This window comes from Lates calcarifer, linkage group LG14 (genome assembly GCF_001640805.2).
Source record: "Lates calcarifer isolate ASB-BC8 linkage group LG14, TLL_Latcal_v3, whole genome shotgun sequence".
NCBI classification, from domain to species: Eukaryota; Metazoa; Chordata; class Actinopteri; family Centropomidae; genus Lates; species Lates calcarifer.
In genome coordinates, this window is record NC_066846.1 from 10,917,216 (window position 1) to 10,989,304 (window position 72,089).

The 72,089-nt window shown below is 42.0% G+C and overlaps 2 protein-coding genes and 1 long non-coding RNA gene across 3 annotated transcripts in view; all 3 read left to right on the top strand.

Moving 5' to 3' along the window:
- Positions 1–11,587: 11,587 nt before the first annotated feature.
- LOC127143258 (uncharacterized) lies at positions 11,588–13,257 on the top strand. Its single transcript, XR_007814545.1, has 3 exons — positions 11,588–11,778; positions 12,132–12,350; positions 12,964–13,257. It is a non-coding gene; the product is annotated as an uncharacterized LOC127143258 (long non-coding RNA).
- A 2,688-nt stretch (positions 13,258–15,945) lies between these two features.
- Positions 15,946–53,984, top strand: arhgef40 (Rho guanine nucleotide exchange factor (GEF) 40). Its single transcript, XM_018662570.2, is given in 28 exon segments — positions 15,946–16,194; positions 23,730–23,819; positions 24,738–24,845; positions 27,912–28,197; positions 28,580–29,741; positions 30,011–30,249; positions 30,338–30,526; positions 30,783–30,897; positions 31,568–31,661; positions 31,802–31,888; positions 32,727–32,843; positions 33,910–34,008; positions 34,168–34,319; positions 35,286–35,424; positions 35,762–35,881; positions 36,989–37,180; positions 37,274–37,780; positions 37,782–37,799; positions 39,155–39,528; positions 39,971–40,220; positions 40,756–40,845; positions 42,251–42,457; positions 44,266–44,445; positions 44,824–45,004; positions 46,023–46,133; positions 49,224–49,333; positions 50,845–50,886; positions 51,116–53,984. Coding segments are annotated over 27 exon segments (5,247 nt in total). The 5' UTR covers positions 15,946–16,191; the 3' UTR covers positions 50,872–50,886; positions 51,116–53,984.
- A 5,936-nt stretch (positions 53,985–59,920) lies between these two features.
- The window catches only part of znf219 (zinc finger protein 219), a 19,383-nt gene continuing 7,214 nt past the window's right edge, over positions 59,921–72,089 (top strand). The window contains 5 exon segments of the mRNA XM_018662569.2: positions 59,921–60,267; positions 69,097–69,181; positions 69,418–69,873; positions 69,875–71,753; positions 71,942–72,088. Coding sequence (XP_018518085.2) covers positions 69,421–69,873; positions 69,875–71,753; positions 71,942–72,088 — 2,479 coding nt within the window. The 5' untranslated portion in view covers positions 59,921–60,267; positions 69,097–69,181; positions 69,418–69,420.

The following is a 72,089-nucleotide window of genomic DNA, read 5'->3' on the forward strand; positions in this document are numbered from 1 at the left end:
ACAAGAGTTTTACACCATTTGACATGAATTGCGTGATCTGCACAATCTCTAAAATGTTAAAAATGCAACATAACCTGACCACTCTCTAAGATGCTAATCATATATCCTTGACGTCCTTAACCCTACACCACCAGTTTTTCTAGATGTTTATCCCCATGTAACATAGGATATAGGCTACAATTTACTGGAAAATGTATGTGGCTGTAACATATAACACAGAAAGAATCTGCTCCAGGTTGTTTATTGACATTTGACTTAAGTTTCCATCTGAATAGCCTTTGTTCATTGAGTAAACAAGGGTGAGTCTTTCAAAAAAACTTTATGAAAGTATAATCTTGATTTCTCTTGACTTGGCTTTTTATTGTCATGCATTTTGTTTGGTCTCTTTTTAATTATTTATTTATTTTATCCCATTTGTATTTGTAATTGCCGTTTTCAATCTCTTACCTTATGTTTGGTGTTTTGCACCTTGGTGCTAAATTAATAAAGACATAGTTTTTGGTTTTAGTGGCTTTAGTAATAACTTGAGTAGTTTTCACAGATAAATGAACATTAGTTTTGAGTAATAAACAGCGGAGTAAAGCAGTGTGCACTGAATTAAAGTGACTTGCCATTCAGGAGAAAAAGTTCACTGAGTTCGTTCATGTTTTGACTTCTCATGAGGGTAAAAATCATAATGGCTAGGGTTAACTTCTTTCCCTCTCAATGGTTCACATTTGATGGTGTCTGTTCTTGAGCCTCGCTGTGCATAAGTAAACACCTCTCAGTCCTTGACAACACGGATGTAGCGAAGCAAGTTATTGACTCTTCACAAAAGTCAACACATACTGGTGGACAAGGGCTTTAGAACAAGATGTGCACACACATGTGGATTTAAGGACGTGTAATATTTTCCTAATATCATCATGACAATTATAATTATCAGTTTGTGTTGAAACTGTTTTAGAGGTGTAGATACAACTTTATGGTCTTTTTGGAGGCTGCAGTTGAACTGCATTGCATTATACGGACAGGTGTTTCTATTATTTGTCCGCCCATTTATGTCAGTGAGGGCTAAAAAGGCTAAATAAAAGAAACATCTCTTTGTATGATATCATACAATTCAAAAACACTGTAAGAGACGTGTAAGATAAACAAGGCATTTGTGTGCGTCAATGAGTGAATTCCATTTCAACATGTCTGTCTGGTTAGAGTTGACTTTCAGGATTAATGATCCTGAGGTAACCAAGACAGAAAGTAAGCCTGCGATCTACCTTTTTCTGTAGTTCCTGCAAGGAAACTCAACACTATGTGGCCGAGCTGGATTTTTGTGGCTTCATTATTCCTGAAACCAGACTTGAGCAAACAAGACAACACTGACAATGCAGTCAGGAGATTATCTGAGGAAATTCACTCACCTATACACATCACAAATCTTTTCCCAGGCATTAACTTACTGTTCACAGAAGCAGTGTAACACAAATTCAACATGTTTTAATCAATACATAGGTCTTAAATCTGCATAATCATAATATCTATCAATGTTTGTGAAAACAGTAGTTACATTTCTGTAATCTTACTAAATCTGCGCTACAAAAAAACCTTATCACACAATATTATTGAGCTTCAAAAGACTAAATCATCTGTCAGTGCTGTAAAATTGGTAGCAATCTTTGTCTGATATAAATCAACTTGTTTGAAGACAAAAAAGCACAGTGACACATTAAAATACAATAAAAAAAACTGAATGGAAAAAAACATGATCTCACCACTTGTCAACTTCTTTTTTACCATATTTGATGTTAATGTAAGAGATCAATGAAAAATAATAATCAAACTGGAAGGCACTTTAACTTGGCAGCACAATGTATCAGTTAAAACAGTCGCAAAATACATCTTGCCCATTCAGCGTATGTTATGGCCATCATGAGTAGCAGAGGAATGAAATTTACATACAGTGTTGATTCCATAACCAGTCATCAGGTGAGAAAACTTAACTCTTAAAAATTTACCAAGTCTCCCCTGACATTCCACCTAACAACTGACTAAAGCTACAGATCTATGGCCTCACTTTTCACACCGCTGTTTCTTAGATTTCTTTTAGTTTTACATTTTTGTATTTGTCTGTCTAACCTTTATTTAACTAGAAAGTTTCTGTTTATTTTCCCCAACCATTACAAGACTATTTTTATTACTATTTCATTACTGATCATCCACAATGCTGTGGATGATCGGTGACCCCTTGTCAACACCTTGTCACTACAGGAAGTGCAGCTAACTGACTCTCTGACAGTAACTGCTTTTACTGAGCAATCCGCTGGCACACCTCACCATACTAATGCCATTATAATATCTTTAAAAATAAAAACAAAAGCTGTAAACATCAAAGACGCCTTCCAGCACAAAGCGACACCTTTTGTGTATGTCTGAACACAAAATACATTTAACCTCATTTGTTCCTTTTAAAACATTTGCGCTTAAAACTGGGGAAACCCTCAGCCATTCACTCACTGACTATGATTAACATATACAAGTGGCACAAATTCCTAGCTTCAACCTAAACTGAGAAAACATTACAAAAAACTGCATAAAGAAGAGTTTATCTTAAACGCATTTACTGCACTGACTCACTGCCTGATACACCACATGTATATGCACTGAGACAAATTCCATGACTAGTATCATGTGACACTAATCAAACAGGTTTAACAGAACAGAACAGAACAGAAGGCCATGACCGAGACTCCGAGATCACAATGTGACTCATAGTTTGTGCCATTGTTGAATCATTTGTTCATATTTTTCTGATCAATGGAACTTTGACTTCATATTTGTGACCATTAATCCATGCAATTTGATTACAGTCACTGTTTATGTAATTTAATTTGCACTTCCATTGCAGTCTTCATTTTATTGCTTTGACACACTGTATAATCCTTTGTGGAGGAGGTTGGACAATTAAAAAATTAATAATTCCTCAGATAAAACACAAAATCTAAGGTGTTAGAGGGTATTAGAGTGATATGGCAGGATGCTTAAAAGTTAAACACTTAGACAGCAAAATGATTGTGTTTTCTGCTTTTCTACATCCTATTGACGAATACTGGGGGCATTACGTAGTGGAAAAAACAAAAATAATCTGTCAAAGGAAAACCTTTCCACTTCAAGAATGGGGCACAGAAACCATTTGTAAAAGTTGAAAGCGGAAACATGGCTACAGCTACATGGCTGGTTAACTTGAATGTTTACAAATCTGTTGATATACTCGGAACTCGCAAATATGACTTACTCAGAAGTACAAACCACATTAGTCCAACCTTTAGCATTTTTTCCATTCATCTCAGTATTCCCTAGCCAAAGGACATAACATTTTCAGTTTGTTTACTCTACCATTACAAAGATTAGGACCGCCAATCTAAAATTGCTACAGTCACACTTTTACTTTTGCTGGCTGTTAATAAGTTTCTACACAATTTACACCAGCAGGGTATACAGTTTGTTGACACATGAATGTTTTCTGTGAAAAGAAAACTACTAAACTTTGGATCCTGACAGTGAAATAAACAAATAAATTTAATAAACTACACTTTAGGACATTTAAAATAGTTTTTTGTCCATATTGTTATCATGTCCATTTTGCTGGGAGAAATTCAAAAGCCCTTGGTGGTAAAAATAGCATTTGTTGACCTATAAATTTCTTCCACAGTTCTTTGAGAAGATATCACTTTACCATAGTCCTGTCTAGTGATTACAATTCTGTACAATGTGCAGTCCTAACTGAATAGCTGCCACTCTCCATTATTAGAAACAGATAGTTCAGAGGTGCCTGGACTTGCCTTTTCAGTAATTAGGGAGGGTAAATGCTCATAGGAAACCACTGAACACAATGGGAATATTGAAGCAAACGCAAGAGCCTGCATTGCCACTTACAAACCAGTTTCATGGCATTGTGTTACAGCTCACATGACTAGTTTCACAAACCAGCCTTGTGCCACTTTACAGCATACATACTCACACACACACAATCTTACATTGCCTGTTACGTGAGTTGTTGCCCATCGAGACAAAAAGACATTCCTGTAGGAACTTTGTGCAGAGGGGTCAATAAAGAATTGTACATTAAATGAATACAGGTGTTTTGAGCCAATCACCAATTCTCTATTGAAATTTATGGCCTGTTTTTGACACTTCCAAAATGAACATGTGAAATTTTTTTTGTTTAATATGCTGCTTACCCAGCGGGTGCTGATAACTGAACATGATCACTGCTGTATGTGCGCAAATATGCAAATGTATGTAAATGTAATGTATCATCTTGTTTATGGGCACTGTGAACCCTCAAGGAAGTAATGCATTTAGGAACTTATCATGTCACATGCAAAGGGGGTTAAATGTGCTGTGTCATGGCAAAATTCTTGTTCCACACACACGCCCGTATTCCTCACCCCACCCTCTAAGGAACATCACCCATGATGTCATCCTCTGGTTCTGATGTCTTGACTCTTCCCTCCCCTTGGTTAAATACTGACACGCAGTGAACAGGTGTCACATCTTCACCTGGGAGCTTGTTGAGAACATAAGAGGTGCCAGCAGTCTACCTGTAAACCACACCGGAGAATAAAGCTACACAAGAACTTCATTCCCTTGGCTGCTTTACCCAGTTTCACCCATCGTTTGAACCGAAGACAAGAATACTAACAGGTAGGTTAAAACAATACATGCGAAATGTTAATATCTATTCTTAAATTACTTCTGTAGGAATACCATATACTATACATGTAACCAATGAAAAATTACTTTCTCTTCAAATTCCAATTAGGTTTATTTATGATATAATTATTTGTTTCCTTTTGCAATTTCTAAAAGTCAGTCAACACATAAAATCTAAAATGTTAATGACAATGTCAGTTATTTGAATTAATTATGAACAGCAACTAATAATTATAATATTTTGGGATATAACAGGTATTGCTGTAACATTAAGTGAACAGTATAAATATGAAATTATACCTCTCATATCTTATATCCTATATTATAATATGAATCGTTTTTCAGCATTCACAAAAACCACAGTAAACTAAATTATACATTAGATGTGCTTTCCTGTGTTAATGGAAATACATTTCTGATAAATATCATTCAATTATTGGTTTACATACTGAACAGATTTATTAAAATATATTTTAACTTTCATGACATAGTAATGGTTCATGATTTTAGAAAATTAGATTTTGGTTTTCAAATGGCATACTATGGTATATCTCAAAACAACTTTAATTAAAGGTGCGACTATTAAATATGGTTCTGCCTTAGTAACATTTCCCGTATGTTCTCCTCCACAACCCTCATTGAGAGTAGCTCAAGTGATCCCAGCAGCAGTTCTGTGATACTGATCATATAAGATCATGATACTGAGGAAGAAAAAAAAATACCCCTAGAAATTCAGAAAGCAGGAATTATGTATTATTCTAGCTTAGTAGCCATTTAACACTCTCACATACTGACTGCAACTTGGCCATGTTCAGCTGGCAAAAGGCCAGATAACAGAACAGCTGTTAAAATGCTTAAAGAAAAGATACAACAGAAATAACTATGCTTAATTGAAACCTTTTTAATCTGTGTAAATTCAGTCATTATGAAAAATGAATGCGTTTATCATCTTATTTTAAAAATTATTTGAGGAATTGCTGAATAGTCTCAGTGATTACCATATAACATTGAAATATATAGCCTGAAATGCCCATCCCTAGTCACTACTTCTTGACTCCTCATGGTGGCGCACTTGGTTCATTGTGTTGCCTGTGTACTTAAAAGATAAGTGCTTGCAGATTGTAAAATGCCACTGAATGCAGTGTTCTCAACCAGCAGTCACTCATAGATGATGTTTTAGTGTATTATGTTTAGTAAAATAATTCACTTTTAATGTTTTCTCTGAGGTCACCTGATACAATCTCTGTTACCACAGAACTAACTGTGGCTGAAGTGTGCGATTATATTGTTTATAATTCTCATCTATATAATAATTTCACCCTACTTACTCTAGGCATGGACAACAGACTGGTCCTCACTGTCCTTTTTGTGACGCTGTCTTGGATGTCAGTGGGCACCTATGCTCAAAGCAATACAACCGTAGCACCAAACAACATGACAACAGGAAACATGACACACAACATGACTACAGCAGCAGGAGCCAACGCAACAATGGCACCAGGAGGCAACACCACAACGGCATCAGGAATCAATACGACTACGACATCAGGAGCCAATACGACTACGACATCAGGAGCCAATACGACTACAGCATCAGGAGCCAATACGACTACGACATCAGGAGCCAATACGACTACGACATCAGGAGCCAATACGACTACGACATCAGGAGCCAATACGACTACGAGCATCAGGAGCCAATACGACTACGACATCAGGAGCCAATACGACTACGGCATCAGGAGCCAATACGACTACGGCATCAGGAGCCAATACGACTACGGCATCAGGAGCCAATACGACTACGGCATCAGGAGCCAACGTGACAACAACAGCAACTGCAGCTCCCCCACTAACTCCTAACACCACAGTGGAATTTCTTGAGGTTAGTGATGCCAGAAACTAAAATCAGAGCATAATGAAATATAAAAGAACAGAACAGGGTAAAGTAAAATGACCTTTTTTGATGGTTTTGAACTTAATCAACATGTACATTATCCCACCTGCTTAAATATCTCTCATCTCACTTGCAGACCGTTATTTCCAGAGCAGGATGTGGGCGCACAAATCTCTGTGCAGCTCAGCCCTCCGACTGCGACCCCTCCCAAGGGGGATCATGTTTCTTCCTTTCTGCCAGGGTGCAGAGTGGTCAAAACTTTGACTTTGGGCTCTCAGGAGAGTCAGAGGGCTACATTGCTGCCACCGTGTCAGCTGACAGCAACGTGGTATGTCAAGTTCTGTCACTTGCTTGTATACGAAAGTACCATTAAATCCAACCCTGAGCCAATCACATGGTTTGTTTGAAGTTATCTGTGTAAACAAATACTGTTTATGGTTTTGCTCCACAGGGAAATAACGACACAACCTACGTCTGTGCAAAGAACGGCACTGAGGTTCTGTTCTTTGGCACTTACCTCAACAATGGACAGCTGACTAAAGCAGTGGTAAGTTTTTCTTGTCTCAGACTGCTCTAGGGTTAGAGCTGGCTGATTATTTATTTATTAGTCTGTTGGAGGAGCTGAATGGCCGTGTAATATAGAAATACAATAGACTATAATATACAAATTTGTGTTTAGTAATAGTTAATTTATGTGAACAGCAGTAGTTGCAGCTGATCTGGTTTGGTTATAAACCTGGTTTCTATCTTTACACTTAAATATAATTTTCTTTTCAACCTGCTGCTCAAACAATATCAACATTTGCATGGTATATAAATATTGGTTACAACATGCTGCCGAAAACTTATTTGTCACCTGTAAAACTGTCTTTGCTCTGCAGCTGAACGCGAACTCTGTGAAGGGCAGGGTCAATGGAAACAAAATCCAGTGTACATTTGCTGCCACTGTATCAAATGCACAAACCAAAGCAACCACTGTCGCAATCGCAATTTCTACTGGACCTTTCAACACCAGTAAGCTAACATAAGACATATGCACTTTCAACAGTCAACTAAGACCCACTGTCACAGATTTCCCCATAAGCCAAAAACATATCAGTAATCTTTGTGTCTTTTGCTTGTTCTCTCAGCTTCTGGTACTCTGGGAGCACCCACCCTCCAGCTTCGGAGCACTGGTGTAGACCTGGGAAACCCTAACGCCACCGTCACCAATAACCTTTCAAACACCTCCACTACCGCTGCACCCACCGTAGGCACCACTAATCACGCCATCACATTCCAGCAGTCACTGATGCAGGGTAAGCCAAAGAGATGAGGTGGTTTTTAGAAGGATATCTGAAACTAAAACATCTTTAAGAGAGCAAAGTCTGTGCGATGCCTAATAACTGATTTTTTTTTTTCCTGTTCTCCCTTTTAGCTCTGCTGATCTCTGTGGGTATGGTGGGTCTGGGCATGCTATGAGGAAGATGAAATCCCCATGAGTCTAGACATGAAAACCTCAACTCCCCTATTCATATATGTATGCTGGTAAAATATCTCACAATATGTTTACTATACACAGAACATTCCAGATTATTAAGACCATGCTGAATTTAGTATCAACTTACTGGAGGTGAAAGTAGAAGGACCCTCTGACTTGCTTTCACATCTGTTACAGAATCTGAAACAAAGAAGAAAATTTATTTTGAAGTTTTTAAATTTAACATTATATGTAATCCATTTTGTTTTGTAACCATAGGACTGCTGGATTTCTGTCCTGTGAGATACTTTGCAGACAAATACACTGACTCTCAGCCCCACGTGTAAATCAATCTGTGAATGTGGTACAACTGAGAAGGACTATTAAGATTAGAAGAACCAACCAGAATTCCAAATCAAATTAATCAGTTCCTGGCTTTGACCAGGAGATGTCATGCTTTTTGGGTTTGGGGTCTGGTTACCTTTTAAGCCCACATTACTACTGTCAGACAAAAATCTCCTGACTTAGTAACTGCACGGCAACTTCTGGAGCCATCAAACTGTTTTGTTACGTTTCTTGTAGCACACACAAGACAAGCAAAGAAACAATTTTGATCTCTTTTCTTGTCACTCTTAATGATGCCACCTAATGGCAGATGTGTGCTTTTGAATTATGTTATTATTATTTTTTTATTCTCTATGGTGTGAATGTACTGTACACTGTTGATGATTCAACAGTGCTCTTAATATGAAGCCTTCACTGGCTGACATTTGTGTGTGTGTGTGAGAGAGAGAAAGTGTGTGAGTGCAAATATACATGCAAATGAACTGTTCAACATAAAGATTGCTATATATTATACCAAATATTGGTGAAGCTGATTTTGCACATTGCATTATGTAATGAATGAGTTCTTATTAAAATTTTTGAAATAAATATTTTACTCAACTGACTGTTCAGATATTGCTAACAGATGGAAAATACTTTGACTCTAAGACTGTCTCAGTTTTTCTGGTGTTGTTCTGTAACTTTGTTGATTTAAATTCCCCTGAAATTTGTTTTCAGCATCAGAAAAATTAGCTGCAACATACCAAGAGGCCAATATATAATAATAATAAAAGTAAAAGTATATAATTAAAGGAGAATTTGTTGTAACAGACACAGATACAAGTATCATATGAGACAGAAAATTATTTAGTAGTTGTACAGTATCCTACATGTTACAATGTAAAATAAAACATTTACTATTTATCTAAAACCTACAGACATATAAATACATACATAAATGCAATGAGCTCAATAAATGAGGAGATGCAAACAGCAAATATTTATTTTGTTGCAAAGCTACTCCCTAGGTGTTTGAAAACACCACATCTGACTTGTGGCAGCTAAAAAAAATACAACAATCCTGCAATAAATCCTGCCTCCGTGAAGGTTTAGTGAGTTGAAAACTGTGTTAAAGCCGTTTTAATTCAACTGTGATCATTTTGAAACTTATCTCCCTTAAAGCAACAGTAACCTACATCACTGTGAACCCTTGAACCCCCTTGGCTTGGTATCCAAATCAAGCAGGATATAGCAAAGCACAACCTAGCCAACGCTATCTGTGTAAGCTAGGCTACGTTTACTGGCTCAATATAAACTAATACAAGGCTACAACAGCCACCTACTGGACAACAAATCCAGTGAACACCGGTTTTGGTAGTTTACGAGTGAAAAGACGTTTAGGATTAAACTACATGTCGTTAGGGGGGAAAAGAGTTTGTTTAGACGTCAAAGTAGCTAATTTTTTAACGGTGTATGGCCTCTGTTTCTGCTTTTCACGTACGCTCGTTAATTCAGACAGCTGCTTTGGTATGAAATTACAAACCAAACAGGTCGTTTGACAACACTTACCGCAGTAGCACTTGATATTTCCGAAATATATCCATGGTTCCCTAGAAACGTTTTCCGTGGGCTACCGCTGATTTTACACCAAACAAAGATGACCGCCGGAAGTGACATACCAGCAACACATGATGGTCCATCTTTGTGTCACTAGTTTTTTTGTTAATTGTATATTTTTAATGCATAATATTTTTAATATCTTTTAAATGGGAAACTATTTTAAATGTTCTTCTCTCATATGCAATGTTGACAAATTTCCATAATGTCTCTCTTTACATACAGTCTATGTTATGTACAAAGTACAGTGATTTTGGAGGCTGACACTGTATAGGCCTACTAGGCCAAAAATGTGTCTTTCAAATCAGTGTAACAAGTTTGATCAAGGTAAACACAGTATTCAAGCTGGCGGTCATACCAGTTCTTAGTTCCTTAACATCATCAAATACTTCACTAACCATGTGAAAATAAACAAGTGGATTTACTGTCCTGATGTAAGTGCTTTCAGGGCAAAACAGTGTTTGTAAGGGCAGAAAAGAGAAAGCTGAATGTAGCAATCAAAACAGTCTAAGTTAATCACTGTTGAATGTGACAAGTGAACAGGCTATATTATCAACTTCAAAAAAAGGCTTAGTTGATAAAGCTATTACGTTACTTTCATGACACTTCATGGCAATAACAGGAGAGGTGTTACACTCTTGGAATTACTGGACTGTGTTGTGTACAATATTACTCAATTAAAGTGCATTAAATATTGAGTTGGATTAAATATTGATGACTGCTGTCCATCTCCATAATTTCACTCAGGTTTTATCAAGAATAATTTAAATTATTTGACAGTTATGAAAACAAATGCAAATTTATATGTTCTCATGTACCACAACATATTAGCCGGTACAGTGATTGGAAATGCTCAGGTGTGTGTCAGTCTTAATTGTTTATTTAAATTTTGACTCCAAAGGCATGAGTGGGAGTCAGTACATTTGGATCCTCAGTGGTAAGTCAGAGTAATTTTTTTTTATTCTTAATTATCATTTTTAATTGTAATTTTGATAATTTATTGTTTGTATTTTCAAAAACTAAATTTAATATATATTTACTTCACAGAGATAGTTATTTATTTTTTTATTTTTATTTTATTTAATTATATCCTGGTCAGTTGGGGCAGAAAAATATCAGAACAAGGTGACAGATACACAGCCATGCCCAAATCCCTATAGCTCTAAAGTTTCTAATTGCTAATGTGTTAGCATCTTTTTGTCCATTTTCACATGCAGCAGACATGAAGCACCATAACCATTTAACTGGAGTACTGTTTATGTCCCCTTGACAAATTCAAGTCGAAATAGACTGGTGAAATCTATTTCACTGTCAGCAGTGATGTTTACAATGATTCTGTTCCCTTTAAATTTCATTTCACTGTTTCTGTTTAAACTCATTAGTTCAATATATAACTAACACATATTGTGTCTAACTATGTTCTCATCACTTAACAGCAACTTTTTTTTTTTTCAAAAAGGAAGTCTTCTCCAGAATGTGGCACCGAATAAAAGAGCTGTCCAGTCCTGGATATTCAACAGAGTCCAATGACCCAAAACGCACAAGGTGAAGCAGCTTGATACAGACTAATAACTCTGCCTTGTGATATGAATACAATTTTATCTGTCTCACTTTCTCTTTTCCTTTCCACTCTTCTTCTCACACAGGTGTGCAGTCATCTCTCACATTCCTCAGGGTCACACATTTTACTTTTCATGTTTCGCTATGGAGGGACGCTACGTCACCCTACGTCTCCCTGGAAGCAAGAAGATTCTAACTCTCTGTGAAGTTGAGGTGCTCTCCATAGAATATGGTAATAATTCATATCATATAGATGAATGTGGTAGTTCAAGGACTTGTTCAAATCAATTGTCTGTTGTGAACGGGGGCACCATGAGAGAGGAGAGAGAATTTTGACACTGTGTGAAGTGGAGGTGTATGCTTCCCTGGAATAATGTGTCTGCTAGAAGGTAATCAAGCTAAAAAGAGAACTAGTGGCTTTAGTACTAACACTCTTGGCTTCTGAAGCTCTTGTGTATCCATATGTATTGTTATTGTTCCCGGGGCAACTGAAATTTCAAGTCAAGCCTGTTTTGTTTTTGTTTGTTTTTTTTTAAGTATCAACATGAGTGAACAACAGAACCTAACAAGACTCTTTCTCTCCAGTGCCAGAAGTTGCTCCTCCTCCTCCTCCTCCCTCTGTGAGCGCACTGCTGAATGGCAGGAATGTGACGTTGGTGGGAAAGAGGCTCTGCTGGTCTGAATGCCCTGCTACCACTGGGACCTGCTTAGTCTTCACAGCCAGGAGGAGCAGAGCGAGGTGGAGCAGCTGTTAGGCCGCAGCCCTGTCCCCCTCACAGGCTATATCTGGCTGGGATTGCGCAGGTACTCTGAATGAGCAGTTAGGTGCTCAGTGTCTCACTCACACACAGCTTAACGTGACATGACAGTCCCAAGTTGACTCTGAGCATCGAAAACATCTGCTGAACACACAAGTGCAACTTCAACAAACAGCTTGGCAAAAGCTGAGTTTGGAAAATGTGTTATTGGCATGATCAAGGAGTTAAACGACGTAAGATGATGGACGCAAGATGAGGCCCTGTGTTCCTGCAGTAGACTGAGAGGGCAGGTGCACTAATGTGTTCTCTTTCCACGCAGTCCAGATGCCTGAGAATTTGAATTTTGTGAATTAACTCAGGTCTTTGAGTCAAATTTTGTGTGATAGGAATCCCTCATTTGCATTGTTGCCATCCTAAGACAGATGTGCATAAATGCTTTGCTGACAGCTCTCACTGAATGATTTGCTGCTGTTCTGTGCTTAACATAATCTTAAGTGGCATAATCTTTGGGTTTTGGACTGACAGAACAAAGCATTTGGAAATGTCACCTTGAGCTTTCAAACATAAACAGTTAATCAAAACCTTTTAGTTGTAGCCCAGACTCACGTAAAACTCAAGAAACAGCTTTCGAAAATGTTTTATGTTTCTTGTGTTCATAGATCTACTCTGCAGATATATCATGGGCGACACATCGTTCTGGATGTCCAGAGAGTCTGTGAAATTCACCCACCGGCTGCGAGATTCTGGACCATACCTTTTCTCAAGCCCCTGTGGAGGTATGGCCAGCAAAGAGCACTTCCTCTGGGATAGCCAGCCTTGCAATGAGCTCCTCAACTTCAATCCAATCAGGTTGTGCTACACCTCACACGTAAGACACATGTGCACATTTGGTACATCACCTCTATTTTTCACCAGCTCCTTCTGCCCCTTTTTGCCCCTTTGCTGTCAGTGGCTCACAGAGAGTTTATTTTTACAGCAGTAATGATGCCACAAGTCTATAGTAAGGGTGAAGTTCAAAATAGCAGTTTTAAACTTGGTGGACTCCTTCAATCATATATATTTCTGTTTGGATGGTTACTGTATATACTCTACAGTTAGATACTACATGTTTTCTTTATCAGGTAATTTAGTAAGGATAAAGATATAGCTGTAATATACATGTAGGCTTTTAGTTCCTTGGCTGAATATTTTATTATTAATCACCTTATCTGCTTCTGTAAAACAGCAAATGTGACACAGATACATATTTAGTTTGTAACTGTCTGACTGACCTTGAGAGAAATAATCAGTCTCCAAGTTTCCATATTCTGTTAGCACATCATAAAATGCTAAAGTAAGCAATAAGTCTCCTTGTAGGTAGTGTAAATTAAGCTGTGTGGTTGATTTGTTGAATTGTGTAAAGTTTAACTGAGACTAATCAACCAGCAAAATAATAATTACAGGAATAAACATGATTAAACAAATAAAGTGTGGGCGTTTATGATGTGCTTAGGTTACGTAAATCACTACCTTGGTTTGACCCTTCCAGTTGTACTTGTAACATAACAAAATAACTGCACAGATGCACAAAGGGAGCATTAAACACTTGGCCAAGTTCCAGTTGGCCATGTCTGGAAATTCCAAGGTGCCTTTCGGTAGGTGTTTCACAATCCTGTCGGCTTTAGGGCCAAGTGTGAATAATGAGTGTAATGTTAACACAGTAAACTGCATAGAGATGCAGGATGCATGAACACACCCTGAGGCAGGGTTAGATGGGGATTTATGTTGTTCTTCCTGTCCTTCTTGTCAGGCGTCTTTGTTGCCGGCTAGGTGGGTTGAGTCCTTATTTTCATCTAGCTCTGAAACTAGAAATTGCAAATAGTGCAACTTTTTTTTTTAGATATATGTTGTATACTGTAGTTCTGTCACACATTCAGAAATGTCACACACAGTTTGCCTTTTAAAAACTGCTCTGTTCTTCTATGACTGATTCACAAACAAAGGTGTATATCAAAGAGATTCAAGCAAGCACCTTTTCCACCACTACTTTTTTATATATAATTGCAGTATCACACAATAAACACTGGGAGTCACTGTTGAACTATTGGAGTGGATGTTCAGAAGAGACTCCATTCCCTCACTCTTAGCCCCAACACACTAACCATAAAGGTTAAATTTAGCTGTGTTATAGCAACCAGTGTGGCTCCATTATGGGGAAATAAAGCTATAAAAGAAACTGTGAGTCATGGCAACTCAAAACTAAAACATCTCTTTATGTTTATACGTGGAGAAAAAGTAAGTTCTCCATCACTGTGATATAAACATTTCTCCACTGCAAGTTTACTGAATGGTATTAACACATGGCTCACATGCGTAACAGTGTAATTATATTATGTTCTTTATGAGATGACTTAACTCCTTTACTGGCAAAATGACAGCTATTGTGCAAAGTTAATGACCTTAAGGAAAATTTCTCATCCTAATATAAATTCCAAGTGACAGGTTAGATTGTTTCAAAATGCTCTATAACTAGGTAAAGGTTAATGATTGTCATGAGCTCAAACACTGGATCTCAGACATTCTCAGACACTTTCATTTCCTTTATTAAGTCAAAATATTGGGGATTAACCCAAGAGGTCGATTAAACTTATGAACATTATCAAGTCTGGCTAGCATAATCTTCTCCACATTCCAACAAGTCCGCCAATCTGAACAACCATAAGTCGTCTGTCCTTTCCCTCTCTCTGACATTTAGCTTAGATATCTTGGGGATTCCTACTTAACAAATGAAAAAAACAAACGTTGGGGAAACTTTTTAACCCCTAAACAAACAACCCTGATGATGTCATCAGGGTAATCTTGGCTTGGCCTTTGGGTAGTACACATTTTAGAGTAATTTTGGAGTAGTACTACGTAAGGTAAGTCTTATGAAATATGTCTGGAGGGGACATGGAGGGAAAAAAATTCTGGCTTGGAAAAAAAAGATGTAGCGAGAAAGTTTCTTGGAATCTCGTTAAAAATTCTTGAGATCTCGAGAAGGTTTCTTGGGATCATCAGATTTTTTTTTTCTCTCCATGCTCTGTAGAAATGTAGGATCCAGAGTTTTTGGAGCTTGACACAAATTAGGGTCTAAAAGTCCCCCACTGTTGAGGAAGTGCAAAACTAAACTGCTGGATTAGCCCTTTAACCCTGTCAGATAGGTGGCAAAATAGCAGTTTAAGTGACTCAGGGTTATTTATGTCTCAGCTAACAACCTTCACAATGTTCTGGTGCACTAAAATCCATTCTGCTAAAAATGAACAATATATTTATTATCATTTGAGTATTTTTCACAGATTGCCCAAACCCTTTTCATCAAATTGAGCTAAATTACAAATAGACTTAATTATCCCCAACTGAGAACAAAGAACATGCAATTTCACAAATAGCCGAACAATAAAACATCAGAGAGAGGTTTCTTTGCAATTACGCCTGGGTGGGGTAACGGCTTTTCATTGTCTATTCATTTAAGTTACTCTGGGGGGAAAAAATGGAAAGTTTGAGTGCAGAGGGGACTGTAGTGCTCTTGTTAGGTGAGAGGAGGAGAGGGGAGGGGAGGAGATGGGGAGGGGAGGGAGGTGGGAGTGCGTGGGACTGCCGGATAGGGGAGGAAAAAAAATATTCAGCTTGGACATTCCCAGGCTGGGAAATATAGCAGAGAGTGTGGAAGGGGAGAGAAGAGGGTTGTTTTTTTCTCACCCGCTGATGTTTCCAGAGAAAGAGAGATTTGAACGGGAGAAATCGCCTCAGGGAAGGTCATGGAGGCTGCTTGATTATAACTGAGAGGAGAAAGTTTGTGCGGAGAATGCGGAGAGGAAGCGAATCCAGGAAAGGAGCTGAGGACTATGTAGGAATTCCTGACTGAAGTCATGGCAAGTCCCTCTTTTTTAAGCTATGAAGAACTCAAGTTTGTTTGGAAAATACTGAAAGTTATCCAACTGATAAGGAAGAGACTGTTGCTGTTCAGGCTTTAGTCTTACAACACAGAATTTACCTAAGGCAACATGACATTTGAAGTTTTGTCTAGCTTAAATTTACTTAATAGCATATTTTTTTGACTTGCATGAGATTGATGTGGATGCTTTGACATTTTACTTAAATGCAGAAATCACCCAAAACAGCATCATTTCTATACATTTTTCACTTCGATCGGTAACACAACATAAAGGCATGTGTTTGATTTGGGAAGAAATATAGGCAGCAGTTACAACTGTTGGTTTCTAAGTTGTCAAATCCCAATGTCAGCAAATTATAATGATATGATTCACGTTGTGTGACGTTAGTGATTTTTTGTGGTTGATTTGCAGAGGGGATCAGGAGGTTTTACTAAAGCAAAAGAGCTCTCTGTTGCATCTCTTGGGATTCTGTTTACCATCCCCACCCACTTATGGTCTGATCAGTGACATACAGAGGCAGACTGGGGGATGGCAGACACATGCGCGCATATAAGAAGATGAATTAAATTAAGAGAGAAACATTAAAGAAAGATTACGCTTATATTCTGTGCATTTGGGCAGGGTGGAGCACTTTTTGGCAGAGAGAGGAAGAGAAAAGCAAAGAGAAAGGGAGAACTGGAGTGGGAAAGAGCGGAATAAAAGAGGAGGGTAGGGTTACTTTTTATTTTAGGAGACTTGGACAGCAGCAGCGGTGGTTTCGGTGATGCCGCATTTTCCACATTGGACCTGGGAGAAAAGGGAAGGCAGAGAAAAATGAAAAAAAAGAGAAAGCAAGTGGGAACAAGGGATGGCATGGACTTAAGGGAAGGAACATGTGCAGTACAGTTTCATCTTCCTCAGTACCCAACAGGGAAAGTTTGGGATTGAAAAGAGTAACAGATGTACACACAAGAACACATATGGTCACTGCAAAGTCGTAGGTGTATAGAAACTGAACTTTTCCTTCAACACCAGGCTCATAAGAGTAAAATTAACACTTAAAACAGAGCTAATGACCAACCCTCCAACAACATGTTCAAAAAATAAAAGCATAAGACCAATGAATGTGTGCATATACACTTGCTCGGGGACAAACATGGCAGTTAACACATGCACATAAGTGTTAAAATGCATCAGCAAACAGTTATGCAAACACTCAGAGTCATATAGTCACACACATGCAACAGTGTTCACTGCTAAGAATATGTGGCAGAGGGTATTTCCATTCCCTCTGTCTGCCGTGCTGTGATTTTGAAACTCCAATGGGATGTACCATTGAAAAAAAATAGTCTGATGAAAGTCATAGCAAGAGGTTTTGTGTGTTTGTTTTAACCTGCCTGGTGTACCAAGCGGGCGGAGATAACAGTACTAGAACAATCCAGACGGGGTCAGTGATGCCGTCAATCACAGGAATCTATGGTCAACTGAGTTTCCTGTGATTGTCAAGACTCTTTGACACATACAAAGCATTCAGACTGAGGATGGCTGCTTTTCAATGCAGAAATTTGTTGCTTGTGTCTATATTGCACATCCAAGGGGTTTATTTGCTTTTAATTTGCTCCTCATTACAGATTTCGTATTATTTTGCAACATTGAAATCAGAAAAGCTTGACTTAAAGCTGCTTTAATCCATATTTTCACTGAAGGTGTTTCTCGTGGTGACAAACCCACAGAGAGCTCTGTAGTGTCCCCAGCATGCAGCAGTTTTAAGTAGCCGGCACCAAACAGCAGACTGACAAAGCTAGCGACCAGCTGGTAAAACAAAGTGGAACATTTGGTAGCAAAAGAGACAGATATATACCTCAGGAGCTGGTGAGGAAGACCAAATCAGAACTGAAAGGAGACAAAATATAACATTAGCAAGGTTGCGAGAAATGCCTCCTGGATGTGTAAATGAGCATGTTTGCTAACATGTTCACAACACCAATTTGGTGATAGAATATCATAAAATATTGTGTTTGCCGCTTGTTGCGCTGACCAAGTGGCTAGCTAAGCTAGCATGCTAACGTGCCACCTAGCCTAGTCAGGAAATGTAACACACAGGAGAGAAGAAGAAAAACACCAAAAATTTGTGCTTATTTGTCACATTTCTCAAACGGTACCACAGTTCACACAATAGACAGTGTATTGTATGTGAGCTGCTTCTACTCAGTGACAGACTGTAGCCCTTAAGTAGTCTAAAACAATCTGTAAAAAGTCCCGGCAAGCTGTTGGACCTACTCTAGGTCAGGTTAGATTATACAGGAAGATTTAGAAAAGGAAATCAGTCTTAGGCCTCTCCTCTTTCTTCCTCTTCATCCCCTTTTCTCTTTGTCTGTCTGCCTGATTTTTTTCCTGTCTCCCCTCCTCACCACCCCTCTTCTTTTCTGCTCCCTCTTTCTCTGTCGGCATCTTTCTCATGCCTTCTCCTAATCATGTCATCTCCTTTCTCCGAGCTCCTTTCTGCTCTATCGCTCTTCCTTTCTTCCCCCTGTCCTTCATGTACTGTAGGGGTCTACATCTGGTTTCTATCATGGTTACTGCTGCTCTTGTTTCCCATCGATCTCTCCCCCTTAGCCTCCTCCTCCTCCTTCTTTTCTCTTTTCCTCTTTCTGTCTGAGCCCTCACTCTCTATAGGGCTGTCTGGTTCTCTCAGTGTCTCTGTCTCCTTTTCAGTCTGTTTCCTCAAATGCTCAAAACTTCAATAAACTAAGAGAGAGAGAGAGAGAGAGATGTTCCAAAGCCACTTGAATTTTCTTTTTATTCTTGTTGTATTCCCTATTTGATTACCCTTCTCCACACCTCTCTCTGTGCCAAGCATCTGTTTGGAGGACAACCACCACCTCCTTCCGTTTTAAAGGCTATATACAGGAGAGAAAGACAGGAAGTCTGACGCGAGAATGACATACCCTGATCCCGTACCTTGAGTCTATATTTGACGCAAATATGAGGATGTACAGTCATCCGTACTGTACCGATTGTCCTCACCGACGTTCCACGTGCTGCTTGAACACACACACACATACACACACTGTTCTGGTGACTTAACTGCAGGCTGTAAATAACACCGGACAAAGTGAGTAAGATGCCACCCATTGGTTTGTGACTGGGAGCTTTGAAGCCAGGACATTTGTGCTTGCCGTCGCTGCCTGCGTTGCAGCCTAATTATACATAACCAGAGAACCAGATTGACTTCCACTGCTCTGTTAATTAATAGGCAAGAACAAAAAGAGACAAGCCTTTTGTTATGGGGTTTTTTTATAGTTTGCCAAAAAAAAAAAAAGCTAAACTCAAACTCTGTTTATTGCCTTGTCCTGCCCATTAGTGTGTAAACTAATTTAAATTAGCTGCAAATTTATAAGCTGCAACATTGCATATACATTTATATGTACACCAGGTGTTTTTGGACCAGAGGAGCTTTGACTTACACATAAGCGTACAGTGATTTGTCTGGAGGTAAATGTATGCTGGGTGAACATAAGCCAGTGCAGCACCAGCAGCCGCCATTTCTAAAAACCCGTGTGAAATGTTAGCTGCGTAAACAACAGCTCGTAATCATAGAAAATTTAACAAGACCTGGACAAATGGACCAACAGTGAAGTCCAGGCTTTATGGAGTGTATATGCATTTAGAGATTTTGATGTTGCTATGCCAACCACCGGCCCGCTTGCATCACCTCAGAGTTGCTATTGGCTGTGCGAATGCAAACAGAAAAAAAGCCCTTGAGGATGTAGTTCTTGGGAGAGCTCCCCCACGAGCACTTCCATATTTAATCTCAATTTTTCATCAGTACTCTGTCGAGATTCAGATTAGACAATGCATAGTTCTTTGGTGAAACCCAATCAGACGTAAACAGTACTTTCCCTGGTTTTTCCCAGAATGATGGACGGTCTGAAAAACAAAGCACCGTGGAATCACTTAAGAACAAGTCTATTAATTAAATAGAAGTAGTCACATGCACTTCTCTGTTGAAGGCTATTCTTAGTATGCCTAAAATAAACAGCCGTGTTTCCTGTCAAGCTCTTAAGTCAGATCTGTTCCTCATCATCTTTCTAGTTTGATTTTATGTGGTGATAATGTGTGTACAGCTAGCTCTCCAAAAGACGCTGGAGACGGTGCCAGTAGCGTTTGCTGGAAAATCTGTCATATAAATGCAAATCCTCTATTCGGGGGTGCATTACACTTTGTTGCATGCAGGTGTTTTTGTCTGAGGCGACTTGTAATACCTGAGTTCATTTAGTGTCCAAACTGAGAGTAACCGAATTACACGTATAGCTCCTTAAAGAGGAGGCAGCAGCTTTTACATGAAAGGCTCCTTTTGTCTAGAAGTCCAAAAAGAAATCTAATTTACAAATTCCACCAGGGCAGTTTTATTTCATGTGCATGGAGGAGCCTGGGATCAAAAAGAAGAATGTCTAATTGCATTAAATGCATAGGTAAAGAAGCTATAGGTTAGACAGGAATAGAGACTATAAAACATTTTGACCCTTTACCCAGACTGCAGATATGTTACAGCTGTGTTGCTAAAAACATTTACTGGAATATCAATAACATTCACATTTTTACAAGGATTTTGTGGTTTTGTGGAAAAGCAGCATCACTGTTTCCCTGTGTATAGACATGATTACCAGTGCATTTGAGTAACTGTACTTCCAGACTGAAATTCCACATTAGCAGTGGTATATCCTGTTGAAAGTTGTGCATAGAGGCATGCAAACACAAACACAAAAGATTCAATGTTGAGGAAAAACAGGGGAGGAAAGGTGCCAGTGCCACACAATTGTATACCATACATCCAAACTAAATATTGTTGCAGGCTAACTAGCTTGTCACTGAGGAAGCTACAATGAGTTTAGCTAGTCTGCCAGTTTCAATATGAACAAAAGTGTGCTCTCCAAACCTGAGGGGCTGATTTTTACCGACACATAAGTAATGAAGCTCTATGAGTGGTACATTGTTCGATGTGGTGTGACTGGTTCTCTGGCACAGGCTTGATCCTCAGGGGCTGTGTTGAGCCAGATGGACTCAAATTGCAAAGTTGTTCCCATTTGCCTCTGTGAGACTGTTCAAAGTCTGGAACCTTTGCAAAGACACTTTACACAGTCACTCTGATGATACACAGAGTTGTGTCTTTGAGAAAACACACCAGAAGACCAGATCAGAACATGTCCACTGTCAGACCAGTGCACACTTTGTAGTTTTGACTTTAAATTAGTGTTGAATTAAGTTGAATTAACTCAAGTCTTGTGGGATGCTTTAAAAGGGCTTTAGTCTAAGAGGAAGTTCCTGCTGGCTCGCCCTGCAATCCCCTGAACCCCCGCTGTGCTTTTACTAGACTCAATATGTTCTGTCAGTGAGCCAGAAGGCTGTTTGAACCTCTTTTACAACCACTACACCTATTACAACATGCTCTCTGCCAGACTGTTGTTTACCATACAACACCTCCTCCTGTATACATGATGTAGGCTTTATGTCATCACACAAACTTTAATATAACTGACCTAAAACCCTTTTGCAGGTTTTATGTATCTACAGGGTATGTCTGTGTTGCTTTACGTTTTGCTGCATGTACTTTTCAGGAAATCTTTCCCATAGTTTTAATGCTAGTCATCAGTTACATGTATCATAAGTAAAGGAAAACGTTCTTTAAATGTTTCTAAAGTTGCATTTTTTAGGTGCAGTGGGGTGGATCATTGCTTTTTTCTGCCTTGTTCCAACTTAAGTCACGCTTAAAAATGTTAATTACCTAGAAACTGACTTGTATATACCAACCAACAAGCACAATCTTAAGATAAATAAGACTGAAATGGACACTTTTGTCTTTTAAGATGGTTATTTTAATGTGTGGTTTCCACCAAAAAAAGTCTCTTGGTGATTTAGTGGTTTTGTTCACTGAAAGCCAGCGGACTAACGTGACCTTTGAGCTGCTTGGCCTCCGGAAAACTGAGGCAGTGTTCAGCAACATTTATGTAAGTTTTCTCATTTGTTTTTTTTCCAAGTTGCCGTACGAAGCTCCCATCCAAAAACCCTCTATTACTGTTACTATGGAAAAATAAAGCTGCGTGAATTCGAGAGCCCGGTGCCACTTTGCTGTTGGTGCCATAAGGGCTGAAGTCACAGTTGAAAAATTTGCTCTGCAGCCAAGAGAGTGGATGGGAAACAGAACCTAACATCTCCTGCGAATGACCCTGAACCACCTCAGCAATGCAGGTCTCCAACTTGTATTACTGTAGATCTGATGTGACTCTTGTTAAGTGTTCTGATTTGTGTATGAGTCTCAAACTTTCTCCTCCTTAGTTTTCAGTTCCCCTGTGACCACTGCTTTTTTGTTCCACCCTACAACTGCTTTCTGTCTCGTGTGAATAAATTTCCATGTATCTCCCTCTCTCATGCAGACTTGCGTCAAGACATGAGTGCAAATAAGCCCTGACATGTGTTTCAGTCTTAGTTTGGACACTTGATTTGTTGAATTTATTTGTCAGGGCATTTCAGACAGTTACATAAGTCATTAGTCACTGAAACATTACAGTTCATCTCAAATACTTCCTTGTTTATGATAGTCATTCTGTCCTCCTCTGTGGCTAACCCCAACCCCTCTCTGCACACAAAAACAACCCAGCAAAATAATTTTCAAACACTGATGAACCAAGGTCGTCTTCCATAAAAGCCCCCGCACCACCACCAGCTCATTCCCTCCTGGCTCACTCTCCCACTAGCTACTCTTTTTCCTTTTTCCGTACACTCTGTTCTCCCATTCTGGTTTTTCTCCCATGGCTTTTTATCCATCCCTTCGGTTATTGTAGTTATTCGGCACAATATGCTGTCTGCTGAAGAGAATCCCGACATAATTGTTGTCAGATGAGAGAGTCGGATGGAGGTGAAACAAAGAAAGTTGAGTTTAAAAAAAAATCGAGATGAGGAAAAGAAAGGGTGGGGGGAGACTGAGGAAAAGAGGCAGAGAAGCAGATGGGAGGTTGGAGAGGAAGTGTGAAGGGTGGGAGAGAGAAAGAGAGAAGTTGGAAAAAGAGAGAGAAAAAAGTTGCAGGTTGCCACGGTAACGGTCAATGTAGAAAAATAAACAGTATGTGTTGCGTGCTCTGCTCCGTCACCCTCCACCTCACTGGCTGGTCCGGTGTTATGATGTGTGCATGTGAATGCACATGCAACTGTGCATGCATGTATGGTGTGTGTGTGTGTGTGTGTGTGTGTGTGTGCATTAGGGAGTTTACATGCTGCAGTGGTTTCTGGACTCTTTTGTTCTGGGGGTTCTTACACTTTCTGGGCCTTGGAGGAAATGTTTGACACTCCCCAGGCCATTCAACAGGAAGTTGAAAGTAGTGTATGTGTGTATATTTATATGTGTGTGTGTGTGTGTGTGAGAGAGAGAGCAAAAAAGCGAGACACGCCGGCTGTTAAACACAAACACAGACATCAGAGTTGATTCAGTGTGCGGTTATGGATTAACCCTTTCTTGTCATCTGTGTCTCCCTCAGGGTTCGGAGGCAATGGAGGATTGCGTGCAGGGGGCGCTGTCATCGCTTTATCCTCCTTTTGAGAGCACGGCGCCACCCCTCCTCTCACAGGTACACTTCACAAGCACACGCCTTCCTTCCAGTGCTCATGTTTACAGCAATAAACAGGGGAATAGAAATAATACAGATTCAATTAAATGATAAGACGATGCCAGGCTGTTTGGGGAAGGTGATGCTATGTGCAGATAACATGGCCTTCCCCAAATATAAACTGTTGCTAGAAGCCAACACAAACAAAATCTAACCAGGTGGTCAATTATAGCCAAACCCTCTTCCTCCAGCTGGGATCTTGACATGACTTGTTTCACCAAAAACTGAAAACTATTTCTGCTTTTCAGTCATAACATTTATTGTGAGAAAAAGCACTCTGCTGGGCAATGCTGTTTGTTCTCTTTCAGGTGCATTGTGGGAGCTCTTTGTTAGCTCTGATGTCTCCAGCTAAGCATCTACAGAGTGCCAAAGCAATATTTGTTTTTAGTGATTTTAGCTTAATTTCCTTAAAAGCCTGAAGACTAAGGGGCTTTTGAGCCAAGGCCAATCTCAGTTAACGTTTATGGGACTTTGGTAATTGTGTTGTTCCAACTCTCCATGTAGCGTCCAATCAAATTTCTTGGTTGCCATGGAAAAGGCTGCTTGATAAAATGATATGGATAAAATGAAGCTGCCTCTGTGATTTTCTTGTTTTAATTTCTGATTACATGCTGTCTGGGTTGAGGAAATTCTTCCATTCTTGAGCAAATGAAACCCTTTCAGAATCAATTGGATACACTCAAGAATGCTTGGAGCTCTGGTTTAAACAAAGGCTGCTCTTAGTTCATGAAAGTTGATACTCTGAAAATGGTGGGTTTTCACCAGGAATGACATGTAAAGCTGATAGAATTTTGTTTTGTGCACTTAATCATCTAATGGCCTGTATCCAGTGGTACTCACTCAAGTGTTTTTGTCCCTCTTTTTTGCACATTTATCCAGGTCTTCTCAGTCCTGGAGTCGACCTATCAACATGACAGTCTTCGCTACCTCCTGGACTACTTTGTTCCGGCCAAGCACCTCCTGCACAAACTCCAGCAGCATGCCTGTGTGAGTTCCAAACTGCAAACACACTGTAGATGAGAGCACACACATAGCTGTATAATCAGAAGCAGACTCATCTGTCAAATGCAAAAAGTCCAAGTCAGATTTAGAGTTCTGTCAAACTAAGTGTCCAGTCAAGTCTCAGGTTCTAAAGAACAAATAGAAGGCAAACTATGAGTGTTTATAAGACTTTTACTTTCAAATCAACTGAGAGAAGTCCAAATCAAGTATCAAAGCTTTAAGGACAAGTACAAGTCACAAGTCTTTACTTGTTTGTAGGTCTTTTAGGGCCAGTCCAAGTCAATGGATAGACTTCCAAGTCATCAGTGCTCAACTCTTGCAAGCCTCAAGTTAGTTATCTAGTCCTAAAGGACAAGCTCAAGTAGTTATAAGTCCCCACTGCTTGTTTTAAAGTTCAAGTTAAGTGTCAAGTCTTGTCAAAGCAAGTCACAAGTCAAATCTCAAGTCCTAAAGGCAAATTTGGAATGAGGTCACAAGCCTTCATAAGGTTTCAAGTTCAAGGTAAGTCTTGCCAAAGCAAGGCAAATGTAAGTCCTAAAACACAAGTCCAAGTCAACTCACAAGTCATCATAAGCAGATTAGATGCAAGTCAAACATTTAGGTTGGTTAAACTCTCTGAATGATGGCCATTAAAATCAAATGACATTTGGATATTTTTTCTTAAAGGCTGGATTAATCGTGTTTTTACATAAGACCAAGTCATTTCATAACTAAATGTTTGGCAATGGAAGGCCTGTCTGATGCTGACTTATTCATTTTTTTTATTATTTGCGGATTTTACCAGGTCAGAACTTGAAAGCAAATATATTAAAGTCAATTATTAAGTGAAGTCTCTATGTAGTCAGTCTCACACCTGTCAAGTCCAAGTCAATCTCAAGTTCTCATTTGTGCCTTTGGTCCAAGTGTCAAGTCTTCAGCTTAGTATCACAGTACGTGGTCACATGAAGACAAAGGCAAAGTTCAAGGCATGCATAATTTGACACATGTGCGACCCTTTACCACTGACCACATACACTGTGGAGGGTCGAGTCTGCTTTAAAACTCTAGCTGGCCAGTAAAATTAAAGAAAGTGAAATTTGAGATTCACCAGCCGCTGTCACCCTCAGACAAAAGAGGCAGTTTCCTGCCTCGGAGGGTCTGCTGAGTAGATGGAGATAAATGAAATACAGTGAAATACAGCACAAATAAAAGAGTTCTGGCTCTAATTTTCAGACTCCCACATACACAAAAGTAAATGCATGGTTATAGTATGATAAAAGATTCTAGTGATTGTGTCCTCACATCACTCTCATGCACTTTCTGCTTCCCATGCACAAAAGAAGACAAACAAATGAGATACAACATGTGCTTAACTCAAAGCTCTGCGGTTTATAGTGAAGAGCATTCCTATTTTACTTTATTTTACTATATTTTACTTTCTGAGACACACACACTCTCATAGATAAAAAACACACACTGTCTAGCACAAGCTTGGAGGCTAAGAACTTTCTCATATTACCCTCTACAGTTTTCAGAGACTTACAGACACATACATGCACAGGCATTGTGAGCAAACTATGTTTTCATTGTCGCTGAATGGAGCTGCCTGGGACGGGAGTTAGACTGTGAGTCATGACAATAATTCCTTCCATATGTGAGTGTGTTACTGCTGTGAGAGAAAGAAAGAATGAGTAACAGAGAAGCAGTGGGAGTCGAAGGAGAGAATGAACATGGCTTTCATTCACTGTGCATACGTGCACGCGCATTTGTGCCTGAAAAAAAAGAGAAGATGCTGGAGGTTGTGGATTATAGTAGACTGATTGAGGAATTTTAGAGAAATAGGAGGTTGGGAAGAAGGAGCAAACACTGGGGTACATTGAAGGAGAAGCAGGCAGAGGGAGGAGGGCCAGACGACACAGACGACACAGAGAGTTACAGAATGTGGACTGACTCAAAACAGACAAACTTTTTTTGGAAGGAAAAGTCACACATGCTTTTAAATGCTAATATCCACCCTGACAGATATCAGACTTTTGCTTTCCTGAGACTTTGCCATGGCAAGAGAGCAGGCAGGATAAGAGACAGGAGCAAGGCTTTAAGGGAAGAAATTGAATAAAGGGCAGAGAGGTAGAAAAAGGGAAGATGGAGGAGAGGTCGAGTAAGGAATATAATTTGATCACGTCTCGTGAGTCTGGAGGGCACGGAGGGGGGAGGGAGCAGCCCCGTGTCAGCCGATTAGATGTGACTGGGAACAGCAGAGAGAGGTTCTGGATGACTTTTATACCTCAGACTGGAGGTGGATGGAATATACTGTAGATCTGGCACAGTGTTGATTAAGGTGGGAATAGTGTTTGGATTAAGATGTTTTCCTGATTAGATTAGTTGATTAATGGTACTTTCTTTCCTTCACCCAAATTCACATAGTGCTTGAGTAAATGCTTCTGTGATTTGTTATGGGATTTTCTATATTTAGACCCATGTTTAATGTGCTTGACTTGTTTTTCTCAGTCTTAAAGAGTTGCATGATGTGTTTCCCTCTGAAACAGTGGACTGTTAACAGTGGCTAGCTGTTGTGAAGAGCTGGTCATCTGCATGATTCTGACTGACTCACACAGACTCTCTGCAGCTATCTAGAGCCTTCTTCCTCTGTCATGCTAGCTAAGCGGTTTTACACTTTAGAAAACACTGCATGAGTCACATGTCTGACATTTGTATGTGGCTCTGGCTTTTTGCCTGCTGAGCTTCTGAATAGTGTTGACTGGTATGGTATTAGTTCTAGAAATTCGACTCATCTGAGTAACTAAGCCAAACACAACAATGCAGCCAAGCTCCAGCTTGGTCATGTGGGCTGTGGTTTGTGAATGGGGGAACAAGATTGTGCATGAGCATTTAATAGTTTTTAGCAAGAGTGGACTCTAAAGGTGAGCTTTCCAAAGGGCAGTGAGTTTGCTACTCAACCTAAAGAGGCACAGAGAGAAGACTTAGCACATAAGATGTTATTATATGCAAATGTTTAAATTTTTTATTTATTTAACACACTGTCTGCCTCTCCATTTCTTCTTGTCATTTCAGTCTCAGTACCTGGGTTGCTTGTTCCTTCACTCCGGCTGGCCTCTGTGTCTGGGTGAGAAAGTGGTCGTCCAACTCTCCACCTTGGACTGGAGACTCCTGCGCAGTAATGACTTCTACCTGCAGGTGGTGCCCTTCTCTACGCGGTGTCCCCGATTGGCTCTGAAATGTCTGGCCCCTGGGGGGCGCACTGTTCAGGAAATATTGGTACCCGAGTCACAGCACCCCCTTGTGTTCACCACTGAGTGGCTGCACAGTGTCAACAAAGAACGAGGACACAAGAGAGAAGGTAAGGAAAGGATGTCCTATATATATCTGTACTTTTCAAGATGATTTTGAGCCAAGTCAAGATAAATAAATTCTTACAACTATTTGTCATATAAGGTTAAGAGTCATAAAGAAGTCAATTTAGGTTTTTGTTAGGGTTTTAGACAGGTATTTAGGTGATAATTATTAACACTTTTGACAATAAGTAATGACTGAAGAATAATGCTGGCAAAACAAGGGAACTGAAACAGATGTGTGGTTAGGGTTGACATGTTGATGTCAGCAAGTGGTGGATGGTGAGAAGAACCTGGCAGGCTAGGGCAGCGGAAGTTATATACTATATACTAATGCTAATACTAATGTATACCTTCAATAAACACCTGTCTTCACATATTCTTGCACAGTTGGAGGAGGACTTGACACCTGCCTGGTCAGTACATGTGATGGTGTGGTTCGACTTCCGTGGAAGGAGGTTGTCTACCCAAAATTCATCCATGACCCTTCTGAGGAGCTGGGTCTGATGTCCAACCACGAGGGCTCAATGACCAACCGCCTGTCCAGTGAGGGGGGCAGCAGCATTGGGGGATGGGGTGGTTCATCCTCTGGAGAGCTGGACTCCTGGTCCTGGGATGAGGAGGAAGATGAAGATTTACCACCAGATGGCCTGGACTCTGAGTGTGCACTCCCCCGGCGAAGGCGCAGTGAAGATGGGCTTGGACGGACAGCGAGGCAACCTCAGCTTGATGGGGATTATGTGGAGCTTTTGGAGCCAAGAGGGGGTCCAGATGGAGGTGTCGATCCAAGGCAAAGGTACCTGGAGATGCATGGGATCTGTAAGACCAAGACTTTACCTCTGTGCAGGAGAGGTAAGGCCATCAAACTCCGCAAGGGGAAAGCTTGGGGATATGGGAGAATGGAAAGGTCAGGAAGCTTTCGGGCTGTCCTTGGCGCCAAAGGAGACACGGTGACCCCCAAGAATGACGTGTTACCGCCTCGGCCTCTGCCAGGAGTTCCTGAACCTGGCAGGGGGCGGCGGTCTTACTCCTCTTCTGTTCATGACTCTGATGAAGGAGATAAAACAAGCAGAGACTCAGAGGGCCTAGAGGGCCGCCAGCTTTATTTTGATGGCCTGTTCAAAGAGAGGAGGCCAGGTGTGGGAAGGGAGAGAGATAGCAATGGCCTTATGCAGCCATGCAGAGATGACCACAGAAATAAAGACTCAGAGAGTGGTGACAGCTTGGTCACAAATGAAATCCATGTCTTGACGAACCACAAAGTCTTGCATGTCATAGAAGGCCACTCAGATCACGGATCTCATTCAGACTCAGTTTTTGAGGATACCGATAAACCACTGAGTGGAGACAGTGATGCCACCACCCCAACATCGGACGCACCAGAGAGACCTTTCACTGGAGTTTCAGAAAGTGGAGAGATTGATAACAGTGGGTCTAAAATGAAGAGTTCGTCAAACCCAAAGGTGGCAGAGGAAAGGGATGAAGGAAAGACAGAGGACAGAATGTGTCCTAGAGGAAAGGAAATAAAAACTGCGGGTTTCAGAGCACCAAGGTACAGATTTGTTTCTTATGCTACACTGCACTCTTTCATCTTATTTGTTTTCAGTTTTCACACTTCCATATGAAAGTACAGCCCAGTAACAGATAGATGTAACCTCTGTGCACAAGGCATAGGTTGTCTCAACCTGCACACATATAGGCCTGAAGCAGATGCCTCAAAAGACACCTCCTAAAGACATTCTGAAGAATACAATGTTCAAACAGCGTAATTATTGACTTTCTGTTGTACCTCATTAAGACCTTCCTGTGCTTTGTCTTTAGGAGGAAAAGGAAGGGAAAGGGAGCCAAAGGGAGGGCTAGGTCCGGTGGTCGTGCGCACCAGAGGGGCTTGAAGCCTCAGGGTAAAGCTCCTCAACCAAGTCCCACTGCCTGCTCTACTTCACCAAAGCTGCCAATCACAGAGAAGAATCAAACGGAGAAAACAGGACAGGCTGATGAACCTGATGGAGTGGCCAGTACAGCTAAAGCAGGCACAGAGAACTCAATGAAAAGTAGTACAGGTCTGTAGTAAAGTGAAAGTTTTTGCATAAACATTAGAATCTAAAATATGCCTTTAATATTGTCTATACCTTTTGTACCTCTCAACAGAGACAGAAGCTGAATCTTTGCCTGTCTGTAATGGCCAATCGGGCACATCCTTATTTAACCACTCTAATGAGGACGTGGGGTCAGGAGAGACATGTCCTGACCAACTGAATGGCGTTACATCTAAAGAGCCTCCCCTGCTTAGGGAATTGGACACAGAGCTTCTCCAGTCAGGGAAGCTGAAGCTGACAGGCAAGTTTCTTTCAGGCCTATGTGACTTTTTTTTAATGCTAGTTAGCAGAGTTGGCTCAGACTTCATTACACTTTCAGTTTTCAGCCCCAAAGCTTTATGGGAAACTTAGAATGCAAAGTGGAACAAACAAACTTACAAAGTTGTAGTATGTATAAACAGAAACACCAATGTAGCAGCCTGATTGTAGTCTCAGCATGTTAGAACTATCTCTTAGTATCCCCGCTCAATGCTTATTCTGATGCTTACGGACCACAGGTACCGTGGACAGGTTGGGACGTGCTCTGGTTATCACGGTGACAGATACATCAGAGGAGGGTTTCTGTGAGGAGGAGATGGCCCGGGTCCTGGCCTGCTACCACAGAATCACTCGGTAATGTGCTGCAGTCTTCCTACTCCAATCAGTAAAGGAATTCTGAGATATGTTTCACTTTATTTTAATCATCCATTCAGAGTAAGTTTGCATGTATCAACAGAGAATTAAAGCTTGTGAGTTTAGCAGATCTCACGGTGCACATTGCCCACTTTCATTCCATAAAACTGCACACACACACTAGCAAAACCTGCCTATACTTGTATATCTTAAAAGTTATCATCAGCTTGATCCCTGATGTTAATATTTAAGCTTGTGTCATTTGTTTCCTGTTAAAATACTTGTTGACAAACCTGTTAAGCCAAAAGTGCTTCATGATTATATTTGACTTGACTTGCATTTCGCTGACTTTGCCAAATACCGCAAAAGGTGGGGATCGGAAAACACAGCATGTGCCAGAAGAATGCGAAAACCATAACAAACTGATTCAAAGTCAATTTAGCAAACATCTCTGAGCATGCCAGTTTACAGAATACTGCTCCTCCGAGGCTGACATGAAGTTTAATGATAAAATATAGATGACCTCCATAATTATAATCATTTCTGAAGAGTAGGTATCATTCATCTTTCTATAAATTGCAGGTGTCTCATTTTAGAAGAAAATTCTCCTTTCCTAGCTACTGCTCCTGTTTTAACCCCACACCCACCTCTCTCCATCCATCTTCATCAGGCCTGCAGCCAAAGAGAAAGGTCTCACGGTGCTAATGGACAGCAGATGCTCTCCACCGTCCGATCTCTTCCTCTCTGCACTTAAAACGTTCCAGGTGAGAAAAAGAGAGAGAAAATGTTGTTTTGTCAAATGTGCTAAAAGTTGGCTTTAATTAGCCTGCAGATGTGATCAAGTAGCTCAAGCACATGTGTTTCTGTATGTGTGTGTGTTTGTTTGTTTGTTTTTTTTTTCCAGGTGCTGGTTCCTGGCGGTCTTGGATCTGTTCTGGTTTTGGTGGAAGAACAGCAGGAGTCCCTTTCTCATAATCTGGAAGGGGCAGAGGTGACCTCATGCAAATCACATGTTTACAGTTTATGGACCAACACACACACTGTGCAACTTTGTTCATTTTCTTTTAGTTGGGTTTGTTCTATTTCTTTTATTTTCAAGTCTAAATGTTGTAACACAGGTAGAACACCCACATGGAAAGTTCCTGAAACTCTGTTTCCCATTGTCATAACAGCATGGGTAACTGTTCAAGAGGAAATAACACTTAATAAACCACGTTTTGTTTCTGTTGCTTGCTAAAATTTGATGAATATCAGATGCTCTTTGCTTGAGTGCACTCTCACATTGCGCTTGAATCTAAATAAGACTGATTTCCATCCTATTTTACTGGTAATTCATCTTATTGCTTTGCATTGATCAGCAAAGATCTATCATACTCACATGCATGAGAAAACTCTTCTTGCCATGTGGTTTGTATTTTAACCTGGCAACACTGAAACTTTGCACGTTAAAGGGAAATCCCACCCAAAAGATGTTAACAGCTGTTGGCGCTGCACGTTGCATTCCTTCATCTGTTTTTTTGTTTTGGTAGTAACTGTTTTTGTTACTGCTGATAAATTAACAAATGCAGATGATGCATTTGCTCTCTCAGCCCTTTCTCTTAAAAGTGAAGTCAGGGCCTCAGAATCAAGAAGTGACTATCTATAGCTATGAGTGCAAAATATTATCAGCTTTGTGAAGCCTATACTAAATATAGACATTGGCTCACACCGCACACTGCAGCATGATCTCGTCATGTCTTATGTTTCTTTGCCTTACGTTCTACAAGGCTGTTGTTTTATTGTGTCATTTCCTGTCTGTAATTTTTCATACCCTGTCCTGTTCTGTCCAGATCCACACAGTACGAGGAACAGGGGTCCTTCAGCAGTATGTAGACAAGCAACAGCTGCCCGAAGAGGTGGATGGAGACTTCACCCACTGTCACTCAGACTGGCTGGCCTTCAGAATAGTGAGAATCTGCTCTTTTTTTGTCTGTTTGAATAAAAGAAGCTTTTACCCCCTAAATTTCTACAACCTCCGTAGTTTTTTAAAAAATTATTCACGGTAGATCCACTCAGCTGAGGCGGCCAGATTTACTGACCTGAGTCCACATGAACATGGTCTTGAGGAAATTGAGCAGGAAATGATCACTTGAGGCATTTAAGATAAGACTGATATCTGTGCTTGTGCTAAATTAATCAGATTTATTTTATTCCTACAGATTACGTCTAGGCCGTTCCCTCACAGAATAGTTGTTGCAGCCCAGAAGATTCAGTCTTACATCCACATGGAGTTTTAAAAATATTATATTACAGCGGGAGAAATGATACCAGTCTCAATTTTTGTGTGAAAATCTGCCATTTGTTCTTCTTCTTCTCTTCTTGACAGACCTTTCACATTTCTCTCACAATAATAATCATTTTCTTGTTTTGCTAATTAATGTTTAAGTGTGGAATGAGTACAAAGGATAACACTCGACATTAATGTACACAAGTCCTCCTTAAAATGCCTTAAAATTAGGTTCTGAGTTTTGGTAGCTCACTTCCTGTTGGTAACCACTGAGTTTTTCTTTTGTGTACCTCAAATATTACCATCAAAGACGAGAGTGTAGAGTGAGAGAAAGTTTGGAGAGGGGGGAAGAACAGATGAGAGGATGTTGGCCAGAGAGAGTGGTTGTCTGGTGGTGGTCGGCCATCTCAGACATTCATGATGAACTGGGTGTGGAGGATAAATCAGGAAAAGAAGAAAAAAAGGTCCAAAAAGAAATTTAAAGACCGTTAATGGGTTTTCCCCAGACAGTTTATGTCTGCTCTTTCCAAACAGATCAAAACATTTTCCTGTCTTCTGTACTTTCTCTGACCTCTCTCATGAACTCTGAAAAAATGAAAAGGAAAGAAGGGATTTAATGCAGATTCATACATGTCTGTCTCCTGTGTCTGCTTCACTTGCTGCTGTTTATGTTTTAAGTTAATTTGATAGAATAAGTGAAATGCTATTCTCAAATCACTAATTCCTCTGCTACTTTTCCCCTTCAGAGCCTAGAGAGTCTGACAGAGCGATGTGAGAGTGCCCTCTCACTGCTGGGAGAAGCACTGCAGTCTATGGACACTGAGCCAATGCCAGACAACATCAAGGTTTTTTAACTTTTTTTTTTAACACTGATTTAATGACACAAAGTGTAATGCCTCTGTCAGACAGAAGCAAAGTACAAATTTCACTTTGTGTAGTTTGGTAATTGGTGGAATTTCTGAAAACCTCTGCAGAAACATAATAAGCATGTTGGTCTTCTTCAGGCAGTTCCTCTGAGCATCGACAAACACAGGCAGCTCATGGCGAGCGTCCTGGCCGACCAGCGCATAACTGAACTGCAGCAAAGGGGCGGGGCCTGGCTCGCAGGATTGACCAACAGCACATCTGGACTGGCGCAGAAGTCGCCAGACTGCAGGTACCAGATTCAAATTCAACCAAACATATGAATATTATCACCACTAACTTCACACAGAAGTTTGCTTGTAAAGGTTGGTTGTAAAATCCTACATGTAGCTTGACACTGAAAATTACCACAGCCAGCGAATGTATCTTCAAAGGAATTGTTGTGAAAAGTGAAAAGAAGGGAAAGACACTGGAAAATAATGTCAGAAGTCTAGAGTCGTTATAGTGCCAACGTATGCATCTGCATGTACTTGGATAATAATTTTTTGTTATGACGCTAATGAGACGGTGTACTGCTTGAATATACACAGGTCCATTGAAGTTGGACTATTTTGAAGTCATGACATACAGAACAATAGTAATTAGGCAAATACTCAGACATGCAGAAACCACCTTACACAGTCAGCTCGGTCTCGAGGGGCAGAGGAGGGATCTGCATGTCCTCTCTCCTCACAAGTCCTGTGTCTGATTGAAGGATTATTTTGTCAAGATGAGCTAGAGGTTAAAAATATTCCTCATCCTGAAAAACAAAGTTGTTTGTTTTTAGCCAAAAAATGAATACCAGCTGGAGGAAGAAAAGAAAACTGAACATCAAATGGAGGACAGAGCGATGCAGCTTGTTTGTTTGTGCCCAACTACAGCTTAAAGATGATCTAAAGACTTTTGTATTTGTTGCTGTTCTTCCCATCCAGTAATGAGTTTTGGCTCAGGCTTTGCAAGAATGAAGCCAAAGACAAGTATAGGCTTATTGCTGATTTGATTCTTCTTTTTTTTTTTTTTTTGCTTGACAGTTGGTCTGAAATGTTTTTTGTTTCCCATAATTACATCTTTCCTACCAGCCAAAATGTGTGGTTTTGGCTTACGTCTTGTTGCCATTAGAAAATAAATGAAAAAAAAAAAAAACATGCAAGACAAAAGAAACTTTTCTCTCTTGTTCGTCAGTGATGCGTCTGGTAACCTTTGACTTTTGTCCTCTCAGAGCTGCTCTCGCTGCGACCTCTAAACTCTACGACAGCGTGGACGATGCCCTCCACAGGCTCGTCCGAGTGTCCAACCAGAGAGGTCGCGACCTGGAAGCTCTGGGACAACTAGCGCGGCTGGTGGACAAACTGGAAAAGGTGTGTGAGGAAGGAGGATGAGTGTGTTTTTATTCCCGTTGATCAAAACCAGAAACGGTGGTGACTAATCCACTACTTAGAGTAAAGTTAACTTCTCCTTGCTTCCTCTATGCTCCCATGACTTGCTCACAATGTACTGGATAAAACAGATAAACAAAAAAAAGTGTGATGACGATTTTCTCTCTGTGACCCCTTTTTCTTTTTGCTTTATGGAAATTTCTCCATTCCCCTGCTGGGTTTCTGTTCCCTCATCGCTCTCTTTGTCCCCCCATGTGCAGCAAATTATGTAGTGGCCTCCTCTCACCCCCCTCTCTCCCTCTACGACTTTATTTCACAGTGTGATAAAGAGATTGAGCAAGTCCAGTCACAGCTGGAAGATTACAAGGATCCTCCTCTGTCCCTCAGCAGACTCTCCCTCAAACAGCAGAGGTTCAAGACCTTTAGGGAAACAGCTAATGTGAGTTGTTGATACTTGTGGCTCTACATTTGTTAAAACAAAGAATTGTCTGCATGTGTGCGTGAGTTTGTATACACTAAAAGGCTGTATAATCAAAATGTGTGTACATTTTTTCCAGGTTAGGATACACTACTTCAGTGTGCTTGGCTCACAATCAACGCCAGATTCTTAAAATTAAAGCCACTATGTGTAGAATTTAAAAAAAAAAAAAAATCCATATTTTGGCGCCATCTGGAGGTAGTACCAAGAATGGCATGCAGATGTCTAGGTTCCGCCAGTTTTCACCAGGATTCTCTCATTGTTCTACAAACAAAAACACATGTGATTATATAATCACATAAAAAACTCAGTTCAGTACTGCTAGAGGTTTGGCTACTTACAGCCTTGCTTAGTCCGGTATGACCAGTAGCATGTGGTGGCTGGTGTTAGCGTGTTAGCACTTTAGGTATAAATAAATTACAGATGGATATTGGTGTATATCCGATACTATTATGTCACTTAGTAAAGGTCCTGGCTGGGAAAAAAAACACAAAAATCAAACAAACCACAGTGTGACATAGTTTGAAAATGTAGACCATCCTTGTCTAGACAAATGGAGTGAACAGGCCCAGCATGCTAGCATGGGCTGGACTGGGCTGGGATGGATTTTCAGCAATTTGCATCTTTATAGCTGTCAGTGTGATTTTAAATGTTTTCTTACTTCTGTAAGGGAACCCAGACGTTTTGGTTTCACATCAGTTTTACAGTATACGGAAGCCCTTTAATATCTCCCACTAAAACAACAAGCCTGTCATCCCAACTCAAAGATTTTGAATCCTATTATCTGCGGAGAACCCTTAAGCTACACATGTTAGTCTGTCTTACATACTGAAAGACTCGAGGAGTCCATAACTAAAAAGCTTAAAATGTAAACAGATGTGTTTTGAGCCCATAGTAGTATATTTGTGTCATTCTTGTGGATACAGGCACATGCAGAAGTTTTGTCAATGTATTCCCAGCAGAGACAGTTACCATTATTCATTACTTATTGTGTCAAGCCTCAACAGTAAACGCCTCAGGGATTTTCCGGGCAAAGACTTAAACAGTGGATCTTCCTGAATCCTTTAGGAGCTGCACAGCGAGACTCTGTCGGTGCTCAATGATTTGGAGGGCTGGTGCGAGCTGGACTGGGCAGGCCTGAGCGAAGTCCAGATTCGACTTCCTCCAGTGAGGGAGAAGCTGAGAGACATGTCCCACTGTCTGTCTGACTGCTGGACCACCCTGGACAACACGCAGAGGCTGCTGTCCACACTGACCGAGGTAACGCAGCACAGGAAGACATCTGTTACACACACATTTAAAATCATCCTAAGGGCAAACAAGAGTCTCCTTTTCTTTCTGTCTTCTCTGCAGGCCACCCAGTGGTGTGATGCAGTCTCCTCCACCTCCTCCTCCCCGTCTTCCTCCTCTTCCACCTGCCCTCTGGCCTCCCTCCCTCCCATCCCTCCGTCGCGTTTCCAGGACGCCCGGTCGTTAGCTATAGAGCTCGGCGGCGGGACGCTCCTGGATCTCTGGACCCAGACAGTGGAGCGCTACCAAAGGACTGTAGCGCAGGTCAAACCCCGGTTCCTCCAGTCTGACAGGAGTCAGAACCAGGGCCAGGGGAAGCCCAAGACGCCCTCAGCAAGCAGCCTGTGGGACCTGATGGGTCCCGAGGGAGAGGGCGACTGGGGGCTGGGAGCCGGGGGAGGCGAAGGGGGGCTACAGTCCTGGGGATCCCTGGCATCGCTGTTCAGGCCGCAGACCTGCTCCACACTGAAGATAGGAGAGGAGAAGGGGAATAAGAAAGAGGGAGCAGGGGGAGGAAGTGGAGGAGGAGCAGGAGGAGCTGGAGGAGGGAAGTTCTTGCAGAACCTTCTGAAATCCTGCAAAGAAGAGTGTGAGTTTGTTTGTGATATTCTGTTTTGTTCCTTTCTATTCTTCTTCTTCCTTTCTACACTTTGAGACTGTAGCTGCCAGTCAACAACATTTCATACTGTTAATCAATTAGGATCTAGATTTTAAATAACTATACCGAAGGAAAAAAAGACCAAATTTTAAATACTGGTTTGCAGGTTGACTTGAAAACTAAACAAAGAGAAAAAGAAAATCTTGTGGGTCTGGTAGACATCTCAAACATGCATTTTCAATTTGCGTGCAGCCCACTCATAAGCCCTCACTTTCCCTTGCATCGCCACATAATTACCATGTAACAATTAAAGAAACCAAAGTGGCAAAATGTTTGTTGTTATGTTTAATCTCGAACACGTTTCTGCGTGTCGAAGTGAACTGAAACCACCGGCTGCCTGGCACAAAGTAGGGTTAGGTAATATAATTATTTTTTACTGCGAGACAACTCATGTCATTTTTTAAAACCTGTCTGACTGTATTTGGCCTTTGAGGGCACTACTGCATTTACTGAGCAGAGATACTGGATGCTAATATTGGATTTTACATGATTTAGCATCACCAATGAACCTAACCTGCATGACTTTGGACTGTGGGAGGAAGCTGGAGAGAAGCCATGCAGGCACAGGGAGAACAGGGTTCAAGCCAGGAACCACAGCACCACCATGGCGATTTAGAGTATTATCCATATGTACCACTCTCCAAGTGAAATTCATGCAAAACCCTGTGCTTTGGAAAATAGTCGTCAGTAATTTCACATCTAAAACTGAAACTAGCGATATGGATCTTCTATCATTCTTGATAACACTTTCCAGTTTTGGTTTATTTTTGCTCATCCTGATTCTGTAAAAGACCAAATTTACCAACTCTTTTTAGTTCTTTTTTTCCTTTTTAACTCTTCATTGTCGCGCTCGATGTATCTGTTTTGCTCCATATTCTCATCAGCGTCGTTTTCAGACATGTCTGGAGGCTGTTTTCACTGGAGGATCTCCAAATACTCACTGTATGCTACCTGCTCAGCACCAAACAGCAGACAGACGTGATTAGCTGGTGGAAATAGTGGAGCATTTAGCAGCTCAAGAGCCAGATATTTCCCTCAGGACTCACATGAATGTCAGTGTTGCTCTCTGTCTGCAGCGTGAGTAAATAGACAACTGTTTGCAAAGACATTCGCCATATCAGCTTTATAAGGTGATAATATGTCGGTGTGTTTACAGCTTGTTCCATTTCCCCCCTGTGGTAAAAAAAATAAATCAATTACTGCAGGTTTAACAGGTCACAAATACAGTGATGGTTTAACGGTTTAGTCTAGTTGCTGATGTTATGTTAATATCTGTCTCCTTTCAGCCCACAGAGGCCCCGCTCCCTCCCAAGCCCCCCAGAAAGCGCCACCCAAGCTTCGACCTCCAGGCTCTCCTGGCGCCCCGCAGAGGCACGGCCACCCCAAAGGCTGCTGAGTCTCCAGTGAGCGGGGGGAGCCGGAACTCCCCCATGTCCTGGCTGGGGAGACGGGCGTTAGCTGACCCGGTCATCACGACCAGCATGGCTGCAGCTATCCCCGGATGGGGCAGTGGAGGAGGAGGAGGAGGGGTCCTGATTCGAGGAGTGGAGGTCAGCAGCAAGGAGGTGGTGGACCACACGGGGTCGCCACGGCAACATGTGCTGCTGGGGAGGACTGAGAGGGAGACGGGCACAGACAGGGCCGGTTCGAATGCTCAGAGGTGTGTTTTTGAATCATTTTTTCATCTTTACTCTTTTTCATTTTTTTTTTTTTGAAAGTCTTTATGCGTATCTTTCTGTTGGGAACTTGTGTGTGAGAGGTCCGAGTTGGCTTAGATCTACAAAAGAGGACCAACGTTGTAAATTACATTAGGAGGGAGCCCGGCTGAGATGAAAGGGAGAAGTGATTTATCCTTTTTGGGATAATTTAACTGAAGTCTGTTTTAGAATGATTTTATCAGTCAGAATGCAATCTCAGATCATTTTATCATTACTAACTGTTTGATCTCTGTCCATTGCTTACTGCTATCTTCACTCCCACTTCCTCTTCCCTCCCACTTCTCCCCTTACTCCCTCGTTTGTTTCTCTTGTTCAAATATACTCCATCTTTCACTCTCTTCATCTTCTCCTCGTTTCTCCCTCCCTCCCCCGTCCGTCCCTCAGTAAGCTCTACCTGCTCTGGTGCAGGATGCTGAGTTCAGAGCGGCAGTATGTGGCTGTGCTGAAGGGGGTAGAGGAGACGTACCTCCCTTTGCTGGAGCTCTCAGACACCCCAGCCTCCATCAGGGGGAAGGGGGACACCCTCTTCCCCAAGTGGGCCAGCCTCTGCACCTTTCACTCCCAGAACCTCCTCCCTGCCATGGAGGGCGCTCTTGTGCAGAGCTTGTTGCAACAGGACTGCTTCAGCAAATACGTAAGTTCAGGAAGGCAGGGTGAACGCACAGGAAAATGCACTGGTTTTAAATACATCTGAAAGTTATTTTAGCCATCGTTCTTGTTCTTGTCTTGCTCGAAACCTTCATCACAGGTTGCTATACGTAAGACTTCCAAGACTGACTCTCTAGTGTTTCATGTGATGAAATTTTAAAGACCCAAGGAGGTACAGCTATCAAATATTTGACAAAAAATGAATATGTTTTGTGTAAAAATCAACTTTTTTCTTAATCCTTCTTAGTCCCGACCTTCAAGTTAGATACCACTGATATATAACAATTGTGCATCACAGAGTCTTTTAGGAATAAGGACCAAAAATGCTTTTACTTTGTGAGACACTATTAACTTTGTTAAGGGCCTCATTGTTTTTTGAGGAGATTTTTGATGTAAACATCTAACTGTCTGAATTTGATTCTGTTTGGATCAGTGGTTCAGGTTTAGACGTAACATGTGAGTAAGTGTAGGTGAGCAAACTTTTGACTTAACAGCCCCCCCCCCTATTTTCCTCCTCACAGCGAGAGCAGTTTCTGCAGTACTCCCACTACATCAGGACTAAACCAGAACTGGACTCTCCACTGGTCACACAGGCCGCTGACTTCTTTAAGGTAAGATTTGTGGCTTTGCTGCTTTTAAATTAAACCCTTGACTCTCTAAACAATCAACTTGTTAAACCAATAGACATTTCATTACAAGAGTTTCAATATGAGGAGTTTAACCAGTTAAACATAATTTCAATTAGAGAAAAGTATCCATTTTTCCCACTGGTAATCGCATGTTCCTGAATCTGTACACGAGCGTCAGGATCATAAAATTTTTATTTGGTTATTTTCTTTTTCAGAAAATCCGTTAAACCACTGTATGAGATCATCATTATGAGTAAAAAGCACATCACAAGCACAAACCAATTAAAGTTGCTTTATTCAACAGTGGCAGCAATTAAAAATGAGCTGTATACAGCAAAGCTAATTACATGTTTAATGTACACTAGAAAAGCCAATTAAAGGCGGATTATAGAGAAAGTAATTTGAGCTCGCAAGCTACAATTAACTAAAACTAATACAGCGACAGCATCGTGAGATTACTAAGAGGACTTTACAAGGAGAGATCACAGTGCTGAAGATCTACACTCATGTTGTGAAGTGTCACATGAAGGAGCATTTCTAACAAATCACCACCAGGAGGCAGTGTGAGCTCACGTCACATCCCGCAGCAGCTTTAAAAGCAGCTTGAACACATTGTGGGTTATAGCTGCAGGAGGGTTTATGGTTATCATGATGGATGTGAGGCTGGCGAAATGATGATGGCGATCACTTTGGCTGTGGTGGTGATGATTGTTACGACGATGAATACGGGAGCGGCACATATGGCCACTTTCTGGTGATTAGAGGGAAAACCCAGTAGGAGAATGTGATTTCACACTGCTGTGCTTTTCAACCAGTTAACAGCTGTAAAATCAAAGTTTGGGTCCTTCAGGATTTAATGACCAAAACAATAATTATTCTGATTATACATGTGTCAAGTGGTGACTGAAGAAGTTCTTCACCAAAAGACATTTAAAAAGCCTGTGAACAGGGGTGGCAACTAATCCTTGTCATCAGATTTGACCAATCAATGAATCGAGTTGGTCAACAAGCTTTTGAATTGATTGTTTTCTGTGGTGTTAAATATCAAGCTATGCATTTAAGACAATTGTTATTGTGCAAATAATGCAATTGTAATATAATGGTTAATGTCTAAAGTCTAAATTTTACATCCTCCACAAAAAAAGAAGACATTTGGGGGTTGTTGTTTTTTCACTCATCATTACACAACTAGGTTTTTTACATGGAGAAAAAGTTTTTAAAAAAGTTCAGGTTGTGCCAGAAATAATTCACTCGTTCACTGTTTACTGTGTAGTTTGTGTCTGATGGAAAATAAATGCTTTTCTTTTGAATGATTTTTGACATAAGGTTCAGTGTGACCAGGTCTAACATATCTTCTCCCCGTCTTATCCCCTCCCGTTCCCCACAGTCCAAGCTCCCCGCGGCCTCCCCCCTCTCCCCACTCGCCTTCCCCCACTGTCTCCAGGCTCCCACCCAGCGGCTGGAGCAGTACTGCGAGGCCCTGGAGGAGCTGGGGGGCATAAACCCGGCCTCCGACTCCGCCCTCTCCATCCTGAGACACGCCCAGCGGCACGGCGAGGACCTCAGGGCCAGTGACCTCATCGTCGGATGTCCGGTGAGAATGCCTGTCCCAGTTTATGACTCGGCAACTGTGAATCAAGTCCCACTTTCTTTTCTTAGAGGGAAAGAAACTAAGTCATCTTGATGAGGTCAGGCCAGTGCAAGAGAAGGAATCTCTTTTGTACTTTTTATCTGAGGCTCATTATTTACTGTTTTTAAAGGAGGGAACGTGACAGTAAAAGTATAAATACTTTTTACTGTAACCACGTCTGAAATGTACATCAAATGAATCATTTGCACAATCAGAACCTCATTTGCATTTTCTCCGATTTTTTCTACCACTGAAAGACGTTATGAAGCTTGCTCATCACAACACAGTGTTACTCATCGTCTTGTGTCTTGTTAGGAAACACAACAGCTTTGCGTGTGTGTGCTGTATACTGTATGTGTAAACTATTTCACTCTTTGGAATCCTTAAAAACTTTGAAAACGGTGAAGTTTTCTATTATCTGATCACAGAGAGAGGAAAGTTGAAAATAAAGGCAGAAATAGTGGGAGGACATGTTCTTGTCTTCAGCAGACCACTGGGAAGAAACAGTTTTGTGCCACTTTTGCTGTTAACGTGGATTTAAAAAAAAAAAAAAAAAAAAAAAAAAAACAGCTTTAACCTTTATCAAAATGTCAGAAAACACCATATCCACTTGCCCCATATTGTGCTCCTCTGACACAGCAGTATCATTCAGAGCCAGTCGTGACAAATGTTTGACTCCCACACACACACACACACACACACACACAGAGCCATCCTCTCCTCCCCCCTTTCAATCGAGGGGAGAGATTATGGCAGCACAAACACTCCCACTGAGCTACTTCAAATCACGCTGCAACAGCTCTCCAAGTAAAATGCCTGTAAGTGCAGGTGTGTGTGTATGTGTGAGTGTGTGTGTGTGTGTGGGAGGGTGTGGGAAGTGGGTGTTCACAACGTGCGTAAAGCATCACTTATATCATGACCCACACATCTCTAGAGGTTTAAAAATAAAAGTTGTGTGTCACCAGTTGCTGGTAAATTATCAGTGCTTTTAATTTCATTGTTAGAGCGGTTGTGGTTGAGCAAGAATTATCGTTTGCTTGACCGGTTTCTGTTTGTGTCTTTTGTCAGTCTAGTGCCGAGTCCTTGAGGACCATTACATATTGTATGACTTTTATCGGCCTCTTTCTGCCTCTGGTTGGAGCCTCGGCAGCATCACAAAGTCTCAACCCTGTAATTGACGTGAACAATAAAGTCACATTTTTTACAAAAGGCGTGAGTCAGCTGGCCAATTAGAGCAAAGATCCAACAGAAAGAAGCATCCTTGTGAAGACTGAATATGTCACCATGCAAGGCACTGTCATCATAATGCTCCTTTGTCTTTTATTGCATGGAGAATAAAGCTTTTCAGTCTTTGTAATTGAAATGTCTCGCAACTCCAAACTGAAAGTTTGAGTAGGTGAAGGAGGGAGGGTTTGAGATTTTTTGCTCCAGAACAGAACAAATTACAGCTCGTGTCAGGTAAAAAATGTGTCAGCAACCCTACAAGGACCCTATGAAAATAGTCACTTGTTGTTCAGCTTTTAACTCAATATTTTGTAACTTTTTTCAGTTTAATTAATGAACCAAATCAATACAGAATTGGAAACAAGTGAAATTACTTTGATCCATTGGCAAAGAAAACATGATTTTAATTCAATTCAAGGCTAAATGTTTTTTTAAGGTAGAAATTAAGATGGGATTTTTGCAGATGAGGGCCTAGGGCTCAGGCTTGGGCCTGAGGCCAAAATAAGTGAGTCCTAATGCACGTGTGTGTGTGTACGGTGTGATTTCAGATCCCTGTGGCGGAGCGTGGCGAGCTGGTGCGGCAGGGCGAGCTGACAGTGTGCGGGGGAGCTCGGAGGAAGCGGGCAGGCGTGAGGAACGTCTTCCTCTACCAGCACGTCGTCATCTTCACCAAACAGAAGAGCCCCGGCCCGGGACGCACCGCCTACAGCTACAAACACAGCATCAAGGTACGCAGCCCTCACACACTAACACACACTCTCTGTCTCTGTGACACACTCATAATAATCTTTTCTTTCAGTTTTAATTATCTCTCTGCCAAGAGCTCTGTTTGAAGAGTTTTGAGGAAAATTCACTTTCTGTTGATTAAACTGAAAGCAAACTTAGACAAACTGACTCTGAGGTGCTGACGTTTCTTCTCTGATATTTGGGAAGAAAACACTGATGACTGGGACGGTTCCCCGTGTTCCTCCCCATCACTTTATTTCATTTTCAATTTTTTTTTTCAGCTATACACTCCAGTATGGTGCATTCCAGTTAGAGTTTTTTGTCTTTGTTTTTATTCCTGTATTTCAGCTCATTTGCTCTTGCATGTTTTCTCCCCTCAGACGGGTGAGATGGGTCTGACTCAGAGCGTCGGGGAGGACGGGTTGAAGTTTGAAGTCTGGGTCCGTCAGGCTCCTCGGACCAAAGACTGCATCACGCTGCAAGCGCAGGACAGGGAGGACAGAGAGGCCTGGACTCATGATGTCGCCCATCTGCTGTGGACGCACGCCATCAACAACACAGGTACAGTGTGACCTTTGACCCCAGAGGCCTCAACTTTAGACTCTCTCTGAAATCCACAATCCACATCTTGGAGAGTACTACTGCACACGTGACATAACTCATCTCTGCTGGAAGTTAGCAGCTCAAACCTGCATTAACCACTAATGCATATCTCCTAACAAACTGTTGCTTTGTGGGTAACGTAGGCACAAGGTTTTGACAAGGACGAACAACACACAGAATTAAAAAAACGATTTCTCTAATTATTCTGGATTGAGTTTGATCCTCCAGCAATGTTACAGGAAATTATATGCAGCTAAAGTAACAAAGTGTCACTTGAAGCCCTGTTTCACTTTTTAACCCATTTATTTGCACATAATTCCGGTTCACAAAGCAGGAAGTTTAAAGGCTACGCTCCCATTTTTCCGCCTGAATCCCAACAATGTTGTGTGTAGACATCTAAAAATATGACCCTAAACACTGTGGAGGTTCTGTTAGTGGTTTAGTTGTTGGACCCGTTGGTTTTTGTATATTTAGGTGGAATGGACAGAGGCCACATGGACTCAGAATTTACTTGTCTTCTGGTGAGCACTGCAGGAGACTAAACAGAGCCGATTCCCCTCTGTGTAACTTTATCTTAATTACCTTTCCTATGAGTAGAGATAAAAATACCAGCATCAGTCCACTCTGTTGTTTGACTTTTGTCAATTTCTTTATGGCCAACTCTCCTTGCAACAAGGAACTGCTGGCTATCGCATGTCATATCCATCTGCTTGTACCTATAAAACCATCTCAGCATCGCTTCCTGTAGTTGGCTTGGATTACAGTATTTCACTCGACAAGATGCACTGCAGCTGGCATTAAAAAAGGGACTGACACATTTTTTTTGGCACAGGTACTTGGTGTTCAAACAGTACTGTTCTCACCTACCCAAACAAGAAAGACAAGTATTTTCAGTCAGAGCGTTCCTCACATATCTTCCAAAAACCTGTATGGAAATTGTAATTTTTTAATGATCACTCCTCTCTGCTCCTCCCAGAGTTGTGTCTGAAGGAGTCGCTCTGCATGGGAATTTCCAGTAAGCTGCTGCTGGATGCGACAGGAACTCAAGGCTCAGAGCTGGACTCCATCTACAGTCTCAATGACAGAGGTAAGCTCAAGACGATGTACATCTGTAACACTTCTACAGTGTGTGTGGGATGCCTCAGGTACTAAAGGGTCTGTCCTCTAAGGATAAGGAAGGAAGAAAAGCATCTGCATCAAAGATTTGAAATGAAAATTTATTTATTTTTTTTTAATGGGAAACCTATTTTTAAGTTAAATTCTTAAAAGGAAAACTGCACTTTGTGTCCTTTATTATTAATAACTCATAAAAGAGTAAGGAGTAATCAAAAACCCTTGAGTATAGAGTTTTAGTTTGAAACCCCAGAGCTCTGCTTCTTTCCTTACAGATATAGAAAGTCTAAACCACTTTTCAGTTCAGACAGGGGCTTCAGGAAGTCGATCGGTTTTATGTGACCAGATTGGATTACTGGATTGTTCAAATGTGCTCTCTGAGCTGAAAGTGATGTGGCCCCTAGATTAGAGCCAGGAAACAAAACAGGAGTGAGTGTATCCCCCTCCATGTGACAAGGTAATAACGTGGTACATGTTTTTTTTTTTTTTTTTTTATACTATTTTCAATCTTGCACCCCCAGGCTACTCTATGAATTTTTGATATTTGTCTCACACTGAGAAATTCTGAAGAGCTGTGACATGCCTGCAGAGAATATGGAGCGCAGTCAAAAAGCCTGACTGTGGAAACATATTTTACTTCTGCTGTGATCAAATCCCATCACAACCTTCACTCCTGTGTCTCTGTTAAACTGTGGCTTTGTCTTCTGGGTTCCCACACTGGATCTATAAATGAAGTATGAGGAAAAATTCATCCCAGAACACCGCTGTGATGTTTAAACAGCTATCACAGATTTTTCTTCTTATTCTTGTATTGACTACCTGCTAAAACAAGATGATATGACTTATTGTTATCATTCCAAGCAACCTGTAACTTAAGAACTCTGATGACTGAAAAGCTTTGTGTTGGAGTGTGATTGTTAAAAATGTTCTTAATGCCCGATTAATTTTTTTTTGGCCACTTGGGGGCAGTGCAGCAGGCTGGAAACACAACATTCCCATATAATCACTTTATCTGGTGGTATGGCTAACATGCATGGTAACGTGTTAGCAAGCATTAGCCTTGCTTTGACACCCCCAAAAAGGCTTTCCACAAAAGAGGTCGAACATAACTGAGTAGCAGTTGCAGTAAGAACATTAGTAAGCCAAAAGAAAAGTAACCAAAGCTACAACCAACAAACAACAAAAGGCTGATGGGCCGGCCGAAATTAACAAAAAGAAAGGAAGTCACTCAGACCAACCCACAAAGGGTCGTCGGATCAGGTGTCTTCCCTCGAACCTTAAACCAACATCAAATCTAACCCTAACAGAAATAAAACCGCGAAAAGAGAATTAGCAGACCCATCAGAAAAACCAAAGGAAACAACAAGAGTGAACTCAGACACAAACTGCTGCTGCAGTGGCCAGCAGGAGAAACAGAGGCAGAGCCCTCCCCCTCTTTATAGAGTCCATCTCAATCAGACCAAACCAGATACACCTGAGGGAAGAGGACAGCACGAGTCAAGATGTAACAGCCTATTTACACATTCCAGCAGACACATAGAAATGTTATTGTTGATTCAGAGTAATTTTTGTATCCACCTGATAAGTCAATTCTCACCGGACTAAAATATCAGGCTCATTTTCTGCTGTTTTCCCTAGCTAGTTGCTAACTTTGTTTGCCTGCTGTTTGCCGTTTGGCAGGTAGCATATAGTGGGAGTTAGACCTAATCCACATGCATACAGGTATGTTTTAAAACATAGCTTTTTCTATGCATTCTGGCCTTTCATCCAGTAAATGTTTGAGCTAAAACAGTGAGCTGAAACATGCTAAAATGCTCCACAGAGCTAAAGAAAACCACAAAGATTGGTAATAATTTTCTCTCTGTTTGTTTTTAAAAGCTTAGCTGTCACATTACACCTAAGTGTTGAATCCATTGTTAATATAAAAAAAAATCAAAAGTGCTGCTTTAATAATGTAATAGTAAGGTCTTTAATCTTATCAGCCGGCCCTACTCTAATTCTGCAAACATTGTAGCTAAGTAGCTACAGTTTGATTACAGAAATCCTCAGTAATCTAAAACCTAATTGTATCAGTACGTGTTTGATGTTGGAGCAGGACAATGAACAATATATGTTGTCAGGCTGTAAAATCAAATGAGAGAAATCTGTCACTTTTGTGACTGTCCATGAAAACCAGCAAAAAAAAAAGAAGCGGCAGTGAAAAAAAACTCATTATCTTTCTTTTACTTAATGCTATCAGCAACATTAGCGCACTCTCTCCACCTACACATATAATCAGCAACAGGTTCACAACAGTTCCCCGTTGAATACAACTGAGCAGACATTAGTCTGCCTGAAAAAAATGTGGCATATTACTAAATGCAATAGAACCATCAGAGGCAGGGTGAAGAAAAGTTATGATCTTTGTCACAAAAGAACCTGTGGAGCACACAGATTGATACTGTAAAAATCCTAAAAGAAGATCAGAGCGGTCCATCCACGTGGTTAAAATATGAAAAACATTTAGATAAAAACACCCAATCTAAAACACAATCCCCTCACAATCCACCATCCAGTCTCCAAAGACTGCTGTTGCCCTAAAGCCAAAGTGATTTCCCATTCATAGCTCGGTGTAATGCACATACTGCTCACCAGGTGTCTCATTGAGTGCAGCAGCTCAGGATTTCAATGCATGAATTGTCCTCTGGGACAGAACATGGTGTTAGAAATTCATTGAACAGGATGAGAAAAATGCCTTCTCACTCTGACTCCTCTCTCTTTGTCTCGCCCACGCCTGGGTTACCCCCATTTTTAACCGCAAGAAAACATTATGACACAGTGATTTTAACATAAAAGTGCATGCACATAATGCTAATCTAATTAACAATATCAAAAATGATACAAACAGTATCATTATTTTAACTTGTTGTTCAACTGCCTGAAGCAAAAAGAGAGCAAAGTATATATTTGAAGTGCGTCTATAACCTGCTGGATTTGCTGCATTTTGATGCTGTCTGTTAACCTGCAACCCTTACTCTCTCTTTCTCACACACACACACACACACACTCTCTCTCTCTCTCTCAGTCCACAGTAGCTGCTCAGACTCCTCCTCTGTCGGCAGTCAGAAGGAGGGGGGATCCCCGGCGTCTGGGAGGGACCCCAGGAGAAGCTCTGGATCAACAAGTTACTCACAGGTGGGTTCAAAACTTATCCCCAAAATCACACAATCGAGTGCTTCCAAAGTGAATGAAAACATTTTGTAGCTGGAGAAATTACTCAGCTCTTGCCCATGCTTATATATAGAGTTGAAATGTGAGGAATGTGAAATGAGGAGAGAGGCTTAGGGGTTTTTCTTTCCCACTGGAACCACGGGCTCTTTTCCAAGGCTAGAGGGTTTTCCAGGAACCTTTTTAGGAACTTGGGAACTTTACCTGCTTTTCCCAAAAAGGCCCTGAAAGGACTCTCTGATGGGCCAGGGACTAAGAGGGGAAGAGCCCTGCAACTGAGGCTGCCACAGCCATTTCTTTAGTGGTAATGTTATGATGATTAAACAAAGTTATGTGTCGTTGGTTTTCTAACAAAAACAAGCAACATGAGAGAGAGAGGGCTTAATGAGACAGAGAGTCCCAGCGGGGTCCCTGTTGGTTATGGGTTAAGACGTCCTTGGTTTGAATCCAGACACTCCGCGTCTCTCTGGCCCTCATTTCCTTTCATTTCTTAACTATTTCGGCCATTTTTAAGAGCATAAAACACTGAACACATCTTCTTTCAAACATCTATGCCTTCATTCAACAGTGGACAGTGTAGATGAGAAATGAGGGGACGCTGCAGTCACATGGTCAGTGTCTTAGACCCCAGATGCCTGAAATTTGTCGCTTTCTAATCTGCAGTAATTTTCCTGATCCTCAGGCTTGATTCTTTTTAGGTAAGACGCCTTTGGGGGTTTTTCCAGCACAATCCCATATTTCTCTTTCTCTTCTTGTGCATTATACATCATAGACAAGAATAAGCAAGTGTTTTGTTACTTGTGCTACACTGAAAACTAATCCTAAATGTTCTCCAGCTGTTGTGGAATTGCAAACAGAATTTCACAAAAGAGACTTTTAATTATTGATTTAGTTCCTGAGGCTCCTTGTTTCCCGGGAGCTTCTCATGTGTCTGCTAAAAATGTATGGACTTTATATGAAAATGGCAGCCATTTGTATGTAACCTGTGTAAAAACAATAATGGAGTCACTGTGCTGAAATTGATACAGTTTCATTTAAGGTGTTTTATACATAAAATGTTCTTCAAAGAGGAAAAGCATTTCTACATGTTAGTAAAGTCAAAATAAATTTCATGCATCTTCTTAGCTGTAAGCAAACAGCCAATACCTGACTGCCATCTCCATGGTAGAGTTTAAATGAATTTGCTCAGTCAACACACACACACACACACACACACACACATTCTCTCAATCTCCTTATCTAGCAAACAGAATATGACAGATTGGCAAACAGACTGCGCTGGGAACAGATTGACAGACAGACGGACACACGCAGCCCAAACAGATAGGGCAAACACACAGACAGTGATATGCACATATTCAACAACAGAGGGAGGATTGCCGCTTGTGCGCACGTACACGCGCACGCTTTGGTATGTACGCACACTTTAGCACAGAATATAAAATGTGACTGTTTCTGTTTTTTCTCTCCCTCCTCAGAGTCAGTCTCCCTCTACAGCTGTGTAACTGTCATCGCAATAAGTAAGTTACTCTGTTTAGTACATGTTCCTTTCATCTTTTTTCCCTTCGCTGTTGTTGCTCTCTTTACATCTGTCGCTCATGTCACTGCATCCCTGCATTGCTCACTTTGATTTTACATCCTTTACTGACTCCTTACTGTTTTCCCGACTGAAAGGAAGCTTATGTATAGATTGTGTGAGTGTTAATATTTTATTGTCTCTCTGTCTTCCCTGTAACTTCTTCTGATCAGAAACTGGACCTTGTACTTTCTGAAGATTTAAGCATCTCTATCCCACCTGTGGGCGAGCCAAACTGGACTTCAGAGAGCAAGATGACAAAAAAAAAAAAAGGAGACCCTCGGACTCTCATTGAACTTCTCCCACATGCTTGCTCTCCTTCCCCCCTCTTTCCCCTCGCCCCCTTCAACTCCTTAAAACAAATAAAATGCCAGCAGATTAGCCGGAGCAGCACAGCTCTGCTTTTAAACCTCCCAGCTCTGATATGAAAACCCCCGAAGAAAAGCTGCATCCAAAAAGGATCAAAACTGCCCTGTTTAAAGCATGACAAGCACCAGCAGGGCTCTCTGCACTCCGCCATTTTGGATCTGCCAGTCTCAGTTGCTGGCAGAGTCATTGACACCAAAGGCACTTCAGCCACACAGTGCGGCCATTGTCTGCCCCGCGGCTCCCCACTAGGCCAAACCACTTGGTCTGAACCACTGACTGCCTGGCTGGCTGACTGTACGCATCACATGCTCCAGCATCTGATAATAAACAGGAAGTAATATGCAGGGCGTAAATCCACCGTAGGATTGCAGATTTAGAATGTATTATGTACTTTGTCATTTTCACAACGCTGAATGGACTACTGTAGATTTTTTTTCCCCCTGCCTGTGTAAAAATGCGTGGCATAGGGCTAGGTGTGATTGCATCTATGTAAATGAGGCAGGGGTGGTGTGAGCATGCACACACACACACACACACAGATACAAACACACACAAATACAAACACACAGACACACACAGTGTCCCTCAACACATGCAGTCATTCTTATTGTTATAAGACAGTGGAGCTCTGTTCACATTCACATGCTCACACATACTCACTGTGGCCATTTTAGAGCCTGGTACAGTGGCTAAATCAACGACAGGCAAGGTTACATCTGAACACAGGACAGAAAGCATTGCCTTGATGATGAACGGGAACATCTTATAGTATCATATCCTACTGTTATACACTCTGTTAATGTGTTTGTTTAAGCTAATGGTATTGTTTTTATTAACAGTGGCAAGGATCTAAAGGCAAAATTGTATTTAGTCTTCTTTAAAGTGTAACTTATGTCAGCAACAGGAGCTTCACGGTGCCTTAAAATGTTCTTCAGTGTAATGATGAGCACTGATAATGAATTTAACATCATACCTTTTAATATAAGATACCATATTCTATTTTCCAAAAGGTATAAAATGGGTGTCTGTGCAATGTTCATTTGTATACAAAGAGGTATTGTCATGACATTTAGTCTGAGCTTTCCCAATAGGAAGGCTCTCTCCATATAATGGAGAAAGGTGGATGTGTTCGATGTGCTATATTCCAGTTTTACTGGTTTTGTGCTTGCAGCCAGAAGACATGAACTACATCTGATTGTCCTTAAAGAGGTAATTTAATCTAATCTGACGTCTAGGCTGTTTCTCAAAGAAAGACATTTTCTATAATGCCCCAGAATGTTTCTCTATACTGTCACTTATGAATGAATGAATGCTGGGTTTCAGGATTAGAGTGTTGACATGGTGCCAGGTTTGATGTTAGTTTTAAAGGAATAGTTAGGAGATTGATAACTCTTTCATTACAGTGCAAGCAGCTGGTTAGCTTAGCTTAGCACAAAGACTGGAAACAGGGGGAAGTGGCCAGCCTGGCTCTGTCTAATGGTAATAAAAACCACCTGCCAGTAGGGCAGTTAGATGACACCACGAAAGAGTCTGTAAAGTAAAACATCAGTCAGCTGGTTAGCTTAGCTTAGCATAAAGACTGGAAAAAAGGGGAACTAGCTAGCTAGGCTCTGCCCAAAGGTAAAACCACAGCATGTTATTTTTACACTAATGCTTTTTATCTGGATAGATGAAGATGAGATAATGTGGTCATTAACTGGTAGATGGATTTTGTTACTTTCAGACAGACCATTGCTTCTACTCTTTGTGCTAAGCTAAACTAATGGATTCTTGGTAGCTTCATATTGACCAGAAAGAGAGGAGAGTGGTATCCATCTTTGGATCTAACTCTCAAAAAGAAAGCAAATAAGAATATTTCCCAAGGTATGGAACCATTCCCTCCAGATAATGCATCTCAAAACTAAAGACACAAAAGGTAAATTTAACTTTCACTTGTGCAGAACAGCAATTTAATCTCTAGAAAATTCCCAGTGCTGGATATGTAGAAAATAATGCTCAAAATATCTAGATCTTCTCGTTTAATGTTGTGATGAAGCCACAGAAAGGGTTTCAATACTTCAACAATGATGTAGTTCATATTTTATGACAGCAAGGACGCAGCCTGTAAAACCAATCAACATCCACTCACTGGTTTGATTGGATAGTGTGTGTATCATAACAATATCATGCGTAAGGTACAATATGAAACCATCAGGTAGTGAAAGCCGGCAGCAGCAGGAGGTCATGCTCGTGTCTGCAGACAGCAGTAGCAGTTTGTCGCTGTTATCAGATTTAGCACGTTTCATATCTGCATCCAAATTCAGAAATTGCAAATGGCTATTGAGCCGTTTCTGAATCAATATGTAATTTGTTGGCTTGGAGAAACCCCATATACTTCATAGCCTTTAGCTGTTTGGTACATTGTGTTATATTGGAAGCAGTGTAATGAACACCATCTTTCATTCTTACCGCAGTATAGATTGTCATATGCAGAATCCCTCACTTTTGTATGCCATTGCAAGGCAGTATTAATGTATACAACATTTTCTCTCGCTCTTTTTCTACGACACACTCTGCCTGATGTTTACATTTTTTGAAGGAATGTTGGAAATGCATGTTATGCTTACTTGATAATTGTACTTCGACTGTTTTTTACTTTTCTGTGTTGAATTAAAACTGGATGGAAGTTCTGAACCTCTGCGAAGAGATTTAAGAGCAGGAGGTTAAAGGCTACGCTCGAACCTTGTAGCAAGTCTAACCTCGAAACGAGGCCTGTGACCTTGTAGCCTCAGACTTGCTGTAATGAGTGGGGGTCTCTCCTCTGAAAGCCAGCTGTGCTGCCGCCTCCACCAGGCCTCACAAAAAGCAGAATGATTAGATAACTACAGTGCAGCGCCATATCAAATAGTTGTAGGGATCAAATTCTCTAAAGGAGGGGAGGGCAGTTTGAGAGCAAGAGTGTGTGTGTCCATCTGTGCATGTGAGGGACATGGAGAGAGGAATGAGAGATAAAGGGTGGGCAAAGAGGAGAAGGAGGAGGCGGGGGGGAGGTGGAGGGAGGGGGGCAACAGGAAGGGGCAGAACTGAGGGAGAGAGCGAGGGAGCGACAGAGGAGAAGGACAGGAGACAGTAGGTGGGAATGATGGGAAATGAGCGAGGGCGAAGGGGCAGACAGACAGAGAGGCACAGTCAAGGGGAGAGCAGGAGCACGAGGGGGAGAGGAGGCATGAAAAAAAGAGAGGAAGAATAGAGAGGGGGGCTTATAGAAAGAGGGAGACACAAAGTAGAGTTAGAACTTTTTTTTTTTTTTCTAATGGAGAGAACTAAGAGAGGGCCGAGAGAGCTGCAGAATGGATGAAGGAGAGAGAGCGAGCGGGGTAAAAGGGGGGATGTTGACAAAGCAGCGAGACTGTGGCGAACAAAGAGAACGTGAAGAGAATGAGTCGGGGGAAACATCAAAGGGATTTTTCAGGCCCGGTTACCGGGACAACAGACATTTGCATGCGATTAGCTTTTTACATCATATTAAGAAGGGTTAGGGTGAGGGAGGGAGGGGTGAGGAAGGGAGGGAGGCAGGGAACTATAGATCATACACACACACACACTGTATGAGATAGTGTGAGGGGGGAGAAAAAAAAAGAGAAAGAAAAAGAGGGACGTTGGTCATCTCACGCGGATAAACTGACTTATAGGCAGCCAGCCAAGCGTTTCTTTTGTAAATGAGAGTGCATGTTGGGGGGAGATACAGTAATATGCCGGCGCAGACATTTTGGCAAAGGGAGGTCAGTGCAGGCAGTGTGTGTGTGTGTATACGTGTGTGTGTGTGTTTTATTTTTTTAATTTTATTTTCATTTTTTCGGCTTTGAAGTTTGACACCAAAGATTTAAACCCCTGAGGAACAATCTGCCGTCAAAATGACCTTTTAAACAAACCAATGAACGCGGATTTTCAGGTTGTTAGCATGACTTGTGTGTCTTTTATTGTAGGAGCATTATATCTAATTCATCAATTATCTTTTTTGGCACTTTATTTAACCAAAAAAAAGCTTTTTTAGCAGCAGAATGCAAACTGTAATCCAGATTATATTACATTACTCTACTAAAATAGCAAAAATAATAACGTGAAATAGACAGAAAACCAGGACACATGACTGATTATTAAGAATATGCCCTAAAATTCCAGCAGAACTATTTTACAAATGCTATACAGGTATGTTCATGCTCATGTGCACACGCTCATGCACCGTCTAGACACAGGTATGTACAGTATAAATATATATATACATAAGGATCATCATATATTTGTCAACCAACATGGAGTCACATAAACACCGTGTTGTTTGCACACATGCAGTGCATACATCACTCTGTCAAATAAAAAAAAGAAAGTGCACCTCACACAACCTTCCCTGCAATCATAAAAGCCATTAAACATGTTTCTATGGGCACACACCCTCCGGCGTTTTACACATGTAATATTATCCCGCCATATCTCTCCTCCACCTCCCTCCCTCCTTCCTTCCTTCCTTCCCTCCCTTCCTCCTGTCTCTCCATCAATCCATGTCCCATACCCTTCCCCTCCCCTCCCTCCATCTCCATCTCCATCGCCATCCCTTTCTCCCTCTCCCCTTCTATCCATCCATCTTCCTCCCCCCTTCTTAATCTCCACCTCTCCCTCCTTATATCTCTCCTCCCCCTTTTTTTTCTTTCATTCCCTTCTTTTTTCTTTCTCTCTGGCCTGCTCTGCTCTCTCTGTCTCTCTCTGAGTGTGTGTGTGTGTGTGTGTGTGTGTGTGTGATGCTTCAGTGCCCTCAGTATTGTGGCTGCATTGTGCCAGTAGGCGTCGCCGCGACAGCCGTTGTCACGGCAGCATTGTGATGGGGGTGTGAGGGGTGGTGGGGGGTGATGGTGTGCGTGTGTGTGTGTGTGTGTGTGTCAGGGGGGTGGGAGTGTATTACAGTATCAATACCCTGACACTGCGACAAAAAGGACAGCAGCCGTAGCCACATATCACTCCACCTCTGCACTCCTCCTCCTCCTCCTCCGTCGTCTCCTTCCTCCCTCCCTCCTTTCCTTGTGACCCCCACATCTCCACCTCTTCCTCCTCCTCCTCCTGAATCAATTCCTCCTCCTCCCCTCCTCTCAATTGATTTCCCACCATATCTCACTGAATATGTACATATTGATCCCCCCTCCTTCCTCCTCCTCCTCACCTCAGCCTCATCCCTCACTCTTTTCTTTCTCTCCTTCTCTTGTTTTTACTCAAACATCTATCAGATTTCATCCCCTCCATCTACGCCCTCCCCTCCCCTCAACTCCCCTCCACCCTCGCCCCTTATCTCACTCCATCTCCTTCTTCCTCCTTCTCTCTCTCTCTCTCACACACACACACACTTTCCCTCATCTTTCATTTCATCTCCCCTATTCTTTCCCTCTCTCTGTGCCATCTCTTCTGCCCCCCTCACTTCTCTCTCCATCACACCTCCCTCCTCGTCTCCCTCCCTCACGGCTGTTTTTTTTTTTGTTTTTTTGTGTTGTGTGTGTGTATGTGTGTGTGTGTGTGTGTGTGTCTCTGTCTCACTCACTCTCTGCATATTAATTGGTGCATTTCTGCTGCGGCGGAGAAAACAATCAAAGCGTCAGGGGCGGGTGATGATGCCACTGTGGCAGCCGCAAACACGTACACATATGTACCGTGAGCATACACACAAACACAAACAGACAGAGAGGGGGGGGAGACACACACACACACACACACACTCACGCTCATACAGACACAAGGCCGACACACACACACACACACACATGCAGAGTACAGTTGCAGGGACACATCAGCAGACAGAGCATTCATACATATATGCACTTGCAGACACACATGTAAGCTGCTGACATGCAAAATGTGCGAGCGCACACACTCATATACACACATTGATTTACTATGTACACACGCTGAGACGAGCGTGCACTGCACATATGCCACAGACTTAGTCACTCACTCTCAGATACACAATAGCAGGCTTACAATGGCTGATCCAGGAGATATGTTCTGCGTCAGCAAAGACATTTGAATTTCCCAGCCAACATTTACCTTCACACAGTGTGCGAGCACATCACATTTAAATGTTAAAACCACGGCCTTCTGCTGAAGAATATTCAGACTCACAATTAGCTGATATTTCTTCTATATGATGGTATGAAAGTAAATGCACAAGGCTGGAGGTTACCTCTAAATACTGTTTAGACTGAAGCCTCATTGAAAAGCACTGAATCAAAGCATTTAGAGGTGAAAGATCCAGGTAAACAAAATGCAAACATTTCTGCATTCCTTACCTAACAGACTATTAAAATTGCTTTTTTGTTGTTGTGATGCATTCTTTATCTCCCTCTGTAACTCTCTTTGATAAAGGCAGAGAGGTGGTGGAAGAGGCGCGTGGGCTTCTCCACTCCACTCGCATCCTGGCCCACGTTATTGTGGATTTGACTCTCTGCTTTTCGTTGTTGTCATTTGCCCTTGCGCTGTACGCTCGCTCACGCAAAGCCTCTCACACAGCACAGTGGAATGCAAGAACGATTCCTCGGCAAAACAAAAGTCTGTGTTGAACTTGAGCGCTTGAGACTTTTTAAACGCTGACGATGGAGCAGATAAGGCCGATTGGCAAAGGTTCAATCAAGAGCCAACTTGTTGAAATAACTTTTTCCAGACTAGTGAAAAAAGGATATAACTGCCAGGGAAAGTTAATACAGCATGTCCTGAATCGAGATCAATCAGATCTTGGGTATGTCTGAAACCAGATTCCTATGGTATCAGATGAAATGTTAAAGACTCACCGTTGTCCATGAGCAACAAGTCTCCTGAAACTCATTAAGGAAACAGTCTGATTGGTTTAAAAAACTATAATTAAAAGCCCAATCCTCAGTCAGTGTGCAGCACCCTTCAGTCCTAATGTCAGCTTTGCCACATCATGGTGAGAGTGTGTAAAGTCCAACATGTACAGTTGAGCATTTTCACACCAACAGATGGTCTGAAATTTGAGAGTCTGACTGACGGAAAAGGCTCCAAACACCAACTGCAGTAAAAATGAAAGCTGCATGAATCTGTAGCCTCTTCAACACAAAGATCACACATTATTAGCATTAAGAAGATCCCTGATCACTCCACTGAACCAATCACAGCTGGTGTAATGGCTGTAATACCTTTTATACAGCACGGCAAGTTGAAGAACGTAACATTCAATGACTGAAACTAGAGAAAGAGGTCACTCATTTTGGTTTTAAAGTCCTCCACCCCAAAGTCAAAACACGTTTTACTTCTCTGGGTGTTTGACACCAGAAACTTGTTCTCACTTTCACCTGCTGAAGGAGGAAAGTTTCCCCTCGCCAACATGAGTTAAAGATGTGTACACACAAACGGGACTTTGTGGCATTCACAAAGTTTAGAAGCCAGTGTGCAACTTACTTTTCATTGAAGCAGTACGTAAACTTCAAAATCTGGATTTTCAATGAGGGAGAAAACGTTGGTAAGCTTGTAAGAACTTGTTACATTTTTGTGTCTAAAACCCATTTTAAACACGGATAATTAAAGCAGGGTATTTTCTTAAAATGTGTCTGGAGGAATTCCTTAAAGGTAAATTTACTGTTCAGTTCAGTCTCAGTCTGCTCATCAGCCTTGTTTCCAGCTGCCGCCTGCTACCCACCCAGCACCAAACAGCAGACAGACACACAAGTGATGAGCTGGTGGAGGGAGTCAAAGGAAATCAAGCTAAACACTCTTTGTTTTTCAAAGATGTTGGTGGGATAAGGAGCTAAAAAGAGAAGGGAATATTGGCCTTAAATTCATCAGGTGGTGAGAAACATGATTCCAAATGGATCACAGTGTTGCTCTGCATTTGTCTGCTAATGTTCTTCTTCAGACTTTTTTTTTTTTTTTTTTTTGGGATAGGGAAGCACCCCAAACTGCCTCCCACTCATAACAAGACAAAGAGGATGGTGCAGGGGATCTTTTACATTCCATTTTTAAGAGTTTTATCTGACGCGGAGACATGGGTTGGAGGATATGTGCACCTGTTACAACTAAACCACTGACAACTGAAAAGAGTGGGCGCAGCAACAAGTAACACAATGAAAAACTAATTATTCTAAATGAGCACTTTTACTTTTAATACTTGCATTTGTTTTTAATACTTTGCCTGGGCTGTTTACTTTGAACTAAGTCCAATTTTAACCACATTTCCTGAACTGATACTGTGCTTTTTTTTTCCCCCCACTGTTGCTATTTTTGCTGGGGACCCCCTGGAAAGCTCCTGAGGGACTCCTATCTGTCCCCTGACCTTATGTTGGGAACCCCACATTCAAATATGTGCACTTTGTATATTCCCATCCCCAGTGTGGCCATGTGCTTCCGGGGTGGCCCACCACAACATTTCGGCTGCCTCTTGCCCCTGTCATCACTTTAAACACACTTCAATTGGTGTGAAACTTTTTTCCTCTCCTTTAACCCCCCCTTCCAAAAAAAAAAATGTCTCTCTAAACTGTCAGCTACCAGCCACCCCAGATGCCATATTTAGGATACAAATGTGAAGAGATGACAGCGTTGTAAAATGGTGCCCGTGCTGAGATTATAATTAACATTTCCAACCTACATCACTCTCCCTCCCACTTCTCCTCTAGCTTCTCTCTCTATTCACTCACTCCTGTACAATAAATGGGAGAAAAAAATGCAAGAAGAAAGGAGAGAAAGGGAGAAGGGAAAGAAAAGGGAGATGGAGGAGGAGAAGGAGGAGGAGAGAGTGAGTGAGAGAGAGAGAGAGAGGGAGAGGGAGAGAGAACAGGGTGACCAAACGGAGGGAGGAGGGAGGGGGAAACGGCGTATGCTTGTATACAACCCTGATTTCCATTTTTTTCCCAACTCGTAATGTATTTAATTCAAGTGAAACGTAATCATGACGTGTCGTGTCATTAATCTCCTCGCCGCCTCTCCCGTAAGTACACTGAGTCTTTACTTTCAACATATATCCTATATCCTCATTTATCTACTTACATTTTATCCACCACTATGTTTACATATATACTTTTATGCATAGTGGTGTGAAACACCGCCGGTGAAACATTTCCAAAATTGTTGAATTTATTGCGACTGTTGTTGCCTTTTTTTCCACGAGCAACACACGGGATAATGGCCAATATAGTTGTTGTTGTGTTTTATTTCTCAGGGCCACTCCGCTTTTTTTATTTTGCAGTTTGGATTCGGACGTGTGTGTGTCTCTCGCTCTCTCTGTGTGTGTGAGTGTGTGTGCGCGTGTGTGCTCGCATGTGAGTGATTGGCACGAAGCATGTATGTATGTAGCCCATGTATGTATGTATGTAACCGCGCGCTCCGGACCACTTTACGTGTGTGTCATGTATGTAAGCCGGTGTATGTGCGCGCGTGGCCGACATGCATGTAGCCTCCGAGCCCTCGTATAGCCGTGACATGACAAAAAAAGCGGAGAAATGCACTATTTCCCCCAAATAATTCCGAAAATAGTCGATGTAACGTGTAAAACAAGTCGATTCAGTAAGTCAACTCGGGATTAAACGCGACTTTAAAATGGTTGCAAGTGCACGAAAAGTCACTCGGAGTGGTTAAAGATGTATTTTTCTAAAAAAAAAAAAAAAAAAAAAAAAAAAAAAAATCGTGTAACTTTAACCAAGTTGTATTAGCTAGTATCCGCGCGAGGAAAGCGTTTTTAAAATTAGGCAGCGTTATGACCTCTTCTGTTTTTATCCCCTTTTAACCTCTTGGGGAGAAAAAACGACGTTTGACCGAAAAAGTAGCTTTTACAAAAAGAGACACAAGTTGTTGGTGCGTAACGGAGTATTTCGATAAGCCGCAGACATATTGTCCAGGCGTAAAAGTGGATTTTTGCGTGTTAGCAAGTTGATTTACAACGCGTAATTTGTAGGTAGATGCGATTAGCTTGACTAATTCTTTTGTTGGGCACACATTAGGCATTGTGTAGTGCATTGTTTTCGAGATAAGCACCGTCACTTTCATCTGGGATGTGCGCAAAAACGCATCCACAGGCTGTAATAGTGTTTTATAAACGTTTAACTTTCTCCACCTTTTACTACAATGTTTACTACAACCCGTTTAGTTGTCCTAACATCACCTCCAGTGTCTACAGGCTCAGAAAGTAGCATAGCAAGTCTGGCATGCAACGCTGTAGCCGTGTGTGTGCAGAACGCGTGTTGCCAAATTCTGTTCCGTCAAGATAAGTTACCGGTTTTGCATCCCCGGTTTTAAAATGTGCGTTTTTGGACACGATGTCGCTTTGTGGGACTGATGTCGGTTCGGGAGATTGGCAGAGGATTCGAGATGAAATCCATGATGGCACTTTTTTCCCTCCCGTCCTCTCCCTGCTCGCTCACTCGTCTTTTTCCCCTCCCTTAATCTTTTGTATAGAAAATTTAAGAACAAAATGGAGCAGGGGAGAGAGCGATAGATAGGCTGACATGACACACACACGCCACCCCCGACTTCTCCAAACTATATCCCACTGTTTTTGATTTTTAATCGCATTTTTTGGAAGCGGGATTGTGCGCGGACACCATCTGCGGGCAGGGTTAATCTCATTTTAGTGGGGGTGTTTATTAGTGCATTGTTTGTTGATGGTTATTTATTTCATTAATGTGCCTCTAATTGAGATGGCCGCGAGAGAGAAGAGGGGAAAGAGCGACTGAAAATGGTTGCACGTTATTGACGCACATCATAGGGGCGAGGAGGAAATTCCTCTTGAGATAAGGCGCAGACGTGTCATCTGGGTTGACCAAAGACACTCCCGTCGCCTTTTCTATATCCAATGGAAGATGTTTAGGGATCCTGAAATGCCCTATTTTTATATCCACCCAAAATGTCACACTTTTCAGAGCGTGTGCATAGTGGAAGTAGGTTGACATTGCTGGCTTGTCCTATAATCAGGGCTGTCTTGGAGGGTCCTTAAACTGTTCTTACTCCATGTTTTATTTTATTTATCATGTTTTATATAGAAACACTCTGACCTGAACTGCACATTATCTTTTAAAATCCCTGTGCAAGCAGATATGCACTGTGAAAACTGTGCAGAATTTTTCTTTTTCTTTTGATTATTGCTCACTAGAGTGACTTTCTTTAATCACTTATGTCGCTATAAAAAAGTAAACCTTACAAAATCACCTCTCTGTTGGAAAAGTATCCTCCTCCGCTCCATCCAGCCTACAGGTTATCTACCTTTTGATACAAGATGATAATTTCCTTTTGCAAATACTCATCAGGAACCTACTGTACTAACAAATATGAAACACTGGGCCACTGTTAAAAAGTGTCTAATGGTTTTGCTTCATTCAGACCCCTCTTTGCTTGTCGTGTTCAAGTAGTATCCTCCTCCTCCTCCTCCTCCTCCTCCACCGCCATCAATGCCGCCTCCTCCCCTTCTTTGCACATACTGTACTGTACTTGAGAGGGCACATACACCCCATCCAGGTGGCTCTTGGGGAAGAGATTGTATGCGAGGGAGAAAGAGACAGAGACGGAGGGAGAGAGCGTAAAAAAAGGGAGAGGAGTGTAGCACCAATCAAGGCTTCTGATTGATATAATTGGGTCATTAGTGCGCTGCGGGAGAGGCACCTGCTTGCCCTCAGTTAGGGAGAATCTACTGCATTGTGACATTTTGAGACTGTTGAGAGTTCTGCTGGCTGCTCGGGATTAGTGTGTATTTAGAGCATTAGGGTCTTACTTAAATAGTACGCCACATGTGCCATTTGTATTTAGTTTTCAGACTAGTTTTAAACCAATTTTTACAGTAGAGATGGACAGGTGGATAGTTCACTTTCTCTTGTTTGGGTGTTTTAAATCATACATTTGGGAAGCAAAGCGAATGTAAGCAGGTCACAGCACCAGTAGGGAGGCCCGCTGTGATTTACAACAGCGGGTCAAGCAAAAGATAGTGCCAGTCACCAAGAGATGGCGAGCAGAGGAAGCCCAAAGGTTAGGCACAGAGGCTGAATCTATTAAGATGTCAGTATATTACATTAATTTATTAAAATTAACCACACCCCCACTCACAAACAAACCTGTCACGTGTTGGGAAACAGGGCTGCATCCAATGATTTTACGAAACCGACAATTCGACATCTGCACTCAGTTCAGATCAGAGGAGGTGAAGAAGTAAAGTTCTTTTTTTGTGTAACACTATGAATGGAAGGGAGGTCTATCTGAATCTGCCCTCTCTGAATTATGGCAACGTTTATTACCCCAACATTCAGAGCAGTTATAAACACTTCTGCCCTCCAGCGCCGTCACACAGCACTTGTTAAAAACAGGTTCTTTTTGAGTATATCCTCACCTTTAGGCTCAAATGCACTAATAGAGAACAAAGTGAACTTCTAACCTAATACTGTCAAGGTGCAGATGTGCAGAGCGCATTATCCTGAATTACACAGAGAGGTGTTGATTTAAGTATTGACACTCCATATATCTCAGTTATATTTAACTGAGTGTGCATGAGACACTGTGTTATAAAGAAAGAGCACGCACACACTGCGTATCCCCCCTGGGTGAATGAAGAATTAACCTGTGTTAACAGTTACTATTTTTTCTATTGTTAGGCTCTTGTAGGTACTCACATGTCTCATATATGCGATACACATATTCCACAAGGAGGTCACAGTGTAGGGTCAGTATCCCAGGGGCTTGTGGGTAGTGGTAGTGGGAAGAACACTTCAGAGGGAGAAGTGCCTATGAAAGGGTTTGAACATTTTTTGTCCACTTTGTATTGGAATATTCATTATGTGATTGACAGTTTTTAAGACTAATTTAGATTTGTGATTAGGAAAAAAATCATGTAGGTGTTTGTTTCACCTGTGGGTTGCATGATTGCGTCCTTTCCTCTGCTTCTTCTCCCTCAGCCCCTGCAGGTGATCCTCAGTGTGCACAGATGAGCCTTTTAGGAGGGACACATCCAGTGATTTGCATGCTCAGAAGCAATGTCTCTTTTTAAGGCTTCAGTCTTGTAATCCTGAATCAGACGAGTCAGTCAGTGCTTCCACTCATTGGTTTAGACACAGCGCGGCCTGCAATGACTTGGAGCGAGAGCCTCGTCTCTCTGCCGAGATGCTGTGATGTTTCCAACGTTTCAGATTCACTCGCTCAGATCTGGCACCGCCGCGTCGCTCCCAGTTCAGGCGCTCCGCAACTGCAGGGAAGTGTCGGCTCATGTTCTCCGCCGGAGGAGGAATTCATTCAGAAAGAGCAGGAGCAACAGCTTGAGAGGCGATGGAGAGTGCAGAGAGAGGTAGAGGAGAGGAGAAATGAAGTGGTAAGGTTAGATGGGAAGAAAAAAAAGCAGGAGGGAGCATGTTTTTCTTTTACGTTTGCAGTAAATGTTGCTCATGGCCAGAATAAGATGAAAGAGCTGAGGACAGATTGAGAGACTGGGGCTAAATGTAGCATTTTTGCACAATTTGTTTATTATAAACCTCAGCCACATGTCAATCTACTGCCATTTGATCAACACTTTCAGCCAACAGAACCATCAATGCCTGTAGTTTTGGTTTCAAGGCAGACCTTGAGCCCTTTGATAGCAATATCATTCTCAATCCGAAATGTTACACAAAAGTTAGTGTTTTCTGCTCAAGGAATCCACCAGCCACATCTTTACAGTAAGTGTTGGGCACACAGCGGGAGGCTTTCCCCCTTATCGCTGTCAGAGCTGGAGATGAGGGGGAGAGAAAATGCGAGCCAGACAAAGTTTAAGTGAAGCAGGGAGTGAAGCAGGGGGTTCAGGGAAAGGTGAAGTAAAGGAAATGAATACCGTCTGTGGGGAAGTTTGCCACGTGACCACGCGATAAAAACCACAGGGCGAAATTATACTGTACCGCACAGACAGCAGACTCCCCTCTCTTCCTCCCTCAAATTGTTCATCCTCCTTTTTCAAACACATTTTTCTGTGGTCAGTCTCTCATACACCCACTTATCCCCAAAGGACACCTCACCTCGCACACACTTCATCACATGAGAGCTCAAGTAATACAGCAGGAAGAAAGATACACTTGTAAGGATTCACAGAAGTACACATACACACCCGCAGCCTCCAGATACACACTTTACCCTAAGGCTCAGGTCGGAGACCTTGGAGATGGCTATTTTTAGGAACATTGAGAAGGACATGTGCAACACACACACACACATACAGACAGACAGACAAAAACAACACAAAAGTAGTTACTGTATACCTCTTTCACCCTTGAGCATTCCTACACATCAGTGGTTCCCAACCTAGAGTTCCGGCCCCCCACCAAGGGTCACAAGATAAATCGGATGAGGTCACAACATGGCCTGTGTTTTCTCAAGTTTTCTCTTTTTTTATTGTGAAACACTTTTACGTCCCCAGGTCTATAATCATCATTAAAATAAAACAATCTAAAGATATCACACTGCTAAGAGCTCATAGACATAATTATGCAAACTGTAATGATGGGGTTGCGAGCTGACATTGCTTGGCGGTAAAGGCAGAAATTAAGATGCAAAACGATCAGAATCCAGTGCGACAGTCATGGATATGGATATACACAAACTCACATAACATACCAGCCTGTATACACACTCATATAATTAATATAAAGCTGAGCAGATATAGTTCTCCCTGCCCACACACACACACACACACACACACACACAGAGTTAAAAAACACTAAGTGAAAGGCATTCACACCCTCACATTTACAATTATGATGTGTAGCTCGCCGGCATGTACAAACCTGTGCTAACTGCCTTCACAATAAAGCTGTACCACTCAGTGGATATTTACACAATGACTTCAAACCCCCCCAAAAATAAACTTGTCTGAACATATTGTGCTCCTACTCCCTTTGCAACTATTTATCAAGGATGTGATGTATGACTCAGCAGCCCCCCGCTACACACACACACACACACACACACACACACACACACACACACCTTGTGACACAAGTGTGGGAGTGGTTATCAGTTGTTTCTTTTTGGGCCAAAAAAAGAAAGTTGGCATATTGACCTCTGTCATAAAAACTAATTTCCAGTTAAGGCAATTCAGTGCTTTAAATCAGGTATCTCAGTGCCCACAAAGTTACACTGCAATTACTGTAATGACAACATCATGGCAATGCTTAACACAACAACAATATGCTTTTAAGCTGTCATTACTGTGCGAATTGCAATGTTGTTACACCGCTGCATGTACGCTGCAAATTGCAGGGTCAGAGAAAAAGCAGGAGAAAAAAAAAAAGAAAATCAGTGAAAGTGCAGATAAATCCAGGTGAATACATGTTTTTTTCCCTCTCCACATTTTTTGTATCCGGTATCAACATGCATTTCACGTCAAGACTGACAGGATGATTTAGGCGGATCACATTTTCACCCAACATTAAAAATGCATTTCCATGATGTACTTTTGGAATCTGATTTCACCTTCTCTCAGCACAAATCACATCCTTTAAAACTGAATGTCTTGTTGAATACCTGTACTTTCCTGGCACAGTTTGCAGATTGGGAATGAATTTTATTTGTTGATAATGTGGATAAATGTGTCTCCAACCATGGCTTAACTGACTGGCTCTTCAGCACCTTTCTTGGTTCATTTGCACCTTTTTTTTTTTTTGTCCTCCTGTTCCACCTGATTCCAGTCTGATTTCTGTCCCTCCGTCACCCCAACCCCCGTCCCCGCACCTTATCTCCATGTCTCCATCTATCCAAATTTTCTTTATTGGCATGACAGGCCTGGTGGTTGGCGACAGCCATCGTCACGGTGGAACAATGCATTGTGATGGTGATATTCATATGATAATGCCATCAGACCTAATACTGCTGCAGATACATTTAGATAGCCAGTCTCCCCCCCAAAGTATCCCTCTCGCTCTCTGCCTGTTTGGTTGTATTTTTCAATGTGTTGACTTTTCAAATGATTTTTTAAATCTGTTGTTCCCTCTTCATGTTCAGCTCCAGTCTGCCACTCCATCACTCTCTCCTATTCTCTATTCCAGCATGTCTGTCTCTTTACCCTTTTCTATTTTTCTCCCCCCCCTTCCCGTTTCCCCGCAACACCATGTTGGCAATCACATTAAATCATTTTCATTCACATGGCTTCTGATAGTGTGTTTTTTTTTATGCTGCCCAGTTTGTAACTGCGCTGTATGTTTCTCTCTGTCTCTCTCTTTCTTTCTCTCTGTCTGCCTCCTTTCTCATTTTTGCTCTTCGCCATGTTGGCAGGGCCCAATCTACCAGCTGATATCAGCATTCCCTGGCACTCTGCCAACTGGCAACACTGCAGGAGAGAAAGAAAGAGAGAGGGAGAGAATGAAAGAAAATTAGTGAATAATAGACGGAGGGAGGGAGCGAGAGAATGAGAGGGGGATGGGAGGAGAATGAATCAGGGAGAGAAAGACAGAAGGGAAAGGAAGACAGGGAGAGAAAGAACAATAATGGTGGATTAAGAAAGGACTCTGTGTGAGTGTGTGAGTGTGTGTGTGTCTGTGGTTGTGTGTGAGTGTGTGTGTTTATGTGATTGATATGGTGTGATATCCCTGTGAGTCATAGCTGAGCTAAAATGTCAACTGGCTACATGAGAATCTCTTTGTCATCCAGGCTCAATGACACACACACACACACACACACACACACACATATACACAAACCCAACAGATCATATAAACACATATGTGACCATACTGTTGCGTGAACACAAATATGGGCGACACACCTGCAAACACAGATGTTCCATTGTTTTGCCACAATGATTGATGACCTTTTGTTTTGTTGTGGACGCCTCTGCTGCTTCTCAACTCCACCAGATGATGGACAAAAACAGCCTATGTGCATAAATCCAGTCTAACTGATGCAAACTGCTGTGTATTCAAAATATGTGGATGTGTGAGCGAGCTTGCCAAAATGCTTGTGTGTTCAATATGCTGTATATCACACTTTACATTTTAGCTGACTCTGTTATCCTAGGGTGACGGTTGCAGTACAGTAAACACAACAGTAGAATAAGCTTACATTAGTACATTGCTTAAACAAGTAATCATGACTAAGCAGTGTATGGGTCAAAGCCACCACACCCAGGCAGCATGTTTATGAAATACTGCTGTGCATAAGTGCATGCATACAGTATGTGTGTGTGTGTGTGTACAATCCTGATTTAAGCAAAAAGCTGCTACTGTATGAGTGTACAGGAAGGGCGTGTGGGGAAGTCAAAACATCGCGCGCCCATCCTGTTTGGGACAGTCCATGTCCTGTGGTGGTACCCTTAACTCCTAAACACACATCGACACCCACACAGATACACGCTGATGCACATTCACACTCCGACTAATCATCCCATATGTGCTAACAGTATGCCAGTGTGCATCGTGAGCACATGCAGGAGGACAGAACAGGTGCACACCTGTTACACATTCAAGCACATGTATATACCTATGTAGACTAAAGGAAAAAAGATTTGCTTTGCACTTAACATTTACATGAATTAAAACACATTCACAGCGGTGCTATAATGACTCTGCATTATGATTATCTGCTATTAGCATTTACGATGGAATACATTCAAATAGTCTCAATGCAAATTGCTTTTAATCCTGTTTGACAAAAATCTGCTACCTGCAGTTCATCGCTCAATATTTCAAAAGCATTTACGCCTACATTGACACTGATATTGCTGATTTATCTAAGTCTTTAGTTAGATAAGCACTTCAATAACGTGCTAAAATATGTGTGTTTTTTTTAACTGGCGACTATTTAATTTCATTGTTTTTGTCCCCAGAAAATCAAAGGAGGAGGCTGCCACAGAAGTGTGTCCCCCATCAGCCAAGACACTAAAGAATGGCATAATATCACACACACTGCTGGTAACTCTTTACTGTTTGCATAGGCACTCAAATATACACAGTACACATGCATTCATATACAAACATATGAACCTGTTTTCTGGATCTGGTCAAGGTCAAGTTGCAGTTAAAGATAATTATGCACAACATGCAAATTTAGCCTGGTTTTTAGTCTGGTTTTTAAAGTTGTAACTCAACTGAAAGTCATCAGTCCCACTCACTATTTGTCCACTTTTCTCTCTGTTTTGTATTGATAGAGGATGGATTCTCCACCAGAGTGTGTGTTGTCTCTTTCTTGTGAGCAGCCCCAGTCTCCCCCAACACTGCCGTCCCTGGACCACAGTCCCCAGGCGTTGTCTCCTCACACCCAGATCTCTCTACCTGACAGCCCAGCTGTCCTGCCCATTCACAGCCCCGAACCCTCTCCCCAGAGCCCGGACACCACGCCTTATTTCCCCCTCTCTCCCTTCCCCCTCCACGAGGACAGTAATAACAATCACCACAATGTTGATGGTGAAGATGACGAGGAAGGGCTGGACGGAGTTCCTCCATCCCCGACCCCGGCAGTGGCTCTGTTCCCAGGAGGAGGGGGACAAGAAGCTGGATGCAGCCCTTGTTTGGATACCTCTCCCCCAGCTACACCATCAGCACCACTGCTTGGGTTTGGAGCCCTGGAGCTGGCCCTCTCTTCGGGGCCAAGTGGAAACTGCAACTGATGAGCTAGACCTCCAGCTGTTCCAGAAGGATACTGTTACCAGGGCAATACCTGGAGTGGGAGGGGCCTCATCAGGGCCTGCACTCAGGTTTCCCTGTCACGTTTGTGGGAAGAGATTCCGATTCCAAAGTATTTTGTCTCTTCACGCACGAGCTCACAGTCTGGACCGAGACCGCCGAGCTTCGGCCCTCTACCGGTCTGGACTCCCCTCAGCACCCCTAAAGCAGCACCTCAAGGTCCAACAGAATCACAAAGACATAATCCAGAATCACAAAAGTCACACAAACCAGCGCTTACTGCCAGGGACTCTCATCCAGCATCTTACAGAGGAAGAGGATGTTGATGGTGAGGTCAAAGATCTAGATGAAGGCCTACAGACAGAGCATAATCCAAACTTTTTACTGGATGACAGCACACCATTGACCCCTCCACTTACAGAGGACCCTGTTTCTGTGACCTCTCCCTATTCTTCTTCCATTGTGGAGGGTGCATCTACTCCCATTGCGCCTACATTTCGCTGCCATGCCTGCAAAGGAAAATTCCGCACAGCTTCAGAGTTGGCGCGCCATGTCCGCATTCTCCACAACCCATATAAATGCACTCTTTGTCCTTTCTCTGCCAGCCAAGAAGAAAGCCTGGCATCTCATTTGCAGGAGTGTCACCCTTCTCCTGAGGTATCTGCTCTGCCACCGGCCTTTAATTCCAGGCCCATTATTGCAACCCCTGACACTCCTGTGCCCACCCCGACCCATACCCCAGCTCCAACCCCAAGCATCCCACAGACGACGTCGGCTGCTACAGCAGCTGCATCCTCCTCACTGCCAGCATTTCGCTGTGATACTTGTGGACAGCGCTTTACCCAGTCTTGGTTCCTTAAAGGACACATGCGAAAGCACAAGGACTCCTTGGACCACAAGTGCCAGGTATGTGGCCGTGGTTTCAAGGAGCCTTGGTTTCTCAAAAACCACATGAAAGTACATCTGAACAAGCTTGGGCTGAAAGCTGGGCTGGGAACTCTTGGGGGACCAGGAAGTGCTGAGCAGCAGGCCAAAGGCTCTGCAAGCAGTCAGTCTCTCAATGCCCTCTACTCCAGCCTTCTTCTGGCCCAGCGAGGTGGTGGCAGAGGTGGTCAGGCAAGGTCAGAGAGGGACACTGGAGGCAGAATGGGAATGGGCTCAAGCAAATCAGCCATCCTGGGTTACCTGGGGCTGCCCAGCGATGGCAGTGGGGCCAGCTGCATGGAGAGACTTCAAGCAGTGGCTCAGGTGGCAGAAATGGGAAACGGTGGCGGTGGGATCGGCGGCACAGGAGGAGGGGACCCAGGAAGAGGAGGGGGAGCATCTAGAGGCACAGGTGACACTGCAGCATCGGTATCTGAAGGAGGGGACCAGGCAACTTGGTGGCAACTGGTAGCTCGCAGCCTGGCAGTTGCTCAGCAGCAGCAGAGGCCCCAACAGCGAGGCCAGCAGCAAGGCCAGCGAGGCCCAGGTCGGAGCTCTGTGATCACAGAGGCTGACCAAGTCAGAGCCTATCTTGGAGGCCTGGATCCAAGAGAGGAGTCTGGAGGAGCAGGAGGGCCATGGGAATGCCCAGACTGTGGAAAACTATTCCGCAGTTTGCAGCAGGTGGTGGTTCATGCTCGCGTTCACACTCAGAGGCCCCAGAAAGGAGGTGGCGGCGAGGATGAGGGAAGTGGCAATCGTAGAGGAGCTGGGCTTGGAAGAGCAGGTGGCGGCGAAGTGAGACAGGAATCTCAGCTACATGGTGGTGGATCCCAACAAACGGGAGAGATGAGACAGGAATCAAAACTGCATTGTGGTGGATCACAACAAGCAGGAGCAGCTACAGGGTTTCACTCTGTCATCTCAAGCTTCAAAGGTACAATCACATCAGCTTTTTTCTATTTAGTGTTTTGGGTTGTGTTTGTTTGCTCACATGTATTGGTGCTATTACCACAAAAGCATTTTATTTTCATACTGCTTTTCTGTTGTAAATAGAAGCTCTCATGGGGCTCTTCACACCAGCCATTATCTTTACATTTTTTCCACCTTTTTCTCCACTTGCAGGGGAAAATGGCTTGACAGCAGTCTCCTCCATACCTTCAGTTCCCATCAGGGAGCGAGTGCGTGGTAGAGGGATAAAAGACTGCCCCTACTGTGGTAAAGCTTTCCGCTCTTCACACCATCTCAAAGTGCACCTGAGAGTTCACACAGG